The sequence below is a fragment of the Trachemys scripta genome, chromosome 10 (genome assembly GCF_013100865.1).
Source record: "Trachemys scripta elegans isolate TJP31775 chromosome 10, CAS_Tse_1.0, whole genome shotgun sequence".
In the NCBI taxonomy this organism is placed as follows: domain Eukaryota; kingdom Metazoa; phylum Chordata; order Testudines; family Emydidae; genus Trachemys; species Trachemys scripta.
In genome coordinates, this window is record NC_048307.1 from 77,900,756 (window position 1) to 77,972,844 (window position 72,089).

The 72,089-nt window shown below is 44.4% G+C and overlaps 1 protein-coding gene across 2 annotated transcripts; it reads right to left on the reverse strand.

Annotated features, from left to right (window-relative positions):
• Positions 1-12,609: 12,609 nt before the first annotated feature.
• On the reverse strand, positions 12,610-56,572 carry CERS3 (ceramide synthase 3). Of its 2 annotated transcripts, XM_034784984.1 has the most exons (11): positions 56,362-56,572; positions 54,525-54,642; positions 52,862-52,980; positions 40,184-40,241; positions 39,120-39,170; positions 38,401-38,493; positions 37,080-37,208; positions 35,706-35,812; positions 34,541-34,697; positions 28,826-28,873; positions 12,610-13,767 (listed from the first exon to the last, which is right to left on the reverse strand). In XM_034784984.1, exons 1-11 carry the CDS (start codon positions 56,541-56,543, stop codon positions 13,627-13,629), a joined length of 1,203 nt encoding a protein of 400 aa, XP_034640875.1. In that variant the 5' UTR covers positions 56,544-56,572; the 3' UTR covers positions 12,610-13,626. The 2 variants fall into 2 exon arrangements, with proteins under 2 accessions (XP_034640875.1, XP_034640876.1); XM_034784985.1 differs by lacking the exon at positions 28,826-28,873.
• Between the last annotated feature and the right edge of the window lie 15,517 nt (positions 56,573-72,089).

Here is a 72,089-nt window from a genome sequence, read left to right on the forward strand (position 1 = left end):
CAATACCCATCCTCCTGCAAAACCCCACCAGCCACATCATATTTGGGGAGTGCTGAGTTCTCCACCTCTGGGCTCCTCTCTTGCCTCACTGAGAGTCATTATTTCAAGCCTCACAGTCCCTGCATGGTAAGATCCAAAGTGGATGGTGGAAGGGGGGCGGCACTCTTTTTGCCTGAGCTCCTGCACCACCCCTTCTCGAACTCTGTGAATCCTAATGAATAGAGGCCACAGATCTGCTTTATGACCCGCTCTGGACCAACTTGATCATCCTCAGAATAGCCCACACCTGGGAGAATAAGGGGATCTTTATGCCCCATTATCTAGGACAGGGATTTGGGATACATGCTGCTATGGAAATGTAAGGCACTGGCATCATCATAAAGCAACGGGGCTCACAAGGCTGCAGGATGATCAGAAAATGAATCCCCATAAAGTTTAGGGTAAAATCTTGTATGTGCCTCGGGACCCTGAGCTAAAGAGAACAGAATGTGTTGGGGTCAAAGGGCAGAGCCAATCTGGTACAGTCACCTCACAAGAGGAGGGATAGAGCCAAAAACAGGCAGGAGGAGAAGGAAGAAAATGTGAGATGAGAAGCTTGAACATAGTGTATTGTCCTTCTCCAGTGGTATTTATCTGGCCCCCATCCCTGCAGTATCGGAGAGTCTCGCACTCTGAATGCAGCTCTCCTCGCAACACCCCGGTGAGACAGGGCAGTGCTATTATCCCCCTGCTACAGACAGAGAATGGAGGCACAAGGAGACTAAGTGACTTATCCAGGGTCATAAAGGAAGTCTGTGGTGGAGGAGGAGGGACTCGAACCAGGGTCACCTAGGCTACCACTCTCATATAATCCAGCTCCAACTGCAGAGTGAGCTAAAAAAAAAAAATCCCTGAAGGGTTAAAAATGTTTAAACATCTAAAACACTTCTGAAAAATTGCTGCCTGTGTTTGTCACGAAGAGTTTGCAGCATTGGGAGACGCTCTCATAATTATACTTTGCCATCTAAACAGACCACAGAGCTGCAGTGCCTTGATTGGCTCTGCAGAACTGTCAATCAAAAGAAACTTGAGCCTGCCTCTCTTCCATTGAAGTAGGACAAAGGGACCAGCATCGAGACATGCTAAATGGAGTTCCTGATGAAGAGAGAGGACTCCGTTTGGCAGATTTAAGGGAAAGGATACATTAGCATCCTATCCCCAGGCATGCCCATAGCTGAGCTTTTCAGTGTAGAAAACTCTCTTTCAAAAGGGGCTGTGTTGAGTGGAAAGTGCTCCATGGGTAAATTCATACTGAAGGAGGAATTAAATTTTTAAAAGATTAGAGGAGATGGGTAAGGTTTTCCAATGCACCTAGATGTTCTAGGTGCATACATCCCATTGACTTATCTGCTAAGTAATTTAAATGCTCTTCAAAATTCCACCCAATAGCTTTTGCATAATGTATTACCAACCTGTGGAACTCACTTCTGCAGGATGTTATTACAGAGGCAAACAAACAGCTTGGTGGCTTTCTTCTTGCCTTCATCATGGGAATCATACAAATCTCCTAGGCAGCTTTGAACATCTCAGCCTGAAGGAATTATAGCAAGCAAGGGAGAGCAGACAAATAAGTCAATGAAATTCAAGGGAGGATCAGGCATGCATAGGGAAACCACAGATACACAGAGTAGGGCGAGAGAAAAATTGGTGCCAGCCCTCATTCTCCAGGGCATGAGCTACCTCTAGGAAGAAATTTCCTCCATGGCATAGTGCTGAATAGAACTGGTTGGAAAAGAGAATTTTTGTTTACAGAAAATCCTGACATTTCAAAATTCTGCCCACCAGCATGTAAGTGCACTGTGTGAGAGAGGGTTTGTGTCACGCGAGAGTGAGCTTATGCTCCAATACATCTGTTAGTCTTTAAGGTGCCACAGGACTCTTTGTTGCTTTTTACAGCTCTGATTGGTTATTCTGCCCCAAGAGATGGGAAAACAGGGCAGACAGTCCATCGGAGGCTCAAATTTTCTAGGGGACCAGAGCCTCTCACATTATCCAGCCTCACTCAAAGGCCAATCGCTCGTGAAAAAAAAACAGGTGAGTTGGCAGCACTGATTTTGCTGCACTGGGAGGGAGTCGGATTGGCCCCCAAGATTTCTTGTTCAGCAATATCCATCCACCCGATGCCAACACTTTCACGGCAGATCGGATCCTGCGTCATGTGGTTAAGTTGTCCGGGGGGCTGGGGTTAGAGCAGTCTCAAAGCAGGTGGACGAGAGCTACAGAACACAGCCAACCAGAGATACAGAACGGTAACCATGGCAGCCAATCCTGGATGCTCAGTAATAATAAAAGTCAGGTAAAGATAGAATCAAAACACCACATTGGAGAATCAACTTTTCCTGGCAAGCTTCCTCCCTCACCGCAGCCCCGTCAGTCAAGGCCTAAATCAAAGAAGAATTTGCATTCAGAGGTGCCTTGATGGGGCCCTCTATCATGCCCTTGTGGAGATGTCTTACATGACCGTGCCTCAGACAGCCGGGTCCAGAGATGAGGATTACATATTTATCATTTCCTGATTCATTTATTCAGAGCAGGAAATGCTCCCCAGGAAAGAGATGTATGTATAAATGAGAGACAGGATCAAGAAGACACAGTGATGGCACCAATCTGAGGGAGGGAGATCTCGACTGCTCTTAAAGGCGACACTGGGTTTGTGTTAGGACAGGCTACTCTTGGCTGAGGTAAAAGTTTTCTCTGGGAATCTCAGGAGTGTGTTAACTCCCCTCTTTGCCATGCTCTCTGTCCCTTGAGACTCCACCCTCAGCTCGGCCCCCACTCTCCCCACCTCTGCTCAGCACATTTGGAGAAAGTCCCCTGACTGTGGTGACCTTGGCACTGAAAGTTTTCTCTCTCTCCCCAGCACTGTTCTCTTCGTTTTTAAGCAACCTTACTTCTTCTCCCTGCTCACTTCCTGTGTAGCTACTCCTCACAGTCCTGTCCCTTCAGTCTGTCCTGCAATCCTCTTCTCTGCCACTTCCTCCTCCACTTCCTCTGCCTAAGAACTTGAAAGTTGTAATAATTCTCCTCCCTCCTCCATCCCAGTGTCCGACTCACAGCATCCCTTTTGCTGCCTACCTCTAATACCCACAAACTCCCTTCCCGGCTCCCATCCTTCATCACTCCTTTCCATCTCCACCCCCCCCCCCCCCCCCCGGATGACCTGACAGGTACCTGATTCTGAAATGAAGACCCTCCTAGGAAGCATAGTGTTAAATTTAAAGTTTTACCATATAGGACATGGTAAGAAGGAATTCTGGGCAAGTGCCGTGCTTTAAAAGAGTGGGAATGCTTTAGAACTTCCTGTAGACAAGGTCTCAGTGCTGAAGGGAGCAGTTACAGCTAGCTAGACTCAGTTTTATGCAGGGCTGTTTATTGTCTTGCCTGGTTACTTAATGTGTGATCCAATTCTCATCAATGTCAATGGGAAGTCCTTTGGACTTCCGTTGGAATTTGATCAGCCCCTTACAATTGTTTTTCTGCTCATATCTGACCAGCTTTTTTTGTAGTGATAAAAAAATATGGACTTTACATTTACACCTAAAACAACAGGCTGGAGGCCAATTCTTTCCCTACCCCTCTCCACAGAGCACAGTAGTACACCATCGCTGTAACGAGACATGCCTCTTGGACTTCAAAGCCAAGACTACTAGGGTTTACACTTGTTATTCCACTTAATGTTTTTGACTTTGAAATGATTGTGGGGTCTCCTCTGAATGCTTTACGGGGTAACAAAAATCCAGAAGAACAGGGGTGTTTCCAGCTGAGTAAACAGAAGGTATTTTCATAAATCTCTGGGCTATCAGAACATCAACAATGTTATCCTATGTGGATTGTTATGACTTTATATTTGCAAAGTCATATGTTGACGCTCAGACCAGTTCTTTCAGCTTTGTCTTCTAACAAGCCAGCAACTTCAAGTAATCCCACAGAGGGGACTTCAGTTAATAAAAAAAAAAAAAAAACCTCTCAGAGCCCTACTTGGAGTTCTATATGGTCAGCTGGGGTGAAGATTAGGCTGACTTTGATCATATCCATTGGCTTGATTGGGAATCCCTTTCTTTGACAAGGGATTAATGTCAGGGCTTTACTTCCTCTCCACTGCTTAAGATCTTGCCATACTTAGATGACAGGATGGAAAGTAGGAGTGTTTTTCCCCCCACAGGTGTCCTAGTTTTCTGGCCAAAGGACTTTTTCTCCTGTCAAGTCAGAGCACTTTATGGCATTTCCCCCCTCTCTCTCTGTGATCTGTAGGAATAGGTTGTAACTTAGCAATCAGAATGTTTCCCTCACAATACATACTGTGGTGCTACAAGACAGTATTTAGAGGAGACGGGGGATAGAGCTGCAATAGCTGAGAGGGCTGAACAGCTGTGCAGATGACCAAACCACTCATGAGGCATCAAGTGATTTGACATGCATGTGGGCTGTGTACTTGGTACACCGAGAAATTGTCTGGGATTGAATGAAGCAGGATCTCATGCATGCTGGGCGCAGCTCCCACCGCACAGAGGAGACTCAGTGACTAGATATTCACTTGAATCAACAAGGATATCCAGAGGTATAATAGTTCATGCTAACAAAAAGTATCACACAGGAGACAAAGCTTCATGTTTCCGGGCAATCTCTAACTCTTAGGGATTGGGATCAGACCTCCACGAGGGGCAGATTATCCCACATCTGCCAACTGAGGGTTTTCTTACACTTTCCTCTGAAGCAGCAAGTTAGAGGATCCTGCTGGTCCAATCCAGCCTGGCAATCCCTATGTTCCTAAAAACATCATGCAGACATAGGAACAACAGGAGAGTGACAGACAGGGACGGCTCCAGGCACCAGCTTCTCAAGCAGGTGCTTGGGGCGGCCGCTCTGGAGAGGAGCGGCACGTCCAGGTATTCGGCGGCAATTCAGCGGACGGTCCCTCACTCCGCCTGGGAGCAAAGGACCTCCCGCCGAATTGCCGCCGCAGATCGCGGCTTTTTTTTTTTTCTTTTTTTTTTTTTTTGTTTTGGCTGCTTGGGGCGGCCAAAACCTTGGAGTCGGCCCTGGTGACAGAATACGCTTTTTACCTGAGAATTGAGCTGGAGGAAGAGCAAGCCAACACATAGGCTTTGGTTTTGGAGAAGGTCTTTAATATAGCCATGCTGGCTACAGACCAATATTAGGAAGCCCAAGAAAGTGGGGGAAGATCTAAACAAGAACTTTTAACTCTTTTTGCAGAGTTTGGTACCTCCTTAAGGCCCTTATATTGATCTCTAGACACGATCAGGTGGTCTAGACTTCCAATCAGCATATTTGTCTTTATTGCTGCCACCTTCTTGAATTCCTCTTCATCATTACATTAGCTTTACTCACCTGATATACTGATCCTTCCCCCTTCATGCCTGGCAGGCTATAAAGGAGAGGAACAACAGAATCAGAAGGTGATATGAAATAAGGACCAAAGACTGAGGTTTTAGGGATAAATTAACGTTCAGATTTAGACAAGACATTTGACGCTGAAGCTCATTGACTATCTGCAGGTTTCATTTTGCAATTCTAGGAACAGACATTTGTTCTCTGGTGGAGACGCTGCTGCTATAATTGAATCAAATAGTACAATATTCACAGAATTGTAGATAGTATATACTGGTATTAATTAGTTGTACCATGGTTGCGCCTAGAAATTCATAGATCGCAACTTTGGTTCATGAAAATCTGAACATAGAGATACAGTTGGTTTCCAAGGGCAATATGGAAACTGAGCTCAGAAAGAGTTCTTTGGCTGCATTTTGCTATTCAGATCCCTAAAGAGTAACCTGCATGTGTTTGAATGAAACTTGGTAACTAGCTGTGCCTACAGTGGAAGATTTTATTTAGATTTCCCAGGTATTGTCATGCATAGATTGTAAGGCCAGATGGGACCATTATGATCATCTAGTCTGTTCTGCTACATAACACAGGCTAAAGAACCCAATAATTTCTATGTCAAGCCCATAAGGTTTCCCAGGAGAAAATAATTGGCATTTTCCCACTACTCTCATTGGCTTCAATGCTGTTTCCCCACATAGGGAACTCCTGGCTGAGTGTATCAGACAGACTGATTTTACAGGGCACCTATGTGGGCTTAGCTGGATGTAGCCAGTAGTCTAGGACAAAGCTACCATTCGAAGCTGAAAAATACCAGCTGCTGATATTCTGCAACAATAGCTTTTATTTCTTTGTCGGATTCCCTGATGCTTTAAATAAAATACTTCTCTTTAGAGGTATTGCCTGTGTGTCAAATTCCAGGCTCCCCTTGATTCAGATTTGTATCTTCCTCTCTCTTATTTCTCTTCTTAAGTAAGCACATACAGCCACATATTGTCTTTGCTACACTTGATCTATGGCAATTGTTCCCAACTTTTTGGGGCATAAGTACCAGTTTATCATAAGAAGACGCTAGGTTGTACCAGCCAGTGCCTAGCACTGTCTCTTTAATTGCACATGCCTTTAACATGCGGAAGAGCTATGCAGGGCCTTGCCATCACAAAACTGAGGTCTGAAGAAGCCCCAAATGCTCGTGGAGTTCATAGTCATAGTCCTTATAACTGAGACATATAACATTAAAGATCTTCTGGTGCCCCTCATTCATTTGAACCACTCATTCCACCTGCCAGTAAAAGGGAATACACATGTATAAGTACTTGATCAAATTCCCATAGTGCCTATGGGAACCAGCCTATTACTCCGGTAGAAATGAAGAGATTGCATGTGTCAAAGTGGAACCTGGCAAGCCATCATTTTAAGCACAGCTTATAAAAAGGAGAGAAGTTAATTATTGTGCATGAGCACAGTATCGACAGCAGGTAGCAGCTGCCTACCTTCAACCAATTGAAAACAAGCAGAATCCCACACACTAGGTGTGTCAAGAAGGAACAGATGGGAAGCACCCGGCCAAGCTAGAAAGACTCTCTGGGGTAACACCATTACAGACACGGCTGTGAAAAGCTGAGGGTATGTCTGAACGGGATCAGACATTACTTAGGACTTGCATAGAGGCTTTGCCAGAGCTGATACAGCACAACGTTCAGTTTTCTCACACTTTATCAAGCTACATACAGCTGTTCCACTTCAGCCAGTGCCAATAGCACCTAGAAGGAGTAAGTGTCACACATGCGGGAGGGTCTTTCAAAAACATTAGAGAGGGAACCAAGCTGGGAAGCAGATAGCCTGCAGAAAACGATCCAAGACATGACTGGTAGCATCCAGTGGGAGTGATAAAATCAAGAAAAGCCACAACCGTGAGCAAGTCTATGGCCGCTTGTCAGGAGTTTGGTACTTTGCAGCCACTCCCATCATTTGTTGGAGACCAACCAGAATGAGTCAGGGACTTAGGAACCTCATTGGGCCAAATTCTTACTCCACTGGGTCACATGACTTCAGTGGCTGTCCACAGAGAGTGATGAGGTGCAGAACTTATTGTAGGTGAGGTTTTCAACAGTGCTCAGCTCTGGTTTGTCTCAGAGCTAGGCCATCGCTGACAGCTTTTGAAAATCTGACCCTATATGTTTAGCCTCCATACTATAGCCAAGCCTGGATGTTAAATATGAAGGGAACAGAGCAAGAAGAGCCCAATATACCTTTGGAAAATTTAACCAATGTGATGGTTTTAATGATTTCAAAACACAACAAAAGAAACAGATTCTCAATTCCTTTGCTACTCCGTATAGGAAGGTTTCCAGCTCTTTGATAACTGATTCATCAAGCCATAGTCGTGGCTTTTTTGTGGCCAGGTTATGTTCTTATCCCCAGCGCGGACTTTTGTTTATGTCGGCCGATTGTCTGTTGTTCTAAGCGCCTGCAGCTGGGGGAAGGTGCCTGTGGCGACTATGTTTTCTTTCAAAATCAGCACAATGTATTTTTCTTCACAGTTTGCAACTCGCTGATAGCCAAAACTCACATATTCCTGCTCAATTTGTTTTCCATCTACTCAATTGTTAGTTGTAATCGTAACAAGTGAGTAAATACAGATGACGGATCCCAAATACTCTACCTCACTTCATTATTTGGATTGCAGGACATAATTTAATAGTTGTTTTCAAAGAAGAAATTCATTTGAGCTGATATCTGCTCAGAGTCCACATGATCTTTTTGCCAGGGGAGACAAAAGTGGACAGAATAAGAATTACTGCACTAATCCTCAGCTGATAGCTCCATTAAAATCAATATCTCTATAAGCTATCTGAAGTGCACAGAATAATAGGGTTAATGTTACTTATAATAGCAAATAACTGTGGTATCTCTGATAACATTGTGGTAACTGTTGACTTTTTAGGTGACAACCCTTATAAACTATGTATGAATATAAATCCTCCTATAATGGAACTTCTTATAAAGTTACAATACCACATCTCTCAAATATATATAGTTTCAAAAGTGGTCTTAATATTAAGCACAACAGAACCTCAAGCAATGAAGTAAATATAAAAGTCAGCCAGACACTAGTCTTCTAAGCAGAAGAGCTCCTTTTGTACTGGTGACCACTGACAATATTTTAAATCAAAGCACTGGGCTTCAACAGCACAACTGAGTGAATGAATTTTGCTCTTTCCATTGAGGAACAGCTCATGACTTTTCTCAAATTAACTTGTAATTAAAAACTACTTGGAAAATAGTTCATGATCTGTAAATGGTACTCAGGCAATTTGTTGTGAGAATTAGATATGCACAATTCAAACGGTATTGGTTAGGTCTGATGTGACACGTAGATCACATGGTATTGTTCTGATCCGATTGGATTACTGTCACTGTTGAAATCAGGTTTCTAGTGTGTGACTCATATTTGAGAGAGTTCAAAATGTGCTCTCCATGGAAGTTAGTTCGTTTGGACGGGGAAGGTAATTTACTCTGTGACTGTAGAGCGTGACGTGAAATGGGCATCTGACCCTGATTGGAACATTCAGGTGCTGCTGTAATATCAGTCAGAATATTCAAAAATTTCACATAAGAATTGCTGTTGTCAGGAACATTCCTGCCTGTAAATTCACTTGCTAGAATATTCACATAAAATGGTAGGCAGGAGCGTAGTCACCGTGAATTCATTTTCAAATGTGGAAGAAACTTCCCCATACACTCCCCGTGGTGTTTGCCCCGCTCTAAATAGTAAGGTCCGTAACTATGAGCCAGGGGCGGTTCTATGTATTTTGCCGCTCCAAGCACGGCAGTCAGGCGGCTTTCGGTGGCGCGCCTGCGGCGGTCCGCTGGTAATGCGAATGCGGTGGCATGCCTGTGGAAGGTCCGCGGATTCGGCGGCATGCCTGCAGGAGGTCCACCAGTCCCGCGGCTTCGGCATACCAGCCACCAAATTGCCGCTGAAGCCATGGGACCGGCGGACCTCCCACAGGCAAGCCACCAAAGGATCCCTGACTGCTGCCCCCACAGTGACCAGCAGGCCGCCCCCCACAGCTTGCCGCCCCAGGCACGCGCTGGAGCTGCCCCTGCTACGAGCTGTATTACGTCTGCCTCATATCCACATTCACAGAGACCTCTCCAAACTCCCCACATCTCCTGGGCTCAGTGGAAATCCTGGGATGGATTCTCTTAAGGCAGTCCAAAGTCCTGGTCAAGGGGCTGGAGGTCATATCTCCAGGACATTATAGTTCCTTCTCCAGCTGCACAATTAACCAGATAATCGCTGCAATGCTGTCCTAAAGCGGTCTTAGCTGGCCAAAGGAGGGTCAGCCCTGCACCCTCAGATGGTGCCGCCATGACGGTTCTCACACTACCTCCTCTCTCAACGGCCAGCACAGTGTGGTGGGAGAAAAAGGGCACGGCTAGGGCATCCCTGCACCCAGACAACCTTGAGGCTGTTGGCAGCCACTGCAAGTTACAGCAGCATTCAAGCCGGGGGACCGGCTCAGTGCAGGATTGGGGGTATACAGCTATCTACGCACACCCCTTCAGCACCACTGAAGTGCAGCTTAGCTGAAGCTGAGCATCTAGCCCAGAGATCGGCAATCTTTGGCACGCGGCCCTCCAGGGTAAGCCCCCTGGCGGGCCAGGCCAGTTTGTTTACCTGCCGCGTCCACATGTCCGGCCGATCGTGGCTCCCACTGGCCACGGTTCGCTGCTCCAGGCCAATGGGGGCTGGGCGGCCAGCACATCCCTTGGCTCGTGCCGCTTCCCGCAGCCCCCATTGGCCTGGAGCAGCGAACCACGGCCAATGGGAGCCGCGATTGGCCAAACCTGCGGATGCGGCAGGTAAACAAACTGGCCCGGCCCACCAGTGTGCTTACCCTGGCGAGCCGCGTGCCAAAGGTTGCCGATCCCTGATCTAGCCCCATGAGATTGCTAAAATTTTATAGCTATTAAATTCCAAGTAAAAATAAGTCTGCCTGTTAAAAGCCATATTTTATTACTTATCCAGAGCCCTACTTGAACATTACATAATGTCACAAATACAAAGGGCTTTAGCAGAGGCAGAGGCACACACACACACAGCTGTAGAATTCAACAGCACAATTTACTTTAGAGATTTCAATGAAAACTGCTACTCACAGTGGCCAATGGTGGTAGACGAACAATGATCCAAGAGCATTTCAAACTTGGAGACATTTTTAAAAGGTTTATTTATAGATTGTAACACGTTTGACAAGGCAAAAGTAGTGACATGAAGTATAAAAACGGTGATCGTACAAAAGGGCATGATAATGACTGATTACCAATGAGTCCCATGAAGTCAACAGCTCTGGTCCAAAGTGGAATAATAGGTTATCTAGCAATCGGATTATCTATTTTATCTGTCTAAATAACTGGCATAGAAGCAGCATAATAGACATTTTTCATAAATACAAAAAGGTGAATTCGTGGCACCATTGACTTTAGACTGGGGGTGAAATCCGGACCCCACTGAAGTCAATGGCAAAGCTCCCATTGACTACAGTGGGGCCAGGATTTCACCACAAGGCTGTAGTACTGCTGACTGTTCATATTCTGATATGGTCAAAATGTCATAGCAAAGTCATCTTCACAACTTCAACTGGTTAAACTCTCCACTACTTCATACCGCTCAACCTGCTAAGGTCCAAATGCAGAACACACTGTGGTACAAAGATCCAAAACAGGGGACATGGAAAAGACAGGACAAGGATCTTGAAGCAATGTGAAATTAATTTCTTTAGCATGAATCTCATTCTCTCTAAGGCCAGCTTCTTGCTTCAATGTTCCTGTTAATAATTTGCAGGATATGAAGCAAGTTCAGAGTGGGGAAGAGGCATATTTGGGGCTAATGTGAGGAATATTCCTTCTAACAAGGGACAGTCCAGAGATATGCATTAAGGAGCAGTCCAGAATTCTGACCCAGACAAAACTCCCGGGAATTTTTATTGATTTCAATGGAAATTTTGCCCAAGCAAGAATGGCAAGAGTTGGCAACAATTTGCATTATAAATTCAGGCTCACTCCCTGGAAGAGTTCAGCATTCTCTCTTTCCTGTTATGGGTTCCTCTCTTTTTCATATCAGGAAAGATTTTTGGAATCAAAATTAAAAAATACGGACTGGCTGTCTCCCAGAATCACTCAACATTTGCAGAAAATATTACTATATATCCACTGCTCTTATAAAGGAACATATAGCCTGGACCTCCTATGTTCACATTTTGCTGAGAAAAGCCATTTGAATGCATTTAAATTATTAGTCGTGAGTGTTTATAAGCAAGGATGGCCCAGAAACACTTGCTAGCTGCTGCTGGTGACTTAAGTACTGGCAGTGAGATACCCTGAATGCTGCAGGAGATTGTATTTCCTACAGTAAGTACAAAGTAGTACAAGGGAATACTGCAGACATTGAGATAACTGGCTACTCACCCCAAGCAGTGCAAGCACAAAATATAGCACTGACTATCCCGACTGGTGTTTTTCCTTGTATGCTTCCTGCTCTTTTCAAAACACACTAGGCCAGATTCCATTTATTTATAATAAAGCATCATCCACTGCTCATGGCACGCGACTCTCTCCTCCCCCCCCCCCCAAATTAAATACAGTTTCATAGGTCAAAGAGACCACAGGCAGACATCCCCCAATTTCCACTCTCCATAAGAGACCACTCCCATAGCTTATAACAACACAAAACGCGAGTCCCAAGCCCCTAGCAACATTTCCTAGCCCAGCAAATCCTCCAGCCCCTCACTCATCCTTCCCTCTTCCAAAGTAAGCCTGGAAAAACAAGTGAATTCTGCAGCGTGCCCTATAGGTCACCAAATTCAGGCTCTTGCAGCCAGAATGGGGAGAAGAGTATTAAATACAATGGCCTCTCAATGAGGACCCTGTGTCAGTAGCCCCCTTTTGTCTCTCCTGAGCTGTTAGCTTGAGTGAATCAGATCACTTCAAGGGCTGCAGAACCACATGGGCAGAAGTTGTCTTTACAACAAGGGGACCCAAATCATTTAGGGCAGGGGTTCTCAAACTGGGCGTTGGGACCCCTCAGGGGGTCGCGAGTTTATTACATGGGGGGTCCCGAGCTGTCAGCCTCCACCCCAAACCCCGCTTTGCCTCCAGCATTTATAATGGTGTTAAATATATTAAAAAGTGTTTTTAATTTATAAGGGGGGGGGTCACACTCAGAGGCTTGCTATGTGAAAGGGGTTACTAGTACAAAGGTTTGAGAACCACTGTTTTAGGGCTTTATAAGTGAAACTTCGTCTGGAAGTTGGTCGATAGCCAGAGTATTGGAAAGCTCAGAGCTCATTTTGTGCAAGACTCCAATGACTGAGTAGACCATGGCACCGTGGACTAGCTGCAATTGCTGAGTGGTTTGACAGTGTAGCCTCCTGCAGAACTCAATGCAGTAATCCAGTCTCAAAAACGTTACAAACCCTATTAATGAATGAGATTTTATTTTTTTTGCCACCACTTTCTTGAAAATCTTCCCCTGAAACAGAAGACTTGAGATGGGTGATATCTGGAGAGATTATCTGCCATTGCAAAGAACGGATTTTTTTGAGCAAGGATCTAACAATTGCTTCTTTAAGTGAAGGAGGCATTTCAGGGAGGCACAAACAAACTTGAATAATAGCCACAGAGCCTACTTGCTAGCTTCCCCCAGCCACATGGGAATTAGATCTAATTCACAAGCAGCAGCCCAGTGCTAAGGGCTGAAATGCAAACAGGATGCGTAAAATGCTGGATAATACATCCCAGTGTTATAGATTTCTCTTGCAATTCTGATCTTTAGTGGGGTTCACATCAGCTTCTAAAAATATATGGAAACGCCACTAAAATTATTGGGTAAAGTTGCCTGGCTTTTCTCAGATTTGCAATGTATGATTAAATCCATTAGATTTTAAGTGTTCTGAGATAGTTTTGAAATTCTTGAGCATTTCAAGAGAGATTTACAGAGTCTAGATATGTTTTTCACACACTTGTATGCAGTAATTCAGAAAGTGGGTCATTAACACATTTTGTCATGTTAAGCAGTCCCCCCACCCCCTTTCTAAAATGGGCTTCCTTCCAGATCTAGTAACCAGCAATAAATCAATCACAGACTCTTTTAAGCCTGTTGACTTTAAGCTCTATACTGTAGGTTGGGTTAAGGACACAGCAAGCGACACTGCAGGAGCTGGTGCAGGGTTGGATCTAATGATTGTTGTTTAAGAGTTGGTGTCTGCTCAACCCACAGCCATTCTTGCTGCCATTCTTGCTGCCATTCTTCATGCACTCTTCATTATCAGTGAGGGAGTCTTCCTCTTCTTCATCACTCCGGTCATCTTTCAAGTCCTAGACAGAAGAAGAAAGCACGGTCACCTCATGCAAATATTTACTATCACAAACTGCATTTATTACACTTGCTGTCCGCCCAAGTATATGCTTGCATTTGGCAGGGCAGTAAAGATAATGGGTGAGATTTTCAAAAATGGATTATGGGGTTTGGACAAGCAATTCTCATTCATTTTAGTGCAAACTGCATATTCAAATCCTCTAGGTCAGTGTTTCCCAGACTTGGGATGCCAATTGTTTAGGGAAAGCCCCTGGCAGGCCGGGCCAGTTTGTTTACCTACCACGTCCGCAGGTCCGGCCGATCGCGGCTCCCGCTGGCCACGATTCGCTGCTCCAGGCCAATGGGAGCTGCTGGAAGCAGCACGGGCCGAGGGATGTACCAGCCACCACTTCCAGCAGGTCCCATTGGCCTGGAGCAGCAAACCGCGTCCAGTGGGAGCCGCAATCAGCCGGACCTGCGGACGCAGCAGGTAAACAAACCGGTCCGGCCCACCAGGGGCTTTCCCTACACAAGCGGCGTCCCAAGTTTGGGAAACACTGCTCTAGGTGGCTTTGGAAATACCAGCCAATAATTGTACTTATATATTAATTTATCAAGTACACTTATAAATATCATTGGGGTAGAGATAGTGTACAAAAGACACCAGAAATGACAGCATGCCCACTTGCCAACTCACCACCAACCGCTCCGTGTTCCACCCTCATCAGCAAAAGCCTGTGTGAGCAGATGGGTCTTGCAACAAACACAGAAGGTCATTGAATGTGGGCTGCATGAGACCAGTAGCGGAAGGCCAATGTCAGACTAGGGCTGAAGGCCTTTTGCTCAGAACTTCCTGCCACTAGCCACACGTAGAGACTTGAGAGTCAGTTTAAATGTTCTGGCTGCTCTAAACTGATAGGCTAAGGGATGGAAGGAAAGATGGTCTCTAATGGACACACAGGACAAAATACACATAGGACTTAATAGATTAGAACCAACACCTTGAATCACACCTGGAAACAGAATGGAAGCTAGTGCTATCTATGGCACCCAGGCCTTGCATCTGAAGAAGTGAGGTTCTTACCCATGAAAGCTGATGCTCCCAATACTTCTGTTAGTCTTAAAGGTGCCACAGGACCCTCTGTTGCTTTTTTACAGATTCAGACTAACCCGGCTACCCCTATGATACTTGACCCAGGTATAATGTGAACTATGTATGAAATACTCCTATGGATGAATATGCTGTCCAAGTTGTTTTCATGTATTACCCCAAGTAAAGCATATTGCAGCCATTCAACGGGGAGGTAATAAATGCGTGAAAACTGCGATGCAGCCCACCACCCAGTAGGAAAGGATGCAACCTTCTTTTCACATGAAGATGAAAAAGTGCTCTCAGCAGCTGCAGATATCAGGATGTCCAGGAGCAACCATTGTGAGCTCTGTTAATAAAGGATGGACAACTCTCCTCCATCAAAGGGGAAGATATGACTGCCGACATCTCCTCTGTTGGTTCCCTCAGGCAACCAGAGTCATTTTCCATTTTATCTGGACTGAGCCAGTCTCAGCCAACTCATCTAAACCTCAATATCTTCCAGAGACTGGACACATCTCAAAGATCATCGTCTGGGTTTGATGCAGAGAGGATAGAGGGCTGAGTATCATCTGCCCCAAATACTTCACAATCTTCCTGCAAGTGGGGTAACAAAGCCAAATCCCTTTGATGCCCCATATAAGAACCCTTGTTGCTGGTTAGCAATTTGAGACATTTTACATGTTCACACCCCAATGTTTAATGGTATCCGAGACCGCTGCCATGTTTAGAGGAATCAGGAGGGATATTTTAATCTTTGTCCATCACCAGAAGGAGACCAGCAATCACACAGGTGAGTGTAGTCTCTGTCTCACATCCAGATCGCCAAATAGACAAGGAAAACTGAAAACTCTAGAAAATGTCAGAGCTGCTATGCCACTCAAAAACAGATGACTGGCCTATAATTGGCCAACATTGATAACACTTTCATCCTGACATATCCCAAAGCAGTCTTGGCCTGACAAGTCTCTTGACCCCTTCAATTTCCCCTGTTTGGAAAATGGTAATTACAAATGCCATGGATTGTGAGGATTAACTAATGCTGGTGAAGTGCAGGGAAGATGAAAGAAACATTATGTATGTACTAAGCATTATTAATACAGTAACAAAGAGGCAGAAGCTAAGAAGTTGCTCATTACTAATAGGTGTAAACTACTGCAGCTCCAGAATTCCTGTTTGCATCTCAACGTCTCCTGGGGTTACCCTAGTTCTTAGAAATTCAGTAATCACAAAATACTCTTCCTTGCGCCATAGCACATGTATCACCTCCTCATTTACAAGAGACAACTCCCCCGCCCCCCCCCCCCAAGCTCCTGTTTTACACAGATTAACCAAGTCAGATTTATTATTAGAAAAATTACAGTATCTGCAGTCGTGATATAAATATTCAAAGCCCTGTGAGAAAGGAAGAGGTCGTTCTCTGGAGCAAGGGGCAGATGGGCAAGGGAGGGACTTTGTTCCTAAATAGCTTGGGAGGGTTTTTTCCTCAGAGGAAGAATGTTGAATACCTGGTCCTTCGTTCTTCCTGCTCAGATGACCAAAACCATGCCAGGTGGTAACTCCCCCCCTCCTGCAGCTAAAAACAGGTGTCTGGCATCTGCTGCAACGCATCACAATGAGGTTTAGAAGAAGCTAAGAAAGATCATCCGAATACAGTGACAATTTGATGACATTTGGCATAATACATAAAATCTACTCCTTTTCCACTTTTTGCCTCGCCGCGCCATAAGCAAAACACTGCATCCGTTTCTGGAGTTGGGATCAAACAGCGAAGGTTTGGTTTAAATACCCCAAATCTTTGCTTCCTTTTAAATGTAACGGTTTTGGCAGAGAAGTACCTGAGCACTTGAATGACATCAGTGGAGTGAGGACAGTTTACATCAGTTGAGCATCTGCCCCTCTGACTGAAGTGTCTTTGTCCTGTGGGGAGGTACGAGTGGGTGCTTGTAACCAGGGGAGGGGGCCCCTGTTTGAGTAATGGAGATATCCCATCTCCTAGAACTGGAAGGGACCTTGAAAGGTCATCAAGTCCAGCCCCCTGCCTTCACTAGCAGGACCAAGTACTGATTTTGCCCCAGATTCCCAAGTGGCCCCCTCAAGGATTGAACTCACAACCCTGGGTTTAGCAGGCCAATGCTCAAACCACTGAGCTATCCCTCCCCCCTGTCCACCAAAGATTAAACAAAGAGTTTAAAAGACAAAGATTAAACAAAGAGTATCTTAGTTATTGTGCGTGCAGTGCCCAGGTGCGTGTTTGGTGGCAGCAGCTCCATGACAACTAAATGGGCATTGGGTGGCTAAATATTGCTTTTATATTCCCACACATAAAATAACTTAGCAAATTTCACACAGGTCTCCAGCATTCCCTCTCTTGCCTTCCGGTTACATTTCCTATAGCAAGGCCATTCGGACTCTACACGTTGGTCCCCTTTGTTATCAATCTCAGCCAAGGGCTCAACGGGGTTGGAGATTGACATCCATCCCAGCTCCAGCCAGGTCAGAGATGAGGTGCACTCTGGGGGAAGACTGCACTGTTTCTACTCATCCTGTACCGGCTTTGTGAATAACTGATGATTTCATTCCCCAGGGCTGTTAGTCTGGCACCATCGATCAGCAGTACATTCAGACATAAGAATAAATTACCACTGCAGTAGTAACTTATCTGACTGCAATCCTACTTCCCCTTTATATATAAAGTTTCAATGGAAACATGTAGGACTAGAAAGAAAATTAAAGAATAAACTCCACTGGTCTCGTCACAAAGTATAAACTTCCTGGGGCTCTTCTTTTGTCTCTTCCTGAACAACATGTAAAGGGGACCAAAACAAACAAATCTTAGTGTAAATACTGTAGAATAAACTTGGCATGTCATCAGTTAGAGTAAAGGAAAAGCAACCTTTCCCCCACACGCAATTTATGAGGTCTCATCTCATTCGGATCACCTCTGCTACTTCCTGTTAGTGCTGTGTTTTGTACGTATGGTCAAAGGCAGAAAGGTTTGCTGGGGTTAAGTTTTGCCACCGGAAATATTTAGGAAACAAATACAAATCAAATCAGAATATAGGGCCTGATCCAAACCCCATTAAAGTTAATGGAAAGACCCCGCGGATGTCAATAGGCTTTGGTACAGGCTCATACAGCTGAATGCTAAAGGAGAATGTGGTTTGGTGAAGCCAAACTGTGTGTAAATTTAGGCAAAACATTTAAGCATATACTTGATTTTAAGCACCTCCTCACGCCCCATTGAAGGCAAATGGGACTTAAGAAAAATGCTTGAAGTCAGGCATGTACTTCAGTGGTTTGCTGAACAGGGATGGATTGCTGAATTAGGGCCTTGGAAGGACAGTTCTGTAGACCTTGCAGTCAAAGGCACACTTCGTCCTCCTATTAATTTCATTTGGTGACCCCTGGTTCTTGTGTTATGAGAAGGAGTTAATAACACTTCCTTATTCACTTTCTCCATACCATTCACAATTTTATAGACCTCTATCATATCCCCTTTTAGTCATTTCTTTTCCAAGCTGAAAAGACCCAGTCTTTTTACTCTCTCCTCATACAGAAGCTGTCCCATACCCTTGATCATTTTTGTTGCCCTTCTCTCTACCTTTTCCAAAGCTAATATATCTTTTTTGAGATGGGATGACCAGAACTGCACACAGTAGTCAAGGTGTGGTTGTACCATGAATTTATATAGTAGCATTATGATATTTTCCGTCTTATTATCTATCCCCTTTCTAATGGACATAGACATTAACAATCTCACCCCACTTTTCATTAGCCCCGGTGTGCTTGGCCAAAGATTCTTCACCGCACGCTTGAACCCAAGTTGATTCCTGCCCTTCAATCTGTTAGTAGCTCCCTTGCCCATCTGCCCCGTTAACGGTACATAGCTTGTGAGCTGCTTTGGAATGCCTTGGGGTGGAAGGTGCTAAATGCAAGCTACAGCTATACCTACATGAGTCTGTACTCCCCACAGGGGTGGAGTGTGGTCTAGCATTTATAGCTTGGAACTGGGAGTTAGGAGACATGGGTCCTATTCTCAGCTCTGCACCTGATTTACTCTGAACTCAGGCAAGGCATTTTACCTGTTTGTGGCGCAGTCCCCCATCTATAAAACAGAGATAGCAACAATTACCTATAGTACGTCAATCAATGTTTGCTAGGCCCTTGAAGTGCTTCAGTGAAAGGTATTAAATACAGTAAGGGCAAAATATGTTATTCGAAATTATCATCTAGAAACACAATAAACTTCTCTACGAGAAATAATATTCTAAGGATTTCAGACCAGCAAGTGTGTATTTCCTTCGTGTTCTGAGCACAGCACCAGTTACAGAGTAAGCCTGTTCAGTTCTGGAAAGGTTTATGACATTTCAAGTCTTGACCACTATCCAGATGGAAGCAAACTGCAAAGGCATAAACTTTCATTTTGACACTGAAATCGATCTAGCTCTCCCCCTTTGCATCTTTAAATCAAACAAATGCTTTCTGAACAACTGATTGCACTTGCAAAGCCCTTGCTTTAGAAACACTGTCTTTAGTACTGCAGAATTGTTCGAGCAATTGGAGGGCACAGGAAGTTAAGACAGGACAGAACGTTAAGCAGCAGTAACTTCTTCTGTAACTAGAAAACAATTCTGCACTCAACTTGTTTACAATGGACTATTATAAAGCTATTAGAATATCATGAATTGAGCTAGTGCTTATTTAACTCCGACCCTTTAAGGATGACAGATAATGTAACAGTTCCGAGGCTTTCGCTGCTTTACTTCCAAGATACTTTATCTGACCCCAGCACATCCTATATTATGCTGGTGTTTTCCAACTCAAAGAAAAGGGCTCCACTGTACTATAACTGATTAATATACTCCCCAAAGTTTAACAGCTGGTAAACTGTAGATATAAGAGTCGAGGCTGCCATTCATTACCAGTGCTTTTGTTTCATAATATTGGCTGAATTTTCTATAAGGGGTTTGGGGGAACAGACATAATGGACCTGTATATTTTATGTTCTGGATGACTAATCAATTTAATCTTTCTAAATGGGTGAATGGTTTCAAAGTTCACGAGAAGCACACTAATGCTCTAAAGTCTCCAAGAGAGTCATTTGTAGTGAGGCCAAAGCCGCACATGTCTGTAATCTTTTCCCTTTTCTTTAACCTTCCACCTGCTGCTCAATCTCCCTCTTTTAGTTAAATCAACCGTATTTGTCAAGTCCGTTTTGGCTCCTTACCTTTTTATTGCTGTTACAATTTGTATCATGCAAACTGCTAGCACCAAAGCCTACGGAAAGAACAGTAAAGGGAGCTTGACAGACACAATGGGCCTGATTACACCAAACTTGCAATGGTGTAACTCCATTGACTTCAATGGGGTCGCCCCCAATTCATGCCAGTGCGAGAATCAGGCCTAATTTGTCTAGTTAATACAAAGAAAAAGAGCCTCCCCCCCAAAAAATCATCTTTTTAAAAAGGATGATTCTTAAATTCATAGATTTGACGGTCAGAAGAGACCATTAGGTTGTCAAGTCTGACCTGCTGTGTAACACAGGCCAGAGAATTTCATCTAGTTACTATTATGATTCCAGCAACTTGTGTTTAACTAAAGCAAATCTTCCAGAAAGGCATCCGGTCGTGATATGAAAACCCCAAGAAATGAAGACTGCACTACTTCCCTTGGTAGGTTGATCCAAAGGTTAATCGCCCTTGCTGTTAAAATGTGTGCCTTATTTTTAATTCAAATTTGTCTGGCTTTAACTTCCAGCCATTAGTGCTTGTTATGCTTTCCTGTGCAAGATTAGAGAGCTCTTTCATGTCGGGTATTGTCTGCATTTTGAGGATTCTACAGGTCAATGGGAGCCATAACCATTCCCTGAGAGATTTGCCAGGAAGTCTAATGTCTATGTCTAATGTGGTCTGCTGTGGTTTAGCTATCTTTCCCCTTCACTGGGATTAATGGGCTATCCTGTCCAATGTTCTAGACAAGTTTATAATCAGAGCTAGTTAGGACTAAGAAGAGCAAATGCATTCTGAGCTCACTGGGACGACCCCGAACCAGAAACAATTGAGTGAAAAAGATATACTATAACCGTCCTGCTTCCCCTGAAGCCAATGACATAACTCCCACAGACTTTCACGGGAACAGACTGAGGCCATAACTGAAGAGGTGAGCAGACTTCAAATTCTCTGCTGGTATAAATGGGTGAAATTCCACTAACGTCAATGGAGCTGCCCCATTTAAAACAGCAGTGAACTTGGCTCCAAATGTGCAAGTGAACACTAGATAGTCTTTACCTTCTTGGCCTCCTGGTCAAGTTCATGGTTCTGCATTTTGCCTGGTGCTGCTGACAAGGCACCATGAGAATATTAGGACCAAATTATGGCTGTCACTGGGTTGAGGATGGAGGTGCAAGGAACCTCTTATTCCGAATGGTCCTTTGCCAGAATAGCCAGTGTGGGTGATGTAGGCTTGTAAGCACAATGAAAGGGGAAGAAAAGGGGTTTGTATGAGTGCTGCAAACAGCACCTACCACTTCAGGGAAGGACTGTCTGGGCAGAGTGCGCCCAGCACGCTGGCAAGCAGCTACAGAACTCTACATAGGGGAGCACAATTCGGCAGCCTGTGTTCAATAGAACCTAACCATGTTGCAAATTGTCAGAGCCCCACCCTTCGATCTCAAACTGTCCCCACATCAAAGTACAGATCCGAATTAGAAACATTACAGGGATGGCACGGGGAAAAGAAAAAACTGAGCAGTCTTAGCGGCCTATCAAGGCAAAGGTCTGGTTATTCATACGGCCCGGACGTGATCAGAATAGAGAAGCCCGAAGAGAAGTTCTGCTATTAGCTCTTCTGATATATCAAAATTCCATCTCCAGCCCATCTTTGACTTGCCCTTGAAAAGGCATTCACTTCTGTCATGGATCAGAGGTAAGGGTCATTCGGTGTGGTAGAAGTGATAGGTACAAAAACTGCTCTATACTTGTAAAGTTGAGGGTATGTGAGATCATTTACCCAAGTTATTTACTTGCCTCTGATGAAACGTACCAGTACGTTCCTCGGCCCGCGCCACTTCCAGCAGCTCCCAGTGGCCTGGAGCGGTGAACCGCGGCCAGCGGGAGCCACGATCGGCCGGACCTGCGGACGCGGCAGGTAAACAAACCAGCCCGGCCCACCAGGGGCTTTCCCTACACAAGCGGTGTCCCAAGTTTGGGAAACACTGCCTTACAGGTGAAGGAGGGATTTTATGCTACCCGTAGCTGTATGTTTATGACAATGATGTTTAAGTTTTTTGGAACTACAACCTCCTAATTACCTGACCTTCAAACATGTGAATTTTTATGCAGAATTTTCATACTTTCTAATGTTTGTCATTTGTTATAACAATAATGTGCTCAATAATGGGGGTTTGATTTAACAGGTATCTATTTACAACTTTAACTTTATCTTAAGAACGTTTTTTTCATTTCAAAATCTAAATATGTGTTGACTAGATCCTGACTTTCTAAATTAAGGGCAGTACATTCCACAGCATCTTACAATGCAAAGATAAAAAATGAGAGATAATAAAAAGTCAGTCCCAATAGATAGAGGGGGTAACTTTCCAAAAACCAGTACTATAATGTTGATAAAACTCGAAACTCAACATGTGCAATTCAATCAGCTAACATTACGACTTGATGTGCCTTCAGTCTCCACAGGAATGTAAGCAGTCTATATTTGGACTGAAGCAAACTGATCTACATTTCCAGCATGGAAGGTTTTATTGGACAAATTATTTTCCTTTCAGTTTATCATTCTCTAGTCAATGTAACTAACTATGATCCTCAATGGAAGATGGTTTGTCTGACTGTTTCCTTCGTTGCTTTCAAATTAAGATGCAGAATCTTTATGCTAATTATCTTGAGCATCTTGTGGCCACAAAATGACTTTAACTGAATCTTCCCCTTCTATGCCACGCTCAACTCCCAATGCTTCCCATGCAGAGTTTTCAGGGTGTATTCAAACAGGGATTCGAGAGCACAAAGTTAAAAAATGATTACATTACTTCCTCAAATATTGAAAAGAATAACCTGGTAAAATAAAACAGATTTTAGATGCAACTGTTACAGTAAGCCCTTGATTTCAGTTAAAAGGAATAAATTCTCTCTTACCAAATCTAACTTGTATTACCACTCAGCACAACATATATGTAACTGGAGCTACAGTACATTAATTGTTCAGAAGAAATAAATCATTGTGTTCAGTTAATCAGGTTCTCTGTGGTTTCAATAAAATCTCCTGGTTGCGTTATTGAAATCCACTACTAAATCTTGCACTCGAGTATACGTGGCTTTACGATAATGTCAAAAGCCCAGGAGGTACTGAGTGAGTCATAGCGTCCCACTGCTTATTGAATGATTCCAATTTTAAATCCACAGTTGGCAACGAAACAAAGAGCAATATAATAAGCATTTTGATGCCATTTTGTAAAGTGAACTTTTTTTTACCCTACGACAAAAACTTGCATTAAGCCAAAGAGTTTGGTGTTGTGAACCTTTATCAGGACATGCACTTTTATTCCTTATTATGAATACCTGATTAGCTACAAAACAGCTTATCAGACACTTAGTGAGGTATAGTATTGCATTTAGGTTGAGTACCTGAAACAGCACATTGGTTATGAGCATTCTTATATAATCCCCATAATGATAATAACTATTCAGAGCCTGCAAAATATCTAATCACTTGAATGACAAATGCCTCTCTCTTACACAATATGTTTCTTTCTGGTTTTCCTAATACGAGAGCATGTCATTCAACCCTGGGAGACAGATGTAATTAAAGAACCCCCGCATGCCCACAAAATATGATCTTAGCGAAAATAGTCACCTTAGTTATCGCTTATATCAGGTACAAACTTGGTTACCTCAGTTGGCCTCATCTTTACCACTGTATGATGAATTTACAGCCCTTTGAGACCACGGTTCTCAACACAGAATGTTTTAACTTGACACGAGATGAAGACCATCACTTGGATCAAGATAGAGCACAACATACTCAGAGCAGCAGTCTTACCGGCTGCACCTCTGTATTAATGATACCGATTGAGCACACAGTGGAACTCCAGGGATCCCATTGGGCCTGTGGACTGCACTTAGAACTCTTCTGGTTGCTGACATGTTACTTACATGACTGCAATGAATGGCTTGCCACGTTAGGCAGCAGATGGGACCCAACCTGTTTGTGCCTAAATTAAAGCTGTATATGTTTCAGCATGGCTCTGGCTTTACACTAATTACTCCAGGACAAAACATAACCCACTCAAAAAGCCAAAAAGAGTATTGTGGAGGGGACTTTCTCCTATTTAAAGTAGATAGATGATTCAGGTAGAAAAAAACCTTCCTTTGGTTTAAATTAAATACAAACTAGTGTTCTCCAAAGATTTTGTTTCTTTGTTTGTTTCAGTTTAACAGAGCGTAGGTCCACTGGGAGTTCATCTGGAAATATGAGAAATAGGTTCCTAACTATCTGCTGTGAACTGGAAACACATTTCAACAATCCCTCAATCCCTTCATATTTCCTTTGAATTATAAACTGAAGGAACTAAAAGCTGGCTAGCGTTTAAGGTTTGTTGTGATGGTGGTGGTGTCTGTTTGTTTTCTAATTTATAGGTTTAAAGATATGTATAACCAGCAAATAGAGCATTTCATTAATAGTCTCCTGGGAAATTAAAACACACAAGTTAACCAATTACCCACAAAAAGAGCAGCAATAAAAGCTGTCAGCTAGTGCCAAGGCATGAGGAATACTGAGAGCAGAAAGGCAATTATTGAATTGGAAAACAAATGTTTGATCGACATCTACCCCTTCTCTGGGCTGGCAATTTTCACAAACAGGGAATTTTTAGATCAGGGATTTACCAAAAAGGGAGTTGTTTCATGTCAACAGACAGACAGACAATTGTTGGGCCCGATCCTCAGCTAGTGAAAACTGGCATTGCCCCATTGACTTCACTAGAGCTGTGTTGATTTATGGACCAAGATCGACAAAGCAAACTTTTGCTGAATTGCCTAGGGTAGGAGGCATAACATTTGGTAGATTGCAAGAAGCTACAGATATTATTCTTTATTCTCACGAAGTGCCTGCAGCTCCTACTGAAGTCAAACTCAGTACCTTTGAAAACATTGGGGTTTGCTCAGGAGCGGCGCCAGGGTTTTTGCCGCCCTAGGCGGCTTCGCTCCTCCTCAGAGTATTCGGCGGCTGGGGTCCTTCTGCTCCACGTCTTCGGGGCGCTTTGGCGGCAGGTCCTGGAGACAGTGAAGGATCCACTGCCAAAGCGCCCTGAAGACGCGGCGTGGAAGGACTCCCGCAGCCGAATTGCCACCGAGGATGGCAAAATGCCGCCCCCCAAATCCTGCCGCCCTAGGCAACTACCTAGGGTCCCCTAGTGGAAGCACCGGCCCTGGGTTTGCTGCACTTCCTATAAGAGGTCTGCATGACTCTTTTCATGACACAGCTGATAAAGCAGGGACACTGAGGGTATTCACACCCATCTTTCTGGAATGAGTCCGGAAGATTGGTCACTGCATAGACCTCTTCTTGCAACGTTTGCATGTGGCATGATGAAACGTGGAGGGTTACTTCACCCTAAGGCATGTGCCCCATTATCCATCTGCCCAGCTACTCTGGTCAACTTGAACATTCATCCTTAAACCGCTCTGCCTTAGTTCACCCACCTATTAAATGGGTATAACGATACCTAACTCAGATGTGCATTCTGAAGTTTGACAGATGTTCATAGAGTGCTTTGAGCTACTCTGATAAAAGGTGCTACAGAAGCACAAATTATTAACGGAGCTGGTCAAAACTTGAAATTCCAGTGAAAAATGGTTCACTATTTTGAAAATTTTATTTTTTTAAACCATCTCTAATTATTAAGTACTTCCTAGATGTTTTCTGAAGTTAAGTAGTATCTGAAATGTGTGAACTCCTAACACACAAGTAGTAGCAGGTCAAAAAACTTACCCTCTTCCTGGATTTTATTCCTGGAAGGAATTCAAAGTGCGAACACCTCAAAATCCAGCCCAAATCTCTTCTGCAGGCACGGCTGCTCCCAGTGGTCCTCCATTTAGAGCCTAAATCTTATGCTGTTATATTCAGGCTCTTATCCTGCATCCATCACTGTGGTATCTAAGCACCTTCCAGATAGGCATTAAGTGACATGACTAGCATCTCTGAGGTCCTCTCCTTCTAGAAAGATAGTCCCACCACTCCTTATAACCAGGTGGGGAAAAACTGCTCGAAGAGCCAGTAGAACCCAGTTCATTTTCCAGCTGGTTCAACACCTCCTAACAAGGTGGGACTTTCAGGTAAACATTGCCAGATTGAAAAGTGAAAGTCTTCCAAGGCCTCCCTCCCATAGCTGTTCTAACTACATGGATCCATAAGTAGACAACCAAGAAGCCTGTACAAGACTGAAGGCTGCACTATAAATTGAAGGGCTATACTTCCCTCTGGAGATTTGTACAAGGGTGAGAGGAAGATGCCCAACTCAAAGAGAGTGCAGGTAGGCAAACAAGTGCAGGTTAAATCCATTGGCGATGGGATTGTGATGTTAAATCCTTGCCAGAATATTGCCAATGTGTATCATGGTGACAAGCAATGATTCTGAATAAACTAGTCAAAACTGTCCTTACAATGTTTCTGTGAAAACAGACTCTGAAGAAGACACTCTCCTACCTTCAATCAGGTTTCTTGGAAATTCTCTGCACCAATGGACTTTGTTCACAGTCTTGACTGACAGGTGGAGGACTCAATTAGTAGGTGGAGCTTTTATTCCTCCACATGTCATTGGATGGCCTTTGCAGGTTAGCTCCCGCACACTTTTCACTAGACATAACACTTAATAATAACAATAGCAGGTTGACATTCCTAACAGCGGTGCTATGAGCAAAGAGCCCAATGTGGGGAAAAGAGAATCCCTAAGAATAACTGCCAGCTACAGCAACCCTTGGTGCAGGGAACTTCCCAGAAATTGATTAATTGGTAGGGAAAATCTCCCTTTCTGCTTGTTCCTTGCATCAATCTAAAAAAAAAATGGATACTTTAAAAAAAAAACAATGGTTTTCCAATGTTTCGATTCTGCAGACCACTTTATAACAGAGCACTCTTCTCACAGCCCCACCTCCTCCTCCATCCACTGCTTGGCTCTCAAAATACATCATCCTATGGTCTGCCAGAGAAGGCTACATAGTCTACAGACAGCAAGAAATAATTTCTGCTGGAAATAACAAAGGAGTTCCAAAAAGACAAAGGCCTCATGAGAACTAGATTGAGGCTGCAGGGAAGAAAAGACAGGACTTAGAAATTGCCTGGATGCATGCGGACATCAGTGGATAGGACCCATCTGCCAACCCCTCGGGCGGACAGGCCTATCAGCATGTCACATTGCCATGCCACATTGTAAGATCTCCAGAGATTTGTCTAGGGAAGACTTGGCCCTTTGCTGTTGACAGAACACCATCAACAGAAGCTGCAATGGGAACAGGCCAAATAGTCCAGGAGGCTGATGAATGTTGTAAGGAAAGATTCCATCTTTTGTGGCACGGGCGGAAAAGACAGTGAAGAAAGACAGGCATCACACCAGTCTGGAGTTACTGCTTCCCACTCTTGTCAAGGAGAGGCAATCCCTACCTCAGAGGAGAGGGTCCTGGCAGAGATGAGGCAAATGTTAAAAAGCTTTCTCGGAAGAGGAACTTGTCTTGTGATGAGGCTCCTGGCAGCCTCTGAAACCCTCTCCTCTGGAACCTTTACCATGGCCTAAATTTCCTAGATGGATCGGTCACAGAAAAGGTCTCCTTGGCTGATCCCACAGGGAGATGCACACCACAGAGATGGTGGATGAAAGGGCACAAAGTTCCACACTTGCCTGATTTGTTTCCCCAGATTTTCTGCATGAGGATCTCTGACTTGTTCGAAACCCTCAGTACCCAAATAGGAATCACACGCTCCACCCACTTCTAAAGTCGAGCAGTGGCAGACACGTCTCTTTCCATTCTTCCTTTTCTTCTTACAGATTGTAGTCAGAGGCCTAAAATTAGCAGGAGACTCGTGTCTGGAATTAGCTTTCACCGTTCTCCATCTCACAAGAGGGGAATCATTCCAGGCAGGGCTCTTCTTTTTTGCCCTCTGCTGCCTAGGCTTGCTGAACTGATCCAGATGTCTACTCAGACATGCTGGCCTGGCATCATGCATGTTTCTTTTGCTTCCTTGGTGCTAGCACAGCCATTTAGACAAAAGTCACTTGGATGTGAGTGGAGAGAGGGAGGTGGTTACTAAAAAAGGATCTCCTGCCACTCCAGGAATGCCCAGTGCATCAACTTAATTATTTTCTTCACTGTCTAGGCTCGACATGGCTGATACTTTGAGCAATTGAAGCTAGCTGGTTGAAAAGGGGCCCCAGGTGGTAGAAATCACCTTAGGAATCTCTTGAGCCTCTATGAAGCAGTGACCTATCATGAGATTGCACAGGCAGAAAGGAGACTGGAGCCAACCTGCTGAAGTTGTCCAGTTAGCAGCTTCTCAGTAGGAAACTCCTCCACCTTCAGAATGGACTGTCTCCCTGTCAGTCAAAGGTGAGAACTGAAGCCCATAACCAAGACTGGCACAGGGGTTGAGGAGAAACAGAGTATTAGAGTCCCAGAATCATAATGTACAGTCTTGTGCATTTTAAAAAGGTGAGGTGGAAAGCTCCCTCCACTGGAAGGGAGGGGAGGAAAAAGAGAGGGTGTGGAGGAGGGAGGTTTTGTAGAGATTTCAGGAAAATCAATGAGCTATCCCGATTAGATCATTATCTGAAACCCAGAACAGATGAGCTGACACACCAGTTGGGAAAGGGTCATTATATAAAGATCTGGCTTAACAAAGAGATACAGACAGATTTCAAAGGACACCAGACAAATTTGGACCATTTCTTGAGGAAGCATTCAGAGTAAATGCATGCAACTTACTTTTTTGCCATCAGTTTTAGCCCAAGCAGGTGTAGGCGTCCTGAACACCTGAAAAGCATAATTTCAACTATAGCTAGAGCATAATTGACAATAACCCAAGTCCAAGATATGCTACAGGAAAACAACTGTTGCAATCAGTATGTTAAAGGTAGCTTTGAAAACAGCTATTGCTAACAAGAGAAATACGGTTTGTTTTTGTCCTTTGCTACAGACGGTTTGGATTAAAGTTCTCTTTGACTGCTGCTCCCCCCCCAAAAGCTATTAAAATGACACGGTAATGCAGTTGTTAATGCAGAAGGAACCACTCGGAGCATCTAGCACGGCCTCTTACATAACACAAGCTATAGAATTTCACCAAATGGTTTCCAAATCCAGCCCAATACCTTATGGCTGACTTAGCGCATAGCTTTTAGAAAGACATCCAGGCTTTCTTGAGAAACTTCAAATGATGGAGAATCTGCCACATCCCTAGATAAATTAGTCCATAGGTTACTTACCCTCACTATAAAAAAAAAAAAAAAAAAAAGTCACGCTTCGTTTCTAGTCTGAATTTCTCTCACTTCATCTTCCAGCCTTGGGATCTTTTTATGCCTTTGTCTGCTAGATAAAGAGCCCTCAACTATCAGAAATTTTCTCCCCATGTAAGTGCTTATAGATTCTGGTGATGGGGATTCAAACACCTTTCGAATGATGCAGTTTGTGGAGCATTGTGCTAGGGAGCCATGACAAGGATTATGTGCTCTAGTCTAAGGGAGGCATGGGGACGGTGCAGACCTGGGTAGCAGATGGCGCAGAGCAGCCGATCCTACTCATTAGCGATAAGCTTTCTCCCAGAGAAACACAACATGCAACTACCATTGTTATTGCCTAAAACAGGTATGAACTAGTAAAAGACCATCATGCATAGCCATGGCAAACACCACTTGGACCTGCAATCCTGTAAGGTGAAACCTGTGGCCAGGCCTTGGGTCTTAACTAGACTGTTGTAACAGAATGGGAAACACTCCAGATGAGAGAAAGGCACATACAGGAACTCATTTCCCTTGACTAGGGAATATGAGCCTCCCTCTGACCTGGCTGGCTAGCTCCTTAGCTTCAGACTATAAAAAAAAAGCCTTGGCCCCAAAGGAAAGGGGGCCAATTCGGAGCTGACTGTTACATGATGGAAAGCTCCCGGAAAAACTGTAGCCGACTCGCACCCAAACACTGGGTCATTTGAAAATCTATAAGAAAGATCTATCGGTTAATTACCAGCACACCAACCTCCCCATGCCCATCTTCAGATACCATACCAAAACATTTCCTAAAGAAAATCAAACAGTGCTAATCTAATGCAGGGCCAGGGATGCAACCCCGCGCTCAGGGTGGCCATAAAACTCTGACTCCCAGAAGCTGGGAAGGGAAGACAGGGGTAGAGAGCTCTCCAAAATTGCCCTGTTCTGTACACTGCTCCTGAAGCTCTGGTGCTGGACACTGTCAGAAACAGGATATTGGGGCTGGATGGACCATTGGTCTGACCCAGTATGGCTGTTCTTATATTTAGTCTGATTTGTGCTTAATCTTCATCCAAGAGAACTCCACACTGGGATTTTGTCTGAGTAAGGAATGAGTAAACACTGAGTAAGGATGTAGTCCAGGAGGCTTACATCTGAAATGGCAGAGGCAAAAACCACTGGTCCATCACAAAAGACCTAGGGGATTTTGCAAATATGGAAATAGTATTATTTAAGGAAACTGGCATGTTTTAAAGGATGACCTTTGTATGTGAGAAACAACAGTTATTTTCTACTTTATGTGTAGGGAAAGTAACTGTTGGTAATGGCGGCCATCACGAACCCTAACTAGGAGTGAGCTCTTTGCTTAGCTGGAAGGCAACATATTAAAAATTAAGAAAGCTACAAGAGTTTGAAAAATAATTTCTGATCACACTGAGGACCTGATGCAATGCCCATTGAAAGACCACCCATTACCTTCTGTCTTTGATGAGCCTTATAACAGGCCCTTAGCCAGCTGACTCACCTGGAGTCCCCTCCCATTGTCTGCTAACAATGCATATTTTCAGGATTTAAAGCACTATTGTCTTAAGACCTCAACTCAGTCTCTTATGGTTTCAACATATACTGGACTAGATGACCTCCTGAGGTCTCTTCCAACCCTAATCTTCTATGATAGTATGAAATATTTTTATGTTTCACTAAAATAAAAATAAAGTTTGCCTGAGAAATGCAATTGTTCTGTTCCTTTAAGTTCTTGTCCATATCGATAGAGAGAGATTATGCATGCACCAGATTCTCTGCTTTGATCTGACCAGGGCAAAGAACCTCAACACACCAGTCATCGGAGGATTCTCCCTACCCAAGGTTCCTTAGATGGTGCAGTGGTTCCCTACACTATTCACTTGGCTGCCAGCACAGAGGTTATGGCCGGGGAAAAGGGAGAGGGAACAGGGTCTCCTTACCATTCCAACCCAGAGGAAGGTTTTTTCCAGCAGTTAGGAGTCTAACCTGGGACTCAGGAGACCTGGTTTCAGTTCCCTGCTCTGCCAGACTTCCTTTGTGACCTTGGGCAAGTCACTTAGCCCACTCTGTCCCTTAGTTTGCTATCTGCAAAGTTAGGATAAAAGCACTTCCCTAGCTCAGAGTGATATTGTGAGGATAACGCCATTAAAGATCGTGAAGTGGCTCAGATACTCTGGTAATGGGGGTCATAAGGCTCTAAGAAAGGTAGGTAGATTCCTAGCTCCTGGAACAAAGCCTTGGAGCTGTTGACTGTGGAGCTGCTATCATTTTCACTGGGGATCCAGCCCACACAGAACTGGTCAGGTCACAGGGGATGCAAAGGTGATTTAGAAACATTTTGTGCTTCAGGTATGCTGAGCACCCACCAGAGGATCCGGCCCTATGCAGTTCATCATCATCAACAGCTTCTTCCCAGTTCAAAACTGACCTACTTTTTCCATTCTAAGCCTTTAAGCTGTTGCTTTAAAAAAAATGTCAAAAATGGACTGTTTTCTGAATGAATTCCCTTCATTTTGGGCAGAGACACTAAAACCTTTGCTGATGCAAGGGTGATGGTTTACTGGTACTCCACTAAAATAGCGACAGCTACTGGCACAGCATCTGTGTATAATAAATGTGTTATAAAAAACAGTATTAGCCCCTTCTATAAGTGGCTTTTCCTTCATGATGCTGCCTTGCACACAGCATTCTTTTAAAAGTTGGCTTTGCATCTTTGGAGGCCCAAGCTGATTTCACAGCCAAGTTTGCCACTGCTGTGGAAAACAGGCTCCACATGCAAGCCAGCTGAAGTCATCTGGGCTGGACAGGACTAGCGCTGCCACTGTAAAAGTGCTGTTGGACACAGCCTTTTCACCGGGCTGTGTAAGGAATCAAAAATCCACGGCGAGGATGCCAGCTTGACATCTTTGTATTGCTTACGTTGGCTAATCCTGGGCAGTGGTTACTTACAGTAAACCACTTCTGTCCCTCACAGAGACATAAGCAGTTAAGTAAATGGGGAGCTCTTCTATTCTGTAAAGAGTCTTGCACCGCCCTCATCGCTGTAGTCCATGAGCTCATTCCAGCAGTGCCCTCCCACGGCACCAGCCAACCGGGAAGAGGGAGCTGTGCCAAAATGCTACCCAACACAGGGAGAGCAGATTTTAATAGCAAATGGAAAGCCGCGCTTTTCACCCTCTTCCTCCTTTACTTCAACTCCCCTGTAGAAGGAACATACAACGTTCAGTGCCGTACGGTGGTAGACTCATTTCCTGCCCCACGGCCTCTCATATTATATAAACCAGCTCTGACTTTTCATTTTCACTCAATATTCTGTTCCAGGAATCTACATTTTCCTGATTTACACGGAATTTGTTTTCTGCATCTTTCTTAATTAACATCTGTGCCTGCGCAAAGTTCTTGACTAGTTATTTCCAGGCATATTCCAGTAATTCATGGCATATTTACACATTTCTATTCTAAGTAAAATAATAAAAAAAAAATAGAATGGAATATTTCTGTTCTCCTAACATGTTCCGCACCGTCAACTGTTTGAGATAACTGTTGGCCCTTTTTAAGTTACATAATTTGGAGCCTCAGAAAAACTCAGTAGTTTCAATAGAGTGGCACGGGCTTAATTAGCAGAATGTTAAACATTTCTTCTGAGATCCCTTTTCTAAATGCTGCTTTTGTCCCTGCCTAAGCTACAGTGAGAAGATTGCACAGTTCACTACAACAGCTACTCCATTAGGCATTCAAATGGTACATGGCTCCTTGCAAAATGGTCTTTGCTGTCAGTTTCACATAGGAGCCCTCCATTCACAGTGGAACTAGTTTATAGCCTTAAATGGTGCACTAGTCTTCTGTTGGTGTGCTGCCAACGGGTGAATTTCACCTATAGTGAACTCTAATGAAACTCCAAATATAAGGAAATGTCCAAAGTGTTTCAATGCACTACACAATTCTATTTAAAGTCAGCCTCAGTTTAGATTAAAATGTCTCGGGGGTGGAGGGAAAGGAGAGAATGACATTGCTACAAGAGAGTCCACTGTATTTCATTTTAGAAATGTGCACGGCAACCAAGTGCACCACAGCATCATTCAGTCCTTATCTGGACACTCATTCTATGGCTCTAGGCTGAAGTACATTATCCATTTATATGTCTACATCTCATGGAACCATATTTAAAACTACAATTGAACAGAGCCAGGGAAAAATAACTAGGAAATGGCAAACTTTTTTACCTTCATAAGCAATTACACTCTAAGGGCTTTGACTGGGGTGAACTGGTGTAGCATTATGGGCTTCAATGGAGCTATACCAATTTATACCAGTTTAAGGTCTGGCAGTTAATACTGATCTGGATATAGAGGGCTGCCTTTACTAAAGACTGTCTCTAGTAAGTCATATTGTGTCTTAAATCAACCAGTTTAGCCATTCAATTTACAGTAGATGTGTGTTCAACTTTTAGTCAAGCATATTTCCACCAGGCAAATTAGTCTTGTTGGTCTCTTGGGTGTTGCAAAGATAAGGTTTTACTGTCTCATGATATAAGACAGTTTCTGGTTTTTTTTAGGGTGACCAGATGTCCCTATTTTATAGGGAAAGTCCCGATTTTGGGGGCTTTTTCTTATATGGGCACCTATTACCCTCATCCCCTGTCCTGATTTTTTACACTTGCTATCTGGTCACCCTATTTTTTTTTCTAATATCCAAGATTATAATGGGTAAGGATAGAAGATGCAGGCACTGGAGCTCAGAGTTAGACACTCATGTAGAACTTTGGTTGCAAGTTGTCTTATTTACCTTGATATGGCATTGAACGATTTGATTCCTTTCCTCTCATTCTTTAGAAGATTGACCTGCTCATTTTCATAAGCCAAGTAATAATTTCTTACACTGGGTGCCACATTTGCCAAAAAGCTCTGCTTTGGGCTCAGATTTTCAAGAAGGCTCAGCTCCCTTGGAAGCATCAAATAAGGGGCCAGATTTCCAAAAGGGCTCAAGGCATGAGGAACTGAGGTCATATAAAAATCCGGCCATGGGTGTGGCAATGGGAGCTGCTGGATGCTGCGCAACTTTTGAAAATCTTTCCCTCATTGAAAATCTGGTCCTAACGGGCGAAGGGAAAAGTAAGAATCTTTGTGTAACTCTGTCAAAGTTACAATTCAGTGTTTGAGATTTTCCACATCTTTCGGCAGAAGCTTGAGTTACTTACCTTTAGGAACAGGAATTTATTCAAAATTTTGAGAACAAAGTAGCCCCAGTAGAGATGGAGGCCTTGCAGAATTAGAAGCTGCCCATTGAAGATGAAATATGCTATGACGATTGTTGAGGAGTAATATGAAGGCAGATATAATGTGCCAGGTAAAATCCTGAAAAATAAAGGCAATTGTTACAAAACAAGGAACCCCTGGTGCATGCCTGAGATATTTAGATTTTTTTATTTTAAATTGATTAGCTTCATCGCCTTGCTATATACTCAAAATATTTAAAACTGCAAAGACTAAACATTCAATAACAAATCTTAGCTCTACTGGAATGTACAGTATGCTATTAAAATAGTCTTCTGAAGCCAAGCATTTTGAGAGTTGCATGAAAATGGTTTAAATATAGTTAAAAAATTCCATTATCTCCAAACAGGAAAGTGTATGTAGGATACATACACTGCTACTCAAAAGATTTTCTCCATCATTTTCAATGCTAATTCCCTCCAGTCTCTAGGCCCAATCCTGAAATCCTTATTCCAGTGAAATGCTGAAGGAATTTAGGATTTGGCTCTTTGTTAATTAATTCATGTGTTTATTTTTTCTTGAGCCTCATCTTCAATTTCATAGCTAGGTTGTTTGTTTTTGTTTTATACTCTTCAGTTGCTTCATTTACTGTTTCCAAACTTAAGAGTGATGACATAAGACTCCATAAAGCAAAATGACTGAAGCCCACTTGTGCAGTTAATTAAAAAAACAAAAACAAACAAAGAAAAAAACAACAAACCACCATCAAAAACCAGGAAGACAAAAGATAGGGGCATTTGGGAAATACAGAAAGTGACAGAGAATTAAGAAAGGGTTGGGCAATCAACATGCAGGCATATTATTAATATAACCAGCTTGTGTCCCTGAAAAATGCTACATAAAATCCATTGTAGTAAACTCAAACTACGCTGCACATTTTAAGAATTTTAATGAGCCAAGATTAGGTACTATCCCCATTGTATTTGTCATTTAATGGTTGCTAATCTGACCTCTGAAAAATAATTATAATAGATCTTCTCCTGAAGCCATAACACAGCCAGTTCCTTTTCCTTTTCCTCCAAACCTTAACCAACCTCCTTCTGAAAAGAAAATGAAACAGGAGTTGTGACTGAATCAAATGTTACTTACCAAAAAGGGAAAAGGATAATCCGCGTGATGAAGAACACGACAGAGAAGATGACGAAGAGAACATTGCAGGTTTTTTCCCAACGAGCGTAATTAAACATTTTGGCTGACTGAAATTGAATAAAAACCAACCAAACATGTTCAGAGACATTTATTAGCCTCAGAAATAGCTCCTCTTTAAGTTCTTATAATTAAGGATTTAGATTAAAGAGAATTCCCATCCATTTTGGCAAAAATAGCAACCATTTTAACGTTACTTGATAAAATAACAACAAAACATATTCCATGTTGATATTGCTCCTTTCATCTCAAAGGAAAGGACTCTATGTGAAGGGCCTTCCAACAACTCTCTGATTAGAACATTAAGTTAGTTGCAAGACCTTCCATTCCCCAGGTTTACAACAGATTTAAAGGGGCTGCAGTCAGGGAGGGGAGACTTACGCCCTGCTACACACTCAGGAGTAGCCCCAATTCAGCCATCAGTGGCTAACAATCACCATAGCTGCACCAGAGCTGACCCCTTACACGTAGATAAGGGCATGTTGATGTGTCTCCCTCAGTGCCTGATCTACAGAGGATAGGAGTCTGTTCCAGCTTGGCTCTTTAATTCAAACTCTAGAAGCTCATGCTTTTAGCTCTGGAAGTCCCTGGTTCAATCCCCTGTGTATTGGCCAAGCCTGCGTCTGTCACAATGAGGTTTTCACTGATTGAGTTAAATGAGAATTGTCTCTTTCGTGAAGCCACAGCACACCCTTGTCTACGCTTAGAGGGTCACCACCAGTGCCGCTACCCCAATTACTGGCCCCAAATTACTGATTCAGGGCTGTTTCCAAGTGGGGACAAAGGTTCATGGGCCATACTCTGCTCTCAGTAACAGTGGTGTAAATCTAGAGTAACTCCACTGACGTAAGCACCGCTTTGTGCTGGCCCCGCTGCAAAGGGGCAAGTTTCATCTCGTGGAACTCAACAGGAGTGCCACACTCAGAGAGCGTTAAGAGTCAGGCCACAGATGTAAATGCCTAAGAAGTGAAGCGAGTCTCAGATGCTCATCCAGACCAAACCTCTTAAGATTTGCCTATCGCTACAAACCGCCCACAGGTTGGCCTATTTTGTCTCATTTTAAGTGCAAAAGAAGAACAATCCAGGTGCACAGCTGAAATTCTACCCCCAATTTCATACTACAGGACTTCTCTTCCTGTCTGTTTTCAACTGCCCAAAGTTCTTCAATGACAAGAGGTCAGACTAGGTAATCTAATGGTCCCCTTGGCCTTACAAATCTATAAAAACATTTTGTAATGGGGACGGAAGGAGGAAAAAAGGGGGAAAAACCTGCCACTGAACAAAACCTGAGCAATAAAAATTAACTGTGAGGTTTACCTCAAGCCAAAAGTCTGCAGTATCATGTACAATCATCACTAAGGTCCCAATACGAACATAATTGCCACACCAAGAACAGGCCATCAAAACAATGGCTGCCAAATGATGAACGACGTGGGCCATAAAGTCCTACGAATAAAATAAAAAACAAAACTTAAAGCAAACACCATTGCTTTCCAAAACAGACATTTACCAATTGAAGCAGCACAGCGGGCACCCAAACGAGAGGCTGCAATGGAAGCAGAGAGAGCGAGCAACGTACTGGCTTTGTGTGTACAAGTTCTAGAGTGATGCTGTCCTCTCGTCAGCGATTCTCAACCTTTTTGGGCTCAGGACCCATTTGTAAATGTTTATAGCCTGGGGTGGAGGCCCTGAAGTGGTTTCGGACAGATCCTGCCCACTGGAGGGGTTGGGTCCTGCCTGGCGCTCACCCCACAGTGGCATCTCCTGCAGCTCCAATCTGGACATCGCAACCTCTGGAGTTGCAACATCGCTCAGGTTTGGCCCCGCTGTCCTGACTGGAGCAAATTTGTGTGAGTGGAGTTATGACCTGGCTCATGGGGTTACAGTGCCAATCATTCAAATTTGGCATACCTGGACTCCCATCCTCATGATGGCTGGGCTAAACCTGATTGGTATTTGGGACCCCAGAGGCTGCAATGTCTGGAGCAGGGAGGCGAGCCCAGCCAGCCCCGTGGTACAGGAGCTGCTGTGTGACTCTGAAACATTCTGGCAACCCAATTTTGGGTCCCGACTCATGGGTTGAGAAACCCTGCTCTAGTGGCTGACCCCATGGCGAGGCTAGATGACCTGCTACTGTTACCAGGTATGGGAATTCTTCTTCAGCTTAGGTGGTAGAAGCCTGTGGTTTGGGAGTGGAAGGACCAAGCTTTTAGTCCCCCGCCCACCACCCCGCACCCCATTTGTTGGATTTGGTATAATCGTGATGTTGGTTTATTGCAGGGGCGAGGAATACCTCTTAGTACACACACAATTATTACAGGGGTGAGAGAGATACTCCTGGCCCCTTCTCCCTGCCTCCTACCCAGACACAGAGAATATTACAGAGGTGAGGTTTACTTCTGATTACACAGACCGATTATTTTGGGGTGAGATATCACTCACCCCTTCCCCCACCACTCGTTATAGGGGAAAGGGATGGCTGGGGACATCCTGGCCATATCATATTCAGCAAATAGCTACTGACTTGAAGGTTCAAGCACTGATTATTTCAGCACCTGCCACAGTGTTTTCTTAACAGAAGAGTATTATTCATAAGAGAATCAAAAGACTTTGCTTGCAAATAACTGTAAATACTTGCCTTCCTTTTGATGTCAGTACCAAGGGTAAACAACAGAGACCAATAAAAACTAATCTCGACCATGTAGTACCAATATTGGGATGATAGCAAGGGCTGTAAGGAAGAAAATATCAATTTTTTCTCTAGTCATTTCAACGCATTGCAACAGAGAGTACAAAATACCATGGACTTATTTACACGGCTTTTGCTCTTCTACTTCATCTGAGTTTGAAAACTGAAATAATGTTCTGAGCTTTATTAAGGAGCAAAACATTCTGAGGGCCAACTCTTTCAGCCTTTATTCAGGCAAAACTCCCAGTTACTTCAGCTGCTCCGCTTCCAGATTCTAGTATGCCTTCTCTATCAGCAACCTGCTCCATATGCAGATTTCAGAGTAGCAGCCGTGCTAGTCTGTATCCGCAAAAAGAACAGGAGGACTTGTGGCACCTTAGAGACTAACAAATTTATTTGAGCATAAGCTTTCGTGGGCTACAGCCCACTTCTTCGGATGCAGAGTGCACCTGCATTTACTTGCAAACCAGTGAAAATAAATCAAGTCCATCATTATTATTTACAAATTAAAATTGTAACATATTCACACATCTGATAACTGAAACTGAAGTAGTTTATTTATATTAAAAGTCTATGCATCTATCTAAACTGTGAAAGGGCCATTTCCTCCATTGGGGAAAACAACAAAAATACCATGTTGATCAATGCAACAGTTCTGAAGAGCTCACCTGAAATGGATAGCCAACCCACACTTGCCATATATCATAAAACCAAGGTTTCTGGGGAAAGACAGAACCATACAAAGAATGAGCAGTTAGTCAATCTTAGCTCAGAAATATTTAAAAAGTAACTCTAGGTTGAAGCAGGATTACCAGTTATATTCTCATACTACATTTTCTCTATCAACTGTACTCTAAAGCAATCACGTGCCAGTCCCAGTTCTTCAGATGATGTCCCAAATGTCTCGGAAGATTTTTGGGGCACCTGAAATGTTTCATTTGACCATTTTATCATTCAAGACATTGGATTTCTTTTATAACTACCGTTTGTTCAAGATACATTGCTACAGCGATTAGAATTTGTACTGTCTTTATCAGGCACAGTCTTTCCAGCGGAACAAGCATTCAGCAAGATGAACAGTGCTTGGAGTGAAGAAAAAAGCCAAATGGGCACCTAACCCATCAAAGCAGTTCTTTCGCTCAAAATGAATGTTAATGACATCTGTGCAGTGTGTCCTGAGAAACTCATTCAGAACATTAGCTTACAGGGAAAAATCCTCTGCTCCAACAAGAACACACATATTGATGTTGAGTATTGACAATAGCAACCACGGTGAACATTTAAAAAAAAAAGTGGCCTTTTAGTTTTTGTCTGAATGTGACTCTAAAAAAATGTTACAACAAAAGTCTCCTGGTTTTTGATTTTGAAAATATGACCTCGTTACATGAAATCCACGAGATACATTGTAAAACCATCACCCACACGTCTATTAAATAACGCAACACTGCCTGACAATAATAATTTTTGCAATTCTTCCTTAAAATGCTGGTTAGATGTAAAATTACATTTTATCGAGAAAGAATAATAGTAAGTTTAAATGTAAATAAAATCTGGGTGAAAAGACTAGGCTGTAATTTAGATTATAATACTTTATAAAACAGCATTATGGTCTGAATCCAAAGCCCATTGAAGTCAATGGGAAATCATCCACTGACGGCAAAGGCCTTGGGAATATGCCCTTATTTTGTTACAAGTGTGATAAGAATTGAAAATCTCCTCCAAATTAACTTACATCATATAGAAATATAAATCCAGCAATGGATGATGTGAGATAAAATGAAAATCGCCAGCTGCAAAACAAAAACAAAAAAAGGAAAATCAGAACATTGATTGCTCCGGCCTAGACATTATGCAGAAATGGAATTGTGGCAGCCAATCCGTGTGGCTGGAGACTGAACAATTACCGAGACACAAAATATACAGCTTTATCCTCTCCCTGGTTGTATCTACCAGTCACCATATGATTATCTCTCAATCGCCATTATGCAAATATTTCTCTTTTGGATTGGCTAATCGTTATTAACAACGAGGTGTAGGGATTTACATAACCACAATAGGGCTAAGGAATGTGCACATTTCTCTGTTATGATTGTCTAAAGTAATCCCTCTCTTCTGATGGCCTTTACAGAATGTATCAATATTTTTCCAGTGTGAAAGACAATGAACATCCATAGCAAATGGCAATTTGATTTACCGGTATGTACGTTATAGGCGAGGCTGGTAGCACCATCTTATGTTAAGTTTGCCCGACGCTTACCATTGCATAGTCTCTCTCTCCTACTGCCAGATAGTCACATTTGAATAAGAACTTTTTCCTGTCATGGGGCGACTGGTCCCTTTAAGGGGGATCAGGGCCCAGTCTTCTTGGAGCTGCCTTCTGAAGACCCAACTAAGGGGTAACTGACTGCCCCAGGTAGCTAATTAAAGGTTAGTTAGTAAACGAACATCTGGACCTAGTATAAAGGTTATTTCGGGTTAGGGATGGTAGGTACTCTCATGGAGAGGTGCTCCTAGAGAGAAGTCTCCCACAGAGGAAATGTTTGTTCCCAGAGACAGGAAGCTGGTCAGGGGAACTCACTGGGGAAAGGACCTACAAGGTATGCTCCTAGAGAGAGAAGATCCCTAAGGGAGAGCTACAGTTAGCAGGCCACCAGGAAGGCCTGGTCCCAGTAAAGGGATCTCGAAACAGTGACCGGAAGGTGTGGTGTTTAGATGCTGCTTGTATTATTAGAACTGGGAGCACTGGCTGTTGGGAGTCTGAAAGGACAGGAAACAGGAAGGATGGGGGAGGAGTTGAGGAGGCTGGGAGAGTTACAGGGTGTGCAGCGACAGCTTGGAAAAGAGACTTCCGCTGTAAATAAAGTTCTGTTAAAGTTTGTTAATACCTTACATGGTGGATACAACATTTTGGCAACGAGGATGGATCGTCTGCCTCTGAACCCACTTGCACCCTTTCTGCAAAGCCCAGGTGAGCCTCCAATTGCTTTACTGCCTGGATCCATATGTTTGAGACTTATCTGCTTGCAATCAGCGCTACAGAGATTTCTGAAGTAAGAAAGCGTGCTCTGCTAATCCACTGCCTTGGAGCACAGGGGCAGTGTATAATATAAGTGTAAAATATACTTTTCCCCTTGCAGATGATAAATATGAGACTGCACTCACTGCATTAAATAATTTTTGTGCCAAAAGTGAATGTAGTAGCTAATCGCTACAGATTTCACCAGCGTGAGCAGAAACCAGGGGAGACTATAATGCAGTATATTGCTTCCCTGAGGAGTCTGATTGCAACATGTGACTTTGGGAATATGGCAGATGAGATGATTAGAGACCAGCTCACTGAGAAAACAACCATGCTTCATGTAAGAGAACGCCTACTTCTAGAACCACAACTTACACTAGAAAAAGCAATACCCATTGCTACTCAGATTGAGTCAGCTACAGCTGAAGCCAAAATAATGAGCAAAGATACAGGAGGCCCAGTCCAGACTGTGACTCCTTTGCAGAAAAGTTCACTATCGCTGCAGACAAACAACTGCAAAAGGAAAACTAATGAAAAGCCACTGAACCAGCGAATGCAAAATACAGTACAAGCATGCTTTCGCTGTGGAGCCCCACAACATCTTGCAAGCTACACAGAATGTCCAGCAAAAGTAGCTCAGTGCAACCATTGCAAAAAGATTGGGCATTTTGCTAAAGTATGTCGCAGTAGCCAGTTCAATCAACAGGTGCATGCAGTTACAATACCAGACGTTACTGTGCTGAGTGTAGACAAAATCACTACTGCACATATTCCAGAACAGAGAAAGTGCACTGTAAATGTTTCTGCCATACCCTCAGGCAAATCACACTCTGTTCAGCTAATGTTGGACACTGGCTCAGCAGGATCTAGACAACCTGATTCCATCTATTTGCATTACTTTAAAGATGTGCCTCTTACTGAACCCAAACTTCACTTGGTATGCTATTTGAAAAACCATATTCCAGTACATGGCTGCCTGCCAGCAATAGTTACTTTTGGTGATCGCTGTGTAACTGCAGAGTTCTACATTGTCCACAAATCAAGTATCAGAGGGGTAGCCGTGTTAGTCTGGATCTATAAAAAGCAACAGAGAGTCCTGTGGCACCTTTAAGACAAACAGATGTATTGGAGCATAAGCTTTCGTGGGTGGGCATTCACCCACGAAAGCTTATGCTCCAATACATCTGTTAGTCTTAAAGGTGCCACAGGACTCTCTGTTGCATTGTCCACAAAGGCACTGCTATCCTTGGCAGAGATTTATTAGCTGCTTTAAATCTCAGGGTAGTTAATGGACGAATTGATCTTCCTGAGCAAAGCACTCTTGCGGTACACACACCGGTTTCAGCTGGGACCCAACTCCAGGTTGAGGAGAAACTCGGCTGTGCTTATGGGTTTCTGCATAAAGTTAAAATGCGGAATAATGTGATGCCTGTACGACAGAAATTACGGCGCTTATCATTTTCAGTCAGGGAAGCTGTTTCAGAGGAACTTAGAAAACTTGTTCAAAAGGACATTATTGAAGAGATTAACTCCTCGGAATGGGTTTCCCCTATAGTAGTGATGCAGAAGAAGGGTGGAGACATTCGCCTTTGTGTGGACTTAAGGGAGCCAAATAAAGCTATTGTGATTGGCAGCCATCCTCTTCCTCACGTAGAAGTAGTATTTGCAGAACTCCGTGGAGCAAAGATGTTTTCTACTCTTGATTTGCAGAGCACATACCACCAGGTTATGTTGCATGAAGATAGCAGAGACCTCACAGCATTTATTACACATCAGGGACTATTTCGTTTTAAACGTGTTCCATACGGTCTCGCATCAGCCCAAAGTGCCTTCCAAAAAATGATGTCATTGATTCTGAAGAATCAACATGGAGTTCAGTGCTATTTGGATGATATTATTGTGTTTGGAAATACTACTGAGGAGCATGACAGTAACCTCCAGTCTGTACTAAACTGCATCAGCAAAGCAGGCCTCAAGCTCAATAGGTCCAAATGCAAATTTAGACAAACTGAACTCTCGTTTCTGGGGCATACAATTTCACAGGCTGGACTAAAACCGGATACAGATCATATCCTGGCAATTTCAAATGCTCCTCCTCCAACAGATTTGCAAACCTTATGTTCCTTCTTGGGTCTTACCTCCTGGTATGCAAAATTCATTCCCAATTATGCTTCTGTCATTGAACCGTTACGAGAATTACTACGGAGAATTGCAACCTTAGTGTGGACAACGGATGTACAAGTTAGTTTCGAAAGGGTGAAAGACTTGATTGTACATAGTTCAGTACTTGCATTATTAAGTCCCGCATTGCCCACAATTGTAACTACTGATGCTTCTGATTATGGACTTGGGGCTGTCCTCACACAACTTCATGAGGACAACACAGAGAGGACTGTTGCATTTGCTTCAAGGACACTAAGTAATGCTGAGAGAAAGACAGTTGAACAGAAAGTCTAAGGCTTTCACAGACAAATGGCGGGGTGCTAAGGAACCAAAGTTTGAGTGTGGTTCCTTTGTTAGGCCTGGTCTACACTAGACGTTTATGTCGAAGTTAGCGCCGTTACATCGAATTAACCCTGCACCCGTCCACACCGCGAAGGTATTTAGTTCGACATAGAGGTCTCTTTAATTCGACTTCTGTACTCCTCCCCGACGAGGGGAGTAGCGCTAAATTCGACATGGCCATGTCGAATTAGGCTAGGTGTGGATGGAAATCGACGCTAATAGCTCCAGGAGCTATCCCACAGTGCACCACTCTGTTGACGCTCTGGACAGCAGTAAGAGCTCGGATGTTCTGAACTGCCACACAGGAAAAGCCCCGGGAAAATTTGAATTGGAATTCCTTTTCCTGTCTGGCCAGTTTGAATCTCATTTCCTGTCTGGACATCGTGGCGAGCTCAGCAGCACTGGCAACGATGCAGAGCTCTCCAGCACTGATGGCAGTGCAATCTCAGAATAGAAAGAGGGCCCCAGCATGGACTGATCGGGAAGTCTTGGATCTCATCGCTGTGTGGGGCGATGAGTCCGTGCTTTCCGAGCTGCGATCCAAAAGACGGAATGCAAAGATCTATGAGAAGATCTCTAAAGACATGGCAGAGAGAGGATACAGCCGGGATGTAACGCAGTGCCGCGTGAAAATCAAGGAGCTGAGGCAAGGCTACCAGAAGACCAAAGAGGCAAACGGACGCTCCGGATCCCATCCCCAGACATCCCGTTTCTACGAGGCACTGCATTCCATCCTCGGTGCGGCCGCCACCACTACCCCACCACTGACTGTGGACTCTGAGGATGGGATAGTGTCCACGGCCGGATCCTCGGACATGTTAGCGGACGGGGAAGATGAGGAAGGAGATGAGGAGGACGAGGCAGTCGACAGCGCTCACAACGCTGATTTCCCCGACAGCCAGGATCTCTTCATCACCCTTACAGAGATCCCCTACCAACCCTCCCCAGCCGTTACCCCGGACACAGAATCTGGTGAAGGATCATCCAGTAAGTGTTGTAAACATCTAAACATTTATTTGTAACAGAACATGATTATTAACAATTTAAAAAATGGGTTTCTCATGATTAGTTTGATTAACTTAACGGTTCAGTCATGGGCAGTGCAACTATTTGAAAAAAATCTAGCAATGTCCGGTTTTGCATGATTGTCCTGCCCAAGCCGCTCTACTGTTTAGTCCCTGCTACTGCAGCTACAGTAAGATGCGGTCTATATGTCCGGGGATGGAGCAGAAATCCTCCGGGGACATCTCAAGGAAGCTCTCCTGCAGGTAATTTGAAATCCGCTGCATTAGGTTCTTGGGGAGAGCGGCCTTATTGGGTCCTCCGTTGTAGGACACGTTGCCGCGCCACGAGACTACCAAGTACTCCGGAATCATTGCTTGGCACAGCATGGCGGCATACGGCCCTGGTCTTTGAAGGCTTTCCCGGAGCATTCTCTGTCTGTCGCTCTCAGAGATCCTCATGAGGGTGATGTCGCTCATGACGACCTGCTTTGAATGAGGTAGGGGAATGTTAGTGTTGGGACTGCTTTACCGTTCCTTTACAGAACTGTAACCGCTGGTTTGCAGCCACGCGGTGGAGGCGGGAGAGGGTCAGCCGAAAGGGATCGTTCCCGGGGACAGCCGCGAGGGTGTGGGACAGGAGCAGACTTCCTGCTTGCCGGATTGCTGGCAGCAGGGACCGACATTGATTTCAATGTGAAATGAGGCCATTGCTAATATTAAAGTTTTAAGCTGCCACGAATCTACGGCTTACCATGTCTGCGTGCAAGAGCAATTCCGTTGTCCTGACAGGGTTCTCGAAAGTGCTCTGCAAAACCCCAGACACTGAATGCGAAGGCCGAGAATTCGACCTTGTGCTGAGTGCGCATGTGATAGGTGCTGTGCATGGTCCTGTTCACAGAGAAAGACTATGTTCTTTGTTCACAAGTACATTTATCTTTCTGAGGAATTCACTCCCTTTTTCCCATTCCCACAGCCACATCTGCGACTGTCTCACAACCTTGCCTGTCATCACACTCCCAGAGGCTAGGGAGGATTAGGCATAAGAAGAAGAGGACACGGGAGGACATGTTCTCAGAGCTTATAGCCTGCTCCCGAGCCCAGGCAGCACAGCAGACCCAGTGGCGGGAAAACTTGACCCGAATGCACCAAGCAAACATGGATCGGGAGGAGAGGTGGCGTCAGGAAGACCAGCAGGCGACTCAAACCCTGCTTGGACTACTGAGGGAGCAAACGGACACGCTCCGGCGCCTTGTGGATGTTCTGCAGGAACGGAGGCAGGAGGACAGAGCCCCGCTGCAGTCCATCTCTAACCGCCCTCCCCCGCCACCAAGTCCCATACTCCCTTCACCCAAAGTGCACAGAAGGAGAGGCGGCAGAGTCCCTGCTAACTCTCACTCCACCCCTGCAGAGAGCTCGAGCAGCAGAAGGCTCTCATTCCCCAAAGTTTGACAAGTACTTTCCTTCCCGCCTGACACAAGCCCCCGTCCAAGTTTCACTTCCCAGTCCCATGTGTAGTTGATAATAAAAAATATGTTTCTGTTAACTACTGTTTCCATCATGTTCTTTTGGAGGAGGGGGGGAAAGGGGGTTGGTAATTGGACAGGACAGTCACCTTTGGCAGGGTACATAGTCGGGGGCAGGCACAGCAGCAGGGCACATACATAGTGCAGTGATGCAGTGACTACTTACCCTGGTTAGTCTGGGAGGTTGTTTTCATGTTATGTGGTGGGGGGTGGGTTGCTCTGTGACTTTGTGGCAGGGGAGGACAGTTAGAGATCTTAAGCGGCGGTCCTTAGGCAGGATCACAGAGCCACACAGCAGGGGATCTGTAACCGTCCCCCCCCTGCCACAAAGTCACATAGACCCCCCATACACACAGTCCCTATCAGGAGGGGTGACAGGCTCCGTTGAAAGAACCATCCCACCGCAGCGGAGCCTGTCAGTCCTTGAGTTTAGAAGCTGCATTCGCGCGACTACACTACACCCGCTCCGCACCACAGTCTGCGTCCCAGTTTTTAAAAATTCCCGCGAAAACAGTATTAAAGAAAACGGTGTGCTTTAACAAAGTTGAACTATTTTTATTTTGAAACGTGTGTTGGAAGTGGGGTGAAGGCTTCTCTGTACACAAAATTAGAAAGTCACAGGTTACCCTGCTCACTCAGGAACTTTGCTTTCAAAGCCTCCCGGATGCACAGCGCTTCCCGCTGGTCTCTTCTAATCGCCCGGCTGTCTGGCTGTGAGTAATCAGCAGCCAGGCTAATTTCCTCAACCTCCCACCCCGCCATAAAGGTCTCCCCCTTGCTCTCACAGAGATTGTGGAGCACACAGCAAGCTGCTATAACAATGGGGATATTGGTTTCGCTGAGATCACAGCGAGTCAGCAAGCTTCTCCATCTCCCCTTGAGACGTCCAAAAGCACACTCCACCACCATTCTGCACTTGCTCAGCCGGTAGTTGAAGAGTTCTTTTTCAGTGTCCAGGGCACCTGTATAGGGCTTCATGAGCCAGGGCATTAGCGGGTAGGCTGGGTCCCCGAGGATGACTATAGGCATCTCCACATCCCCAACAGTTATTTTGTGGTCCGGGAAGTAAATACCTTGCTGCAGCCGTCTAAACAGACCAGAGTTCCTGAAAACACGAGCGTCATGAACCTTGCCCGGCCATCCCACGTAGATGTTGGTAAAACGTCCCCTGTGGTCCACCAGTGCTTGCAGCACCATGGAAAAGTAGCCCTTTCTGTTAATGTACTGGCTGGCCTGGTGGTCCGGTGCCAGGATAGGGATGTGAGTTCCATCTATGGCCCCACCGCAGTTTGGGAATCCCATCGCTGCGAAGCCATCTATGATCGCCTCCAAGTTTCCCAGGGTCACTACCTTTGGCAGCAGTACATCAACGATTGCCTTGGCTACTTGCATCACAACAACCCCCACGGTAGATTTGCCCACCCCAAACTGGCTCGCGACTGACCGGTAGCAGTCAGGCGTTGCAAGCTTCCAGAGGGCTATGGCCACTCGCTTCTGGACAGTCAGGGCTGGTCGCATCCGGGTGTCATTGCGCTTCAGGGCAGGGGACAGCAACTCACAAAGTTCAAGGAAAGTTCCCTTCCGCATGCGGAAGTTTCGCAGCCACTGTGATTCATCCCAGACCTGCAGCACTATGCGGTCCCACCACTCAGTGCTTGTTTCCCGGGCCCAGAATCGCCGTTCCACGGCATCAACATGACCCATTGCCACCGTGATGTCCTCGGCGCTGGGTCCCCTGCTTTCTGAGAGGTCTGTGCTACTCTCAGACTTCAGGCCATCACCGCGTTGACGTAGCCTCCTCGCCTGACTTTTCTGCATCTGCCTCAGGGCAACCTGTATGATAAGCTGCGAGGCGTTGAGAGCGGCCACAACTGCAGCGATGGTTGCAGCGGGCTCCATGCTCACAGTGCTGTGGCGTCCGCGCTGTCAATGACTTGAAAAGTGCGCGAAATGATTTCCCGCCGGCGCTTTCAGGGAGGGAGGGAGGGCGGGAGTGAGTGATGGATGGATGACGACAGTTACCCAAAAGCACCCTCGACACATTTTTTTACCCAGAAGGCATTGCTGGCTCGACCCAGAATTCCAATGGGCAGCGGGGACTGCGGGAACTGTGGGATAGCTGCCCACAGTGCACCGCTTCCAATGTCGACGCTTTCCCCGTTAGTGTGGACTCACAAAGTCGAATTACTGTCCTTAGTGTGGACACACACGTTCGACTTTGCAATATCGATTCCAAATATTCGATTTAAGTAAAATCGAACTACTCTCGTAGTGTAGACAAGGCCTTAGAATATGAAAACCTGGAATCTGACGCAAAGGGGACCATAAATTCACAGCTCCTCTTAAAATCACAGAGAAGAAGGGACCTTACACCTATCGACTTTCTGATGGGCGGGTATGGAATGCTTCTTATCTTGCACCTGCCTATGCACCAAGAGGAGATTATGCCAACACCCAGTCTGAGTTGGATGACTTCACTGTAGAACCAACACAACAAGACATTGAACTGTAACCGGGGCTTGAGAGATGGCCTGTCAGACTCAGACAACCACCTGCCTGGACTAAAGACTGTATGTTATGTAGTATCTACAGTGTTTTCAGTGTAATATTCCTGCCAACAGTATAGTGTCTTGTTTCATATTTGTTCCTGGGGTTAGAACAACAATGTTTATTTTAATTTGGAAGTTTCTTAAGAGACGAGGGAATGTGGTGTTTAGATGCTGCTTGTATTATTAGAACTGGGAGCACTGGCTGTTGGGAGTCTGAAAGGCAGGAAACAGGAAGGAGGGGGGAGGAGTTGAGGAGGCTGGGAGAGTTACAGGGTGTGCAACTACAGCTTGGAAAAGAGACTTCCGCTGTAAATAAAGTTCTGTTAAAGTTTGTTAATACTTTGGGTGGTGGATACAACAGAAGGCCAACCTGTCAGGAACCACAGGCTGTTCCTGAGAAGAGCTGTGGTTGGCAGGTCTCCATAGACCTCTGGCTCTGGGGAAAGAGTCTTCTGAGGTAGTGGCAAGAGATCCAACTCCAGGAAAGGAACTCGAGTCAAGAGAACCCTGCTGGTAAAGGACCTGGATAGAGGCAAGCAATGGACTCAGGTGGGACAAAAAATAAAACTGACTCTGTCTCCCAGCTAAAACACTGGGGATGAAGGTTTTACTTATACTTTGTGCTGGCTTTTTCTGTTAATAAATGAGACCCTCCAAAGGGCGAAGTCTTTAGTACCTGAAGGTCTGATTAGACTTCTTTGTACCCCAGGTGAGGGGAAATCAAGGTAGAGGTCAGCTGTGGCACCATTTCTGGGGTGGCCTGCACTATTACACTTTCACAATCCTATTTCTCCTAAGAACCACCTTCTGCAAGGTGGTGAGCGCCATTAACTATTACTAAAATCTATGGAGCCTTGAGGGCACCACTTACCAACTCGTTTTAGTTTGCAATCAAACTAACTTCTATTGGTCTCTTAACAGAAAAGGTAGAAAACAGCAGAGCTGTAGCAAACTGAGCAAATTGATGTCTCACTGCCTGATTTTGGTTGACCCTTGGGCCAGGTTAGCTAGCATTTCGCTGAGCCCGATTTTTGGTTTTGGGTGGCAGTCATGTGGTACTTGGCTTTTATCCAAACCGGACAAAACATGAACTGAAATCTCCAAACAAAGCTTACAAGTGAACTGAAACCATATTGTTCCTTACAAATCTAGTAAAGAGATGTTGTAAATTCCAGCCAGCCCAGCACTGGTGTAATAGCTAAGGAGTCTGAGTAGGAGGTAATGGTCTTGAATTTGGGAAGGGCGAAGGATTGGGCAGGGGCATTCCAGGCCTATTTTTTAAGATGATGGAAATGCAATACATTACACTTATTTCCTTTTCTTCAGGGATTGATCTGACTCAGCCCCCAACTTATCCCAAAGCAACTCTTGCTGGCCAAGGAGTGGCTCCAGCCAACATGAAAATGTTGCTTGATTTCAGGTGTCAAGAGTGGGAGTAGAGATAGACACGAGACACAAAATCTGGTGAAAACATTTTCTTAATTAACAGTGTTTCATAATACTGTTAAGAAACAGAGTTGCAGAATGACCAAGCAGATTTGACATGCTGAAGAAGACAAGACAAGATAGAACCCTGACAAGGAAGCTGCCTACACTAAAACCAATCCATAGACAGATACAGAGACGATGACTATAGGCTTCTGCTAACTCACGTAATTCATGTAAATTAGCACCTGAGACAAGATGAGAGAGCTGTAATATATGCTAGGAGAGCATATATGAACAAAGGCAGCCCCACCTTGTCTTGCACTGCCCTGGCTCAAAGCCAGCATCACAGGTGGAGCCAATGAGCGGATCAACGTGTTAGCCAGCATATGCAGTTTGTAGGGGTTCATGCAGATTTTCCCCCTCCCCCAGTTTTCAGCCCATTGCAGGCCTGATCATGCAAGGTGCAGATATCTAATCCTGTGAAGCAAGTGCTTAACTTTAAGTACGTGACTAGTTCTGTTGACTTCAATGGGCCTATTCCTGTGTTTAAAGTTAAGCATGTGCTTAAATGCTTTCCTGAATCAGGGCCCGAGTGTTCAGCACCTTGCAGGATTTAGCTCTTAAATCGTTGCAGGGTTAGAGTCTATGTATGTGTTTATGCATGTGAGCAGTCCCACTGACTTCAGAGGGACAGCTCATGTGTAAGTCTTTGCAGGACTTTTTGTGTGTTATGGTCCATACTATTTGCTAAATATTTCAGAAACTGTGTTTCGTTGTGAATTTGTAATGTGAACAAATCCCAGGACCCAAAGCAAAGCTCACTCACGTGTTCTAATGAAAGACAATGGGATTTATACTCCTCTATCACTTAGACTCATCTATACTAGTAAAGTTTTGCCAGCATAATTATTCATTTTGCCAAAATAGTTATGCCAGTAAAAGCCCTGATTTGGATGCAGTTATATAGCTATAAATCTGCCTAATAGAGGCATAGATTATTTTGGTTCCCCCAAGCCAGTATAAACTATACTGCTATGAGCACTTTATACTAGTATATGTGCATCCACACTAGGAGTTTTGATCACTTTAATTATGTTACAAGAGTTAAGGCAGTAAAAGTGTAGACAAGCCCTTAGCTGCTTTTGAAAATCTCCCTCTTAAATGCTGGGTCTATCTTGGAATTATGAGCACACAGGTTTTGTTGTTGATGATCATTTTTGTCATTCAAAATGATTTATTAATGTCTGATTTATGAGACCATATTTCAGTTTATGTTCAGAAGCCGTTCTCCTTGAGTATCCAGTATTCATTCTGTGTCACTGGCCACTTAATTCACAGGCTGCTGTTACTGCTCCCTGATATGACCCCTAAACCCAAAAATGGCTTTCACAATAGCAGCATAAATACACATTTGAACAAGGACTAACAAGACCTTCTCTTTCAGCCCACACTTTTTGCAAACAAAAGTTTGTTCCTATTCTCTGCAAGCTTCCATTGACAGCAAACTGGAGACAGGTGAACAGAGGACATCCATTTGCTTGCAAACTTAAACAAAAAAAACACCTGATAAGAAATAGAAAGAACTTCATTTTTTAAAAATTATTCTTTTTGTGTGTTATGGTACATACTATTTGCTAAACATTTCAGTAAAGATTCAATAATAAAAATATTACCTATTAAGTGAACTGATATTAAATGGCACTGAATGCATGTGAAAACACATACATATACATATTAAATAGCACATCGGTAAGATGAGTGAGAGGAGTCCAGAATTTAGTGTCGTCACAACCATATACGTTTTCATCCCATCCATTGTGAAACATAGGACTTACAGAATTGGGATTTTTTTTTTTACATAAATAATTCTCTACTGAAATGTAACACAGATGCAATATTCTACCATATCATTATTTTTAAAATTCAAAAGTCTCCCTAAATCCTGCCTGGAAACCCACTCCATTTAGTGGAACATGGCAGGCAGGATTTGGACTTTACATAGCACTCATTATAATGCTAATCCTTATGATGGTTCTTTCATTAACTGCCAAGACAGCAAAAATAATTGGGCTATTCCAAACAATATGGGCTTGGGAATCCCTGGCACCAGGCAAATGAAAAGGACCATGGTGATTTTATCTGCTCTACCATTTTCCTGCAGTGGGGCCTTGGTTAATCCCTTCACTTTCCTATGCCTCAGTGTCCCCATCTGTAAAATGGGGATGATTAGAGGGGCTCTGCTTGTCATACCTTAGAGGCCAAAAAGCTCTATGCAGCTGCAGTAAATGAGCCCACTTAAGGGGAACTCAAGTTGGGCACCCAAAATTAGTAGCCCCTTTTGAAATACGCAGGCCCACAATAAAGGTAGTTTTCTCTTCCTACCAAGCTTCCTGGAATTTCCGAAGCATCGTTGGGAGCTCAAGATTTCGCCGTCTCCTAAACCACTTTTCCACCAAACGAACTGTCCAGTTACACTTTTTGGCCAGGCCTTGAATCTCAGACTGTAAAAGGAGAGAAGTGTGTCAGTGGCAAAAGGTAACATCTACATCAGGTACCAGCTCCACCGACTTTGTATTTTAAACAAAATAGGCAGGTCAGTCAGTTTTTAAAAAAACAAACCATTAATGTGATCTATTTACAGTTTGCCTGATAGCTTTTGGATCTAATTCTTGAACATTCATCATTGACATGTTATCTGTCAGCTATTCTCTGTAAAAAGGACACTGATTCGCCCCTCGCCATGGACATATTGTGCAGTTTTATGACGCAAGCTCCTTAGGTCTCATGCATGTAAATGAAGCAGATGTGAAATTTACAGGCCTAGAAGTAGAACAATTGTCTTCCTGTTCGCCTCAGAGGATTCAGGAAGTTAACATTTGTTTTTCATCACTGCAGCATTTACTGCTATGAATGAGAGATTTGAGCAGGGAGGATTTGGTACAGTGCCTTGTAAGTTACTCACTTACACTCTAGAAGCCACAAAGTGGCTTTAGCCAGTGACAACTGGTTATTATATTATTTATTGTATAAAGTGAGGGAGGATGATCTTGTGGTTAAGTCACAGGTCTGGGAGTCACAGGAGATCCCAGCTGCCAAAAGTTGTTGTATGACATGCTCTCTCTCTGCCTCAGTTTCCTCATCTGTTGCATGGAGATAAAATAATTAAAACTTGGCAATTATCTTCAAAGATTAATCCTCATGACATTCCTATGCTGGTCGATGGGTAATTGTCACCTTTGTTGTACAGATGGGAAAGTGAAGAAGAGAAGTCTAGCTACTTGCCCAAGGTAGAGGAGTTTGCCTGTGCAATTTAGGTCTGATCCCATTAGCAGGCCCCTCTTTGGCCATACCGGGCTAAAGAGAAAGTAAGCCAGTGGTGGAGCCAGGAACTGAACCTTGCAGCTCCAGTTCAGTTTGTGGTTCTAGTCCTTACTCCTTTCTCTTAGGCATGGGAAGTATATACCACTGGCCATGTTAAGAAAGGGAGTATTTTCAGACAATGTCCATGCTGCGGTATGTCCCTCCCACGAACAGACTGATTCATTTTCAAAATGCTGGAGTTTTATTTTAATTGCTCTTGTTTTGGTTTCAGAACTGACCACACATTATCAAAAGTATTTTGATCCCGCATGCAGCCCATGACTAAACACAGAAGAGTCCATCAGACTGCTTCCAGCCCATTGTTTCAATTTTATTCCTTTAAAGTATAGCATAATATTGTTTTTAACTGACAGCTGTCCACTGCTGCTTTCTCCAAGTGGAGTTAGAGATGGATTATTGATCTTCACCAGAAGGAACATTAATAATCTGACCTAGAATAACATGCCAAGAAATTACACCATTTTATTAATGTTTTTATTTTATATTTTGGATGCTGTATACCCTGCCAGCAGGGTAGTAAAACAAATCCAAGTGAATTACATCATGCGCCGATCAGCTGGAATCCATCCCTTGGATGCATGATGTCACTGTGGATAGCTGATTGAAACATTAAGAGTTGGGATTTTCCATCCCCAAAGCACCTTAAAAGAATTAGAATGCTTACTTGGGATGGATGTTTTGTGCATTTTCGGAAATAATTCTCTAGAACAGCATTTGGCTGCGGCTTCACTCGCGTTACGTTCTTGATACCTAAAGCTTTTGCTAGAGGTATGGCAATATATCTGAAAAAGACACAACAGAAAAGCTCTCTCAAAATGCACAATGGTTAATGGCATTCAGCTAGCCCTCGAGGATGCTAAGGAATTAAATCTGAAACCTGGTTCATCTGTCAGAGGAGACGTAGAACATTCATGAGCATCTTCAGCAGAGCTGCCTTAAGAGAAAACAATGGCATCCATACAGCAGAAGCCTGGTTCAGCAGAAAACAGCATTATCCTGCTTGCACGATCGCTCGATGGATGGTTTTTAATTAAACGTGGTCCTGAAATGCTGGACATTGCAAAGGAAAGTTCTTGGTTCTTTCACCCCTACATTTTTCAGAGGCTGGGCTGCTAGTGGAGAGATGTTATGCTATAGTCAAGGCCGCCTAAACAGAGAGGGGAGCTCTCGTCACACGAGTCTGAGGAGGAGGGCGAGCTACTGGGGAGTACTGCTTACCCAGGTCAGGGGGAGGTAGGGGATCTATTCCCTTCCAAAGCTGTCTCAGCACCTTCCAGTCAATAAGGCACCTTGCTTATTAGGAGGGTCACCATCAGCCAATTGACGTTCTCTGAGAGGTGTCTGGTTTGACGGACAAATGGCACAGCATCTCACACAGCAATGGAGGGCAGAAACAGCGGTTTTCTGCTCCATCTCCCACAGCTGCGGAATGTGCTGTTGGCATGGCTGACCTAGTTAGGTAGGTCTCTTTGGAATAAGCCCTCTCACCCCTGCTGGAGTCCTGCTTAAAGTGAGTTCTTATTACCCAGAACAGTGGTCAGCGTCTTCCATGTTCAAAAGCAGATACACTGCTGGCCAGCTGGATGGCTAATTGAGCAGATGAGCTGTTTCAAAATGGCAGTGAAGCAAGGCACAACTGGACAAGCATTTGCTCAGGAGAGTAAGACTCTGAATTGTTGTAAACATATAATCCACATTATTTTTGATCCTGAACCCAAGTGATTTTATCTGGTTTTGTCGTAAGTTTGTCCAAATAGCCCCATTCTTCCCTGAAATGGTTATAAAAACCATACTAATAGCATTTTTTAAACAAAAAGAATAAAGTAAAAAAAAAAAAAGGGGGGCGGGGGGCTGCAAAGCTTAACATGCTCATGCCTCAACCTCATGGGGCCAACCACAATCTGTCCTGTAAGATCACAACTGCAGCAACAGTTCTATGTTCGGTGCCAGATTTTTTTAAAAAAATCATCTTTACTAGAACTGCATGAAATGCTCACGCAGAACTTTGTGACCCCTTCCAGAACGTGTAGATTTGCTACATTTTGCGGACATGGGATATCTCAATCCTACACACCTGATCTGAAGACTCAGGGAGAGGAAGGAGGAGCTGGACCAGTGTGAGGTAAGTAAAGGGCATCAGAATATTTTATGGGTTGGTTTCATCTAGGGGGGAGGAAATGATGATCTCTTCTCAAACTCCACCCTCTAAACATACCTTCAGGAGCAATCACTTCCCACTTTTGTAAACTGAGCTGCAGGATTCAAACTGTGAAACTGCAGGTGGTGGAGAGTCACATGACCTTTATAATGGCAAAATTCCTATAAACTTATTCTACCTTTATCACCTGCTGTGTTACTTGTATTATACCTTTCTAGTGTAACCATTGGCCAAACCCATCTTTCTGAAAGAATTCACATACAGAACTAAACACATTTTAGCTTGCTAATATCCTTGGAGCTGAGGGGAGGAAACAAAGTAAAATTACATACAAGTTTCTTACCTTTCTATCACGAATCGGACCATCAGCATCACAAAAGCGTATGGTATCGTGGCATATAATTGATATGGCTTTGGAAAGACAATGCCATCGTGGTCTTCAAGATCTGCCCATGTGCAATTGGCAGGTATCCACAAGCTCTCCCACCAGAACCAGCTGTTGAGTGTCTTTAATACATAGGCCATGCTAAGCGGGTAGAAGAAGAATTTCAAATTTGTCCTGACATTGAAGAGAAACCACATGTATATCAATAGCAAATAATATATTGAGAATTATTGTTCAAAGTATGTAGTTAGGATTAATAAAAATAATGGCAAATGAAAAATTAAGGTGTCAATTGGTGTCATTCCATGACTTCAATGACTCTATGCTGATTTATACCAACTGAGAATCTGACTGGCTGTCTATATGAAACAGCTGCAGGAGGAATTCCTTGTTTAAGGTAAGCAAGGGGTTAACTTCAGCCTAGCATCTCTCTGTCCTGCACAGATGCTCAGATGTTTGGAAAACAGAGCTAGCAGAAAGCATTTGGGGCAGCTGATCTCCATGTTCAGGATTACAGAACTAGAATGATGCCTCAGGCTGGGGCATTTTCTGTTTCCTTTTCCACTTATGTTTGCTTATTAATCATTCAAAATAAGATTTGTCCCTTTGGGAAGAGACCTTGCTGACTGCAATTTTTTCTCTGTGCTGGCTCATTTCAATTTACAATAGCTTAGTTAATAATCAATCAGATCTACTGAACCCACATTTATAGTCTAGTGTATAAATACACAAGATGGGCTTGCACAACACTTGTGTAGAGTGCTGCTTGTCTAAATTAAGTGCAAGATAAAAAGGGATAAAAAAGCAAAAGGGAACCCAATTTTGTATTGGTGAGGCTGCTAATGTTTGGTTGTCAAGTCACTCCTGCTTAGTAGACTGGTTGCAAAGGACTCCTGGGTCCTAATTCTGCAAACAGAGCTATCCATAGTGCCAAACATCATATTTACAGAGAGCAGCCCCACAAAATAGAGCTGTGCAGAAACCGGCTATTTTGTTTTGTGGGAAATTCTGCAATTTTGAAATCTGCCTTCATTCCAAAAGAGAAGGAAATGCCCCCCATCCCAAAATCAGAATTTCCCACTGAATTAAAAGTTTGGGGAAATTTTGTTTTGGGTTAATTGAACATTGTTTTGATAAAATAAAGGGTGTTTTCCCCAATATTATTCGTAATAATGTCAAAATGCATTGTTTCTCTACAAAATTTCACCAGAGTCGACAGCAAATGTATCAATTTAATTGAATCAGCATTTTCAGATGGAAAAGTGCTCTGTTGGGAAAATTTCAACCAACTCTACCTAAAGTGTGGTACTTCCTCCCCATTGGGATGGTTTGCAGTCTTCAGTGTTTTAGCCCACGAAAGCTTATGCTGAAATAAATGTGTTAGTCTCTAAGGTGCCACAAGTACTCCTGTTCTTTTTGCGGATACAGACTAACACCGCTGCTACTCTGAAACCAGTCTTCAGTGTGTGCAGGATTGAATGCTAAGAGTTTAACCCATTATTTGCATGCTGAAGATTGCATGTGAGCTCATGTCTCCTCAGACATGCCCATTCGCCCTTCATACCCAACCCATTTTTACTCTATCCAACTGTGAGTAAAGGATTGTTCAGTGCAGAGGATACCACCTAGCTCTTAACTTTGCACTCACACGCAGCTTCTATCTGCACTGGCTTTGACACGCAAACTTTCCAGATTCAGACCTTAGTCCATTTCGGAGATGCATTTTTACTCAACTGCAAAAAGTCAATTTATTGTGCATCCATTTTTAGATGCTTTCTTAAAAGAGAGCGGTCTCTTCTAGACCCTTCCAGCAGACCTGTGAAACAACTTGTGTGTCACAGGACTGTGTCATATGGAGCTGCGGTAATCCAGCTACTTTTAATGAAGTTACTGGCCATACACAGTAGTCAGTATTGAAACATTAATAACTCACCCACTGAATATTTTTAAATACCAAAAGGGGATTATAAAAATCTACTGCATGGATGGTGTTGGTATATATTTATGTGTCTAAATTAAAGGTGGTGAGGGAAGGGGTAATCATGTTATTCCTGGGCAGAGACCTTGTATGCTGAGTTTTGGCCCACAGCAAATTTTTATTGCTGAATTATAAACCCCTAGAAGTAGGGATTTATAATGGGACTGTTAACAGACTCTTAACTACAGCTAGCAGGCACCATGATAATGAAGCAGAGCTTTAAAACCTGATTTTTTAGTTCAGACCCAGAGGTTTACAGACTACGTTGAGAGACTCCATTATATAGTCATTTTCCTGAATGGTTTTTTTTTAAACAGACTAAATTGCAAACTGTCAAAAGCTGTCACAGTTGACAATGCACATAAAAAGAGACCAGTCTGATGTAACAGTGGACAGAGCACCAAAGTTCCCCCCCATGCTGTGATGCAGCATGGATTTATACACCCGACATATTGAAATATTGAGGGCAGCATATATCTTTATACTGGATTCTTGGGATATTAAAATCTCCTCTGTCCAGTACTGCGTGCCAATACTACTGCTACTGTAGTATTTAATAACTTTACTGTTTTAGGACCAGATGCAGCAATTCATTCCTTTTCAGCAAAGCATTTAAAAATAAAAATAAATATATATATATCTCTCTCATAGAACTGGAAGGGACCTTGAAAGGTCATTGAGTCCAGTCCCCTGCCTTCACTAGCAAGACCAAGTATTGTCCCTGACTGTGGTTTTTTTTTTGTTTTGTTTTTGCCCCTGGATCCCTAAATGGCCCCCTCAAGGATTGAACTTACAACCCTAAGTTTAGTGGGCCAATACTCAAACCACTGAGCTATCCCTCCCCCCAGAGCACATGCATAAGTGCTTTGCTGAATTAGGGCCTTAGGGTCTGAGCCACAAGCCACTGATGTGAATGGAAATCTTTCCATTCACTTCACTGGGTTTTGGATCAGGCCCTTAAGTTTAAATTGTACTCACATACAGATCCCAAACATGAGCGGCAGAGTACAATTCAGGGGGCTTCTGCAGCACTGGGAAGGCGAAGGATTCATCCAGTCCCAGCCAGACTGTGCAGCAGCAGAATAGAGCCCCTGAAGTTTCTACTACAGCATGAAGGCTTCTACTGTAGCCCTCACAGCTCCTGTCTCCCGGCTTCACAGCAATGACAGGTGGATCCATGCAGCAGGAGATTCACAGGCCCTGCTTCTTCTCCTCAATAAACCCGAATCCATGGGAGCATGCAGAATGCCCCTATGAATGGGATTCGGGGGCATATCCCTGTGGCACAGTTCTCCACTTCTGCACCACAATTCAAACAAAATGCAGACCCTCCCATTCTACTAGGAAGTGCCTCATGATGCCAAACAAATATGCATGCAACTTTTCCTATGCTAGACGAGGGAGGTCCTCTGAAATTCCTCTTTTCTCCCCCCACAGGACCCTTCCACCAGGCAAGTAATGCTAGAGGCAAGTCCATTAGGAACATATTAATATTACTCTGTGCTTTGGTGGGGAGGGGCAGGGTAGACCCTTGAGAGTGGCAGAACCATCTCTTCCACCAAGAAGTTGCTCAAGGCACTACCTTGGCCTGAGAGTCAGGACTTGGTCTCTGATCTCAGCTCAGCACAACAGCATGGTCCGTCTGGAGTGCTGGACTGTCTAGTAGTTTTATCCCTTACATTTACCATTTGATTGTTTTTTGGTATCCTAATAAAATGGGTGGGCAAACTTTTTGGCCCGAGGGCCACATTGGGGTTGCAAAACTGGATGGAGGGGAGGGGAGGGAAGGCTGTGCCTCCCCAAACAGCCTGGCACCCTCCCACTTCCCACCCCCTGACTGCCCCCCTCAGGACTCCTGACCCATCCAACTGCCCCCTGCTCCCTCTCCCGACTGCCCCCCGGGGCCCACCGCCCCTTATACAAGCCCCCGGCCCACTTACCATGCCGAGCAGAGCATGCAGAACAGCATGTCTGGCTGCCACGCCGGCCGGAGCCAGACACGCTGCCGCTCTGCTTGGCAGAAGCGCACAGCTCCGCCGCCCAGAGCGCTGCCTGCGTGATTCTGCGGGGGAGAGAGAGACAGCGGGGGAGGGGCCGTGGGCTAGCCTCCCCGGCCGGGAGCTCAGGGGCCGGGCAGGATGGTCCCGCGGGATGGATGTGGCCCGCGGGCCGTAGTTTGCCCACCTCTGTAATAAAAACACCCTGCAACCACTGCCTGCTCCATGTCTGTTTCAGTTATGCCAGATACCACCTTCCTAAATCCAGTGGAATTTTGAAAACTCCTCCCTCTAAGTCCACATAAGCACGGCCATACTGGGTCAGACCAAAGGTCCCTCTAGCCCAGCATCCTGTCTTCTGACAGTGGCCAGTGCCAGGTGCCCCAGAGGGAATGAACAGAACAGGTCATCATCAAGTGATCTATCCCATTGCCCCCTTGACACTTTATTTTTCCTTTCATCAAGCTTATGAATACATACAATTCATCTCAGCTGCCCCCTGTTATCCCCCTCCACCTTTGCTCACCAACTCTCTCTCCAAGCACTTCCACTGATGCGCAACAGCTGCTCCCAGAAAACCTCCATTATAGCCTTATGTTTTAATACTAGAGCCCAATTTATTTTGTAAGCATGGTCCCAGGACCCTGCCTAGCCTGGTTTTTCTGTGCGTGCCCTCTGTTGCACCACACAGTCCACACCCTGTGCCATGTTCACCACTCATCACCAGTAATGGTGATCCTCTTGGTCTACTTCAAGTCGGTATTTTGACTGCTTTTGTTGTTGTTGCCAGCCATTTTGGGTGGTTTTTGCCCAGTAAAGACTGAACGGTGGCTTTGAAGGCTGTGAGATGCTCGGGGGAAAGGAGCACACCCTGCACCTTAGCCAGCCCCTTTGCCTCCAGGACTCTTTGAGGACAGGGAGGGGTGCATGTAGCATTTCTCGTTACACTTGTTAGGAAGGTGTCACTGCACTTGTTCCCCTTTCGCTTCCCTGCAGCCACAAGCTGGCACAGGGCCATGATCCCATCCAGACATGCCCCATTCATTGCCTGTAGCAGTGCTGGGGGCACTTGCTTCTTCCCCCACTTGTACTCCCTGTTCTGGGTGTCCCAGGTGGGAGTGGTAGGAGAAGCTTGCTGGGGTCTTTCTTATACCTGGGCATTCCAAAAGGGCAGGCTATGGGAATTTCTACACTGCAATCCTAGCAACACAAATACATACCCAGGGTTCCCCGCGTGCTCTTACAGGTCATGCTGACACAGCTCCACAGCTATTGTTAGCCATGCTGGTGCAGGGAAAGCTAGTGCAGGCCTATCCAAGATGCAATCCCAGCTTGGATTGCAGTGTTGACATACACTAAGTCTGAAACGACAGTCCAGGTCAGGTTTAAGGCACATTGCCAGAGGCTTGCCCTGTTAATGCTTATGCTGTATGCATTCTGCAGACAGACGGAGGACTTCACTCCCCACGGCTGCAAATCTGGCACTTTCCACGAGCACTAATTTCAAACACACGCTATAAACACTGGAAATTGTTTCAACCCTAAATATAGTAGAGCAAGTACTTGGTAGTTGTCAAATGCCAGCATTTCAGAGAGGTTGGCAAACCCTGCTCCAGTGCCACAAAACCCAGCTGCTCTAGTCAGGGCACTTCCCCATGCCTGCTATTTTCTGGCTGCACTTGTGTTTTGGTTAAGCGGCTTTCACAACAAGCCTGTTTCAGGCTGCCATCCAACCTGCAGCTCTAACAGAAATGTGCTACTGAACGGCAATTTTTAGAGCCAGATTCTGGTCGCAGGTCACACAAGTGTAAACCTGGATATATCCCACTGACTTTTGTTCAAGTTAGTTACAGCGGCATAAATCTAGGGTACTTGCACTAGCTATAATGGAGTTTATCTGGATTTACACCAGAGGAACTGAGATCAGAATAAAGCAACAGAGTGTCCTGTGGCACCCAGGGCCGGCTTTAGGAACTGCGGGGCCCGATTCGAATACCCGGCGGCGGTCCGGGTCTTCGGCGGCACTTCGGCGCCAGGGGGTCCTTCACTCACTCCGGGTCTTCCGCAGCACTGAAGGACCCCCCCGCCGCCGAAATGCCACTGAAGACCCAGACCACCGCTGGGTGAGTAAAAAAAATTAAAAAATTAAAAAGCGCCTAAGGCACGGGGCCCTCTTAGGCGCGGGTGCATGGCCCGATTCCAGGGAATCGGGGGAATCGGCCTAAAGCCGGCCCTGGTGGCACCTTATAGACTAACAGATGTATTGGAGCATAAGCTTTCGTGGGTGAATACCCACTTTGTCAGGCGCATCACCCACGTATTCACCCACGAAAGCTTATGCTCCAATACATCTATTAGTCTATAAGGTACCACGGGACTCTTTGTTGCTTTTTACAGATCCAGACTAACACGGCTACCCCTCTGATAATTGAGATCAGAATCGGATTAATGGATTCCAAGGAAAGACAACTTTTTTTGTTTGCATAAAACTCACATAGTTTTTTTCCCCTGACAGTAGTCCCAAACCTGCTCCCATTGCAGGTAAGAGCAAGATGCCTTGATTTGGGGCTGGCTCTTGCATGAATCTTGAAAGCATGTCGAGTGGCAGTCTCCTGCTTGCTCAAAGAACTATGTTCACCATTCTTTTCTTCTAGTTCCAAACAGAGCCAACCAACCAGACTGTGTGTTTAGTTTGGAATTAAGTTCAGTTGAATGCACCATGCTCTGCTGAACCACTGTGAAAAGACCTCCACTTCCCTGAAGTCCAATCCTACTTCCCAGTGACAGGAATAAGAGCTTTGCCATTGACTTCAGGGCCTTTGCAGAGCATGATCTCCCAATGAAACATACTTTGGGAAGCTGGAAAATTCCCTTGAATCCTAGAAATTAGACACATTCTATTAGGGAAGCTCATCCACCACTTCCAATGAAAGACCTTCATTTTTGGCCTGTCCGGTCAAGTTTTAACGACCTGCTGCAAAGACAAGAAAATCAGGACTGATCGGTTGAGGAATTTCAGACCGGCTCTACTGAGTCCTTAAGTAATTTAAGCATGAAGCACACACGCAGCCAGAGAATACCAAAGTGATGCTCATTTTACAGATCTATTTCTTAGACTTCTTGAGATGTTCTGTTAAAACATTTTCACCTGGTACTTTTAATAGGTTTGGCAAAGGAGGCCAGGTTTTGATTTGCCTTAACCTAATTGGTTGGGTTTCCCCACCCAAAGCCAGGCGCTCTTTGGAACCAGGGTCCATTGCATCTCGGCCACCAAACTCTGAGGAAAGTACAGACGAACAGCTAGGATTTTGTTCCCTTTCCACAAAAACTAGAATGGCTTTACAAAAATCTCAGTTGAGCTACTCTTTTGCAAAGCAAAAACCAGACTTGGGGATAGATGAGATTTTATCCAAACCAAAGTTTGGGGGAAGGGTAGGTAAGAGAGCCTTTCCTTAGCTTTTAACATAGTGAGAAAGCATATAGAATGCAGGGGTTGCATAAGTAGGGGCAGGAAGCCATGGGTTCTCTAAGGGTCTTGCTAGACTGCCTACAGGGCAGAGACAGAGATAGAACAGATCCAGCAGACTACAGAATGATCAGAGAACTAGGAAGGTTAAATTATGTGACAAGACTGGAAAAGCTGGTACAGGAACTTAGAGGAGAGCAGATATGACTGAAGTTTCCCAGATGCTAGGAGAGATAGTGAAGCTACTCCAAGCTATTAATCATCAATGCTAATCAGGGAAAGGGCTGGGGGGGGGTAAGACTAAATAGGACACAGACTCACCAACCACAGCATTTGCTGCTTAAAACCAGGCAACGAACGCTACAAAGGTGCTGCTTGTTGGGTTTAGCAGCAGACTTTGTGGTCTGCTAACACCAGGCAGCGTACATCCACCACAGTAAAGGATCCCAGGATCTATTGTCGATTGCCTTTATGATTCCTGAACACAACCACTTAGCAGGTGAAAAGAGAAAATGTTTTGCCTAAACTCAAATTCATGAGATTATACAACCTCCTACTATGTAGAATAGGTACCTTTAAAAAACAAAAAGCTAAACAAAGACAGGCATTTAGAAAACATTCAGAATTATTAATGCGGTGTGTCCCGACACTAATCAGCTGACAGGATAGTATTCCTACAATTGAAAGTTCTGACACAATCAGTGTCACACTATCAAGTCTTTCAAATGCACAATGGTACATGGGAACTTGAAAGAAACAAACACTGCATCATGTCTGGTGTTCATCATAAGGAGAATATGAATACCTCCCAAAACAAGCACAAACCTGGAGGACACAAATCCAGACTTGTTATTGTTTAAGTGCGAGGCAGTATCTTAAGCACTGAAAGCTACAATGCACTGTCCAGAAGGGACAGGGCCTGATTCAATGCTCACTGAAGTTAATGAAAGCACTGCCTGGGGTCAGGTCCATATATTCTAGTGGATGACAGGCAAATCTAAAATAAAAACAAATTCCCTCCCACTCTGCACCATTGCCTTTTCGTTCTCACCACATCTTCCAGATGTTGTCCATGTTCTTTATTTACTTTACCCTTCCCCTGTCCTGTTCCACTTCCCCCCACCACCTTCCATTCTGCTCCCACAAGTCCTGCTGCCTTCTTTCCTCTTTTCACTGCATCCTTTCACACCTCTCTTGATTGCCTCGGCTCACTCATTCTTGTCTGCACCCCCGCCTCTGGCAGTACACGTTCTACACAAGCACTCCTCCTATGCCCACTCCTTTCCTTACCTTCAGCTACCCGCAGGGGCTCTCTCCCTACTAATCTTCTTCCCATCCCTCTGCTCTCTGGTTCCTTCCCTCCCACTCCATACAGAACTAAAGCCCCATTTCCAAATAGCTTATTTCAGTTTGTGATCCACCCTCTGCTTCCTCCTCCTTCTCACTGAAACTTGGCTATCTCCCTCCGACTCTGCTCCAGGGGTTGCCCAGTCCTTTGGTGAGCTTCTCTCCCACCCCAAGAGGTGGATCTCCTCCACATGTTGACATCCTCCTGGTCTTTTCCATACTTCCTCCTCCCTCCCACCAACTTTTTCCTTCTCCGAAGTCCACTCCATCCAACTCATCTCTCCCCTCTCCTAACATACATGGGGTTTTGGCTCCTTTTCTTCCTTCTCTGGCTTTGATGCCTGGCTCTCCCGTTTCTCTCTCATCTCAGTCTCCCTCTCCTTTAACTTGAATTCATTCAGCATCCACACTGATCACCCTTCCTACCCCACTCATGGCGTCTCTTTCACCTATTTGTGTGAACTTCAACGCTGGAGTGAATCATCACCTCAGCCACTTCCTCTCTTTCTCCCCCACTCCTTTATGCCATTCCCCATTTACCAGGCACTCCATCGTAATCCTTTTGTGATCTCCGGTCAATTGGCCTCAGATGCCTCTTCTCTAACTACCCTTGCTGTCTCTTGACAACATAGCTCCAACTCCTTCAACTGCACCCTTCCTTCCGCGATCAAACTAATCCCTTAAAGAACTGCTCTCCCTCTCTTCACTCTCTCATACCAGTTCCCAGCCTTGCCTCGCCTCCTGTGCTGAAGATTGGCTCTGGAGAACCATTTTTCTATAGATGGGACATTCTATTTTCCCCAGTGAGTAGCTAAGGAGGTTCTTGATGCAAGCTGAATCCACTCAAGACAGAGGTGATGCTAATGGGAAGAGAAAAGCATTCTGGAGAGTTCACAGAAACAGAGTAGTTTTCTTTGGTTCAGGGCTAACTGGTCAATTCAGTCTGTAGCTTAGGAGTGCTCCTGGATACTAATCTCTCACATAACAGAATCTGCAAGTAACACTTTCTAGCATTTCCAGTTGGCAGGGGACTCCATCCCATCCTAACTGACAAAGACTTGGCCTCAGTTATACATACTGTTGTCTCCTCTGAGCTGCACTATGATAATGCAATATAGGTAGACAGAAAGTCATCAGACCTTAGGAATCTCCAACTAGTACAGAACACCGCAGCGTCTGCTCAGCAACAACGGCTACTAGGAATGCATCAGACTTGTTCTCCACTCTCTTCACGGGTTTCCCATAGGATATCCGGTCAAGTTCAAGTTCTCATTCCTTATCTGTAAGGCCCTGGGTCCAGCATATCTAAGAGATCACCTAAAACTTGGTATGAAGACCATGGTTGACAGTTGTGCTCCTGAGGCACAAGTGAACTTTCTGCCATAACCAAACCAAAACCCTCCACTCCCCATACAATCCTCCCCCTGGAGAGAATGCAAGAGAGAATGAACCACACATGACAGATATTAATTGTGTTGCTTAGTGCACTTTTGGAGACACTCAAATACTACAGTGATGAGGGCGGTAGAAGACCCTTCATAGAATAAGAAATAAAAGAGTTGATAAACTTGGCAGGATTCTAGAGGACCCAAAATGGTCCAGGCTCATAAGTACTGAGACACAGCTGCTGAATGATGTTCCTTAGTAATTCTGTAAATAATTGTAAAATGGCGAAATTCTTACAACACTGCCAAGTGACCGTTCACACTCCCTCTAGCAAGCTGCTGATACACGACTAACAAAAGGAATACTCGGGTCACATTTGGCCCAAAATTAAGATTTAAAAAAAATGCTTTTACAAAAATCTAAGGCCAAGAAAAATAGTTCTGTGAAATTAAAGTAGAATAAAATTTAAAATTATTCCAATGAATAACAAAATAAAAACAAAGCCAAACACCCCATCCTCTGTATAAGGTACAACTTCAGCGTTGCAGCATTGTGCTTGTGCATGAGAATCTGACAGTGAAATTGGCTCGAAACTAACGACTACATTTCCTTTTCCAAACTGAGAGACATGCAAAAAATAAAAACAAACAACTTATGTTCTGACTTTTCAGAAGTTCATAGTCAGGTGTCCCGTTCTCTTGCCCTTTGCAAAACTAGCCCACCCCAATCCTTTTCATTTGGTTCCCTAAACCCAAACTAAGCCGCCATCGATTGGATCAGTTACAGGCTTAAATCTACCATTCATCATTTTCCAAAACCCTGGAAATCAGTAGAGCCGTTGAAAATGATGTTAGAGTTAAATTCAATTGCTGTCACATGGTTATTCTGTATTCACAGTCAAGATGATCTTTTATTAAGGTGGCACATAGTTCCCTACATTCACATTTGAGCTTTAATTCAATTGCATCGATTATGAATGAAAAGCCAAATGTCTCATGGGTAAAAAAACAATTTCCTGGGGTTACAGCACCTCTTACAAACATATCCATCTCTGCACCAAATCCTATTCACCTTCCACCTGCTAAATAAAAGCTTTATTTGTATATGTAACAACGCTAGACCTACCATGCGGGGAAATAGCGCCAAAATGCAAGAAATGATTTCACTAGAGTCACAGGAAAAATGACTTTCATCTTTCGTTTGACAAAGCACCTGACCCCATGTCATGGGTTTGCAAGCATTGCAGAGTCAGACCGGTCAGGGGAGAAGGTACAGCACTTTTATTAACTGGCAGAGAATCGGCTCTTTTGGATTCACTGCAGCTTTTCTAAAAATCTATTTTGTACTGGACATGCTTAGAGTCTTAGTACAGTGACACATGCACTAGCACCCTGATGCCTACCCTAACAATAAAAGCCTTGCTCACTTTTCTAATTCGGAGTGCAAGGCAGGCAACCACCTCCCAGGTGCTGCCTCGTGGCCAGAGGTCTCTCTATGGCATCCTACCTCTGTTTTCCCCCTCTACAGGGCCCTTTAAGAAGAACTCACTCAATCCAAACAGTCCCCTCCTGGGGTCCAGTTTACTGAATCCTCAGGTGCATACCAGCTGTAGGCCCCACCCCCAGTTCAGTGTCTCTCTACTGATAATCCAAAATAAAGCAAATTTTCATCCCAGGTTCAGCAGGGCACAGTCCCACCTCCCCAAGGGACTATCCTTCTGCTTCCCAGCACCTCATGCCTGCAGTTTGCCCTTCTCCACAGGCCTTTCCAGGTGGGCCTTTGCAGTCTTTCCCCAGTTATACAAGGTGCCTCCCTGCCTGGAGAGCTTTCCTCACTCTCTCCTGCTTCTTGAGCTTCCCCCCGTACTCAGGGCCGGTGCTACCATTAAGGCAAACTAGGCGGTTGCCTAGGGCACCAAGATTTGGGGGCGCCAAAAAGCAGTGCCCCCAAATTTTTTTTACAGCGTTCCTATGTCCCCTCCCCAAGCACGCGGTCGCCACTCCACTTCTCCCGCCTCCCAGGCTTGCAGCACCAATCAGCTGTTTGGCGTTGCAAGCCTGGGAGGGGAGGAGAATTAGAGCGGGGGCAGCATGCTCAGGAGGAGGTGGAGCAGAGGTGAGCTGGGGTGGGGAGCTGCCGCCCGGCTCCCCAGGCCAGGGGGGTGCGGAACTGCCGCAGGGGTGCCTCAGGGCGGGGGGTCGGGGAGCTGCTGCAGGGCTCCCCACCCCAGCTCACCTCTGCTATGACCCCTCCCTGAGCATGCCGTCGCTGCTCCACTTCTCCTGCCTCCCAGGCTTCCGGTGCCAATCAGCTGTTTGGTGCCACAAGACTGGGAGGGGAGAATTAGAGCGTGGGCAGTGTGCTCGGAGAGGAGGCGGAGCAGAGGTGAGCTGGAGTTGGGAGCTACCGCACGGCTCCTTGGGGGGGAGCTGCCCCAGGGTGGGAGGCGCCTCAGGGCAGGGGGGGAGCTGCTGCAGGGGGGCACCTCAGGGTGGAGCGGGGAGCTGCCGCAGGGCTGGGGGGGGCGCAAGGTGGAAGTTTCGCCTAGGGCGCAAAGCTTCCTTGCACCGGCCCTGCCCGTACTGACTCAGAGCCCTGAAGGAGCCTTCTTGCTCCTACTGCCATTTCCTGGGCTTCCCCCCTTGTGTCCTGCTCCTTTTGTACTGGAATCACCGGATCCCTCTCAGGTGAGTTTCATCCTATAATCAGGGCTGGCTTAACCCTGGATTCTCCAGCCCATGGGGCAAGCCACACCTTGTTACAGGGAGCATAAAACCCTCTGTGCTCACCTCAGGCAGGATAAGAGTCCCGTTGAAGTAAGTCAAGAGGACGTAGGGCGCCATTGGGGTGAGGTGTGCTTAGCAATGGCAATAAACCTTCACCCCAATTCTCGGTGCCATTCACAGCGGTTATTTATCAGAATAGCTTCTCCCGATAAGGCAGCCATGAGGAGACAGCCACGCCAATGCCCCAGACTGCACAGGCCACGTCTAATCATTCAGATAGGAGGCTCCAAAGCAGCGGGACAATATTTAGCCTGACTGCTACAAGGAGGATTAAAGAGCGCTTTTCAAAAGGATTAATAAGGATTAGTGTCTCACCTAAACTTTTGGCTTTGAGCAATGAGCAGGGTTTGAAAATTCTAGGAGGCCCTTGGGACCAACCAACCGCTTGTTGAAATTACACTTATCGTGGAGAGATGTCTGAAGCAGAGCTAGCAACAGCATTGCCAACCCCAAACATTTTAAAAAAAAGTCAGGTCTCAAAAAAAAATCATCAGATTGGCTTAAAAAGAAAGATGGTGAAAATAACAGACTATCAATTCTTCTCATTTGCCTTGACTCTTTACGTTTCATGCTTCCACGATTTTCTTTGCGAGCAATCTTTTCTCCTGTACCATTGCAGTTAACGGGAATCTTGCCATGGACGTCAACAATCACAAGACCACGGTCTAAGTATGTGCCTATTTGTTTTGTAACCCCCAAGTGAAATCTTCCCAGGATTTGTTTTTTTAAGAGTTAACTCTAGAGCAGAGCAGTTCCACATGATCTAAACTCGCTCCCTGTGGTTGCCTTCCCTTCACTGTTGGTTAGTTTCACTGCAACATCCTCCCACCATCACATTTTAAAATTAATTTCACCATTGATAATATTTATGTTAAAAATATAGTTCCAAGGGCCATTTTATTGCCAATCAAATTCAATCTGAAATGGGGATAGCCCTGTGCATCTGTCCGTCAGAGACGCATGGCCCAATCTGCATCCTTGGCATCAAGTGTCTCAGGTTTAGATGGATTGTCTGTTTTGGTTGACAGGTGCATAGTCTGCACTATGTTCTAACCTGTGAAGTGCTGAAATGCAGGGTGGGAGCTCTGAGCCATCTCCATCAACTTTATTTGAATATGCAATCACTCTGTTCCATTTAAATTTTGTTTTCACAGGATCTATGCTGCAGCACCCTGAGGAACATGCAAATATAATTGGTGGCCGAGCAGCGTAAAACTGAAAGTAGTCAAACTTGCTGGGTCTTTTATGATGGGAACAGTAGAAACTAATATGCAAGCACTACAGAGCTGAGTTCTGATTGCTGTAAGACCTTTAACTCCAAGTTTCCTTAATAACAACTATAATATCTGAACTATAGCGTTTCATGTAATTATGAGTCAGAAGATTTTTATGTCTTTTATTACTCTATCGCATTACCTATTATTCGATGACTATTGTAGCATATGTAAAATAGTGCTCGCGCAGTAGCAATTGCTATAATTAAGACAGCAGCTCAATTTTTATTATACTTTCCCTGTTTTCACATGTGCAAAACTTTTGGAAAGAGTCTCCTTTCGGGCTGAAAATTTTCATGCTGTGTCTCTGCCCAAAGATGAATTGTTCTAGAGAGTTTGACTATATCCATTCTGCTGAGGTAGGAGAGAAAGTGAAAAAAATTCAACTCTCGCTACACAGTTCTTATCAGAGCTAGGTCAAAAAACAGCTACTATTTTAAACTTGAAATAATGCTGGATAAGGAGTATGATAAAAAACCTCTGAACTGGTTTTGAGTTAATTTAGTTATGACTTTATGAACAGCATGCTCTGTGAAAAATGTGGTTAAATATACAGGTACCGGATTCATGACAGGTGTCCCATATGTTTGGCCAGCCCCAGAAATGCACGCAAATTGGTTCACGTGCCTACCAGTAGAGTTGGTCAACATTTATTTAATGACAAGAGGGGTGTGTGTGTGGGAGGGGGGAATCTGACAAAGAGGCTAGGAAATTACAAAATCTATCTTTAAAAAAAAAAAAGGTACAGGCCAAAAAATGAAAGTAATAGTTGTGGTAACTCATTTCAGTGTGCGATTTGTGGCAACACCTGTTTCAGCTCTTTGGTCAGAATGATCTTTATATAGAACAGACATCTCGTGTTCTGACATTAAATCTACTTTTTTTTTTTCCGTAGAACAATTTTCTTACTGTTTTTTACACACACACACACACACACACACACACACACACACACACACACACACACACACACACACAAAATCTGTGTAGTTAGTTCACCGAGTTTTCCTGTTAAAAATGATTTTTCACTCCTTGAATTTAAGAATTTAGCATTATCCCATTAAAACTTTATGGGATGGTGATCAAATAGGTAAAATAGGAGCAGGGCAAAAGCTGCTATTCTAACCTTTACTCACGAATTTAAAAAGTAAACATATTGCAAAATACAAGAACCATCTCCGAATGAATCAGTCATAAAATATAAAAAGGAGTTTTCAAATAAGGGCTTGCTAAAACCTATCCCAAACATCTGGCTCATTCAAACACTTAGTTTTAAGTTGAGCCAGACCATGCTAGAGACCACTGCATGCTAACAGCTCAGATCCTCAATATACAGCGTGAAAGGAAAAAGTGCCTACCTTTACAGCGGTTCAGTCACAGAGCATGCTAGTATGTTAGCAAAAAACAGGCATATATGCTGACTACTTTCTCATAGGTAAACACGCCCCATCT

Bases quoted from the DNA above. Each gene is read 5' to 3' on its own strand.
- CERS3 (XM_034784984.1), bottom strand. From the start codon at position 56,543: ATGGCCTATGTATTAAAGACACTCAACAGCTGGTTCTGGTGGGAGAGC. The intron at 52,981-54,524 runs GTAAGCATTCTA...CTCCTTTTACAG, and splicing joins GCACAAAACATCCATCCCAA to TCTGAGATTCAAGGCCTGGC. The intron at 37,209-38,400 runs GCAAGTATTTAC...TTTTATTCGTAG, and splicing joins GTACTGACATCAAAAGGAAG to GACTTTATGGCCCACGTCGT.